General features: G+C 38.6%; 2 long non-coding RNA genes across 2 annotated transcripts; both read left to right on the forward strand.

Annotated features, from left to right (window-relative positions):
* Positions 1-36640: 36640 nt before the first annotated feature.
* LOC132599721 (uncharacterized) lies at positions 36641-39384 on the forward strand. The gene is made up of 3 exons (XR_009566968.1): positions 36641-36955; positions 37941-38031; positions 39315-39384. It is a non-coding gene; the product is annotated as an uncharacterized LOC132599721 (long non-coding RNA).
* Positions 39385-39561: 177 nt separating this feature from the next.
* On the forward strand, positions 39562-41557 carry LOC132599722 (uncharacterized). Its single transcript, XR_009566969.1, has 3 exons — positions 39562-39661; positions 39743-40081; positions 41359-41557. It is a non-coding gene; the product is annotated as an uncharacterized LOC132599722 (long non-coding RNA).
* The last annotated feature ends 30532 nt before the right edge of the window (positions 41558-72089 follow it).

Genomic DNA, 72089 nt, shown 5'->3' on the forward strand with positions numbered 1-72089 from the left:
TATTTCTTACTATCCCAAAACCTGTACACAGGAAATACCAACCGGGCCTCACAGGGCCACCACACATACATACATACATATCACATCATATCACCTCATAGCCACACGGGCTAACAATTTCAAACAAAAATATAAATATGCCGAGGCTTACCTCACATGCCCAACTCGACTGCGCCAGCTACACTTTTCATATTTATTTCTCTTTTCGCTGCTCGACTTTATGTTTTAATCGTACTTCAGAATACCTTACCCAGCATACGTCTTTCGTAACATTTCTTACCAGATTTTGTATAGCTTCCAATATCGGCAGTCATTGTCATACATCGACACCACTCTCCAGCTGCAATCAAGGGTTAGAGAAAAAAGGGGAATTCACTTCCTACAGCTGGCTCTATCGCACAATCTAAGATTCCAAAGAAGAGTAACATCCTAAATGCCCTGTAGCTTCCTGTTTATAGATGTGGTGCACAACACATCGATAAACAAGACTCTACGAGACACGGCCTGTAGACATTCCGAGGACAGACTGCTCTGATACCACTTTTGTCACGACCCAGCCCCGTGGGCCGCGACTGGCACCCTACCTGGGTACCCAGACCGAATCGCACATTCATTATCAAATCCAAACTCACTTCAGAATTTTTACCAAATCATATCAAACATAGTTTATGTCAAAATATGTCTTAAGCGGTCGTACAAATCAGATTGTCATATCAGATCCAAACAAAGCGGCGGAATAGACATCGCCGGTCAAAAGTGTAAACATAAGCATAAGGGCCATTTAGGTCCATCATAACAAACGGACCGCTTTAAGACCAGAAAACAAAATCGAACAAACATACATAGGACCCTCGCCCCACATATGTGACTACAGGCCTCTACGAACTCAAAACAAAGACAGATGGCGAGACAGGGCCCCGCCGTACCCAAATAGTCAAATGTACACAGTGTATGCATAACAGAGAATGTCTATACCAAAAGTGGACTCCGGATCAGAAGGAGTACTCCAAAATAGCAGAATGAGTAGCCTAAGCCGAAGGATCACCCAAACGAGCTTCTGTACCTGCGGGCATGAAACGCAGCCCCCGAAGAACAGGGGGTCAGTACGAAATATGTACTGAGTATGTAAAGCACGGAGTACAGATATATGGCCCAAACCGAAAGCAAATCAGGTAACAAAGTGGAGTACAAACCGGTGTGTCAAAATCCGTATCAAGTCATATACATATACATAATGCAGATGAAATCATGCAAAGCTCAGGAACGTGGTCGCCACTCCGACGCTGGCGCCACACACAGCATAACACCAGAAGGTTTCAAATCTCCGTACATCCCCGAACACAAACATAATCATAGGTGTGCGTATCGCATCACGAGCCATATCACAGCATAACTCCAAACGGAACCCGGCCCTATGGCGAAGCCTCGGGAACCGTAACACAGCATACGGCCGAATTATCATAAGGCGCACGAATCAAAACCGGCCCGGGAACCGGTGAACGAAATCATAATAAGGCACGAGCGGAGTCGTGAGCAAACAAATGCAAATCATACTTCAAAATAGTCTTTCAAAACATAATAGTTTCACAAATCGTTCTTTAGTACAAAATAATCGAATACTTAGTCGATATAAGGTTTCCTTTCACAAAACGTTTCCAAAATAGTGCATATGGCTCAAAACGTAACTTAGCGCATCGTAATATTCAAAATATATCTCGTAGGAGGAAGTTCCAAAATCGAAAGCATCATTTCAAACTTTATTCAAAAGGACAGCCCAATAAGTCAAATAGGGCGTCTCGGGGTTAACGGGCCCACCTCGAGGCAAGTTGAGGCGGCGAACATATTTTTCGAACATTTATAGGCCAAAGGGTCATACATAATCATTTCTAAGTTACCCGACCACATTTCAATAGGTTTCGAACGAATGGTGGCATTCTAGCCAAAATATAGCCCTTAGGCTTCAATTGAATTGAATGAATAGTAACTTTTCTGTGGATCGGGTTTCGAGGAGCAGGAATGCTCCGGAAGTTCCAATATTCGCCTAGGATACTAAGACATGCCAAATGAAGGAGTAGGGGACTTTACATACCTTTCAGACGTCGCATGCTCTCCCAAAAGTCCAGTCCCGTTTCGTCTAAAATCTGCAAATGGTCAAAGTTACCAATTGAGATTCTTAGGCTTAAAAATGCCTTTAACTCCATTTTTGCCTACCGAAATTTCGGCAGCATTTCCCCTATAAATCTAACATCCCCGAGACTTAGCTCGGCTCAAAATATATCAATAACAACAGCCCACACATCAACAAACAACACAAACAATAACCAAACCACTCTAGGTTCAAAGTTCAACTTTATTACTTAAGTTGGCAACTTTCATTCATACTTCCAAAGTTCCAAATCTATATCCACATCCTTATATTCATTTACTCATTCAAGATCCTTTCAATCACATCCCAAATATACTCCAAACCATATACGAAAGTTCCCGAGATTCATTATTTTCCATATTTCATTCAAAACATCAAAAGTCACGACGAACATTCTAACTTGCGTCGTTTCATTCCGAATTCATTAACATCATTAGAAATTCATATTTAAAGTCTCTAGCACCCTAAATATACAATGATACCGAAGGTATACGCTTTCCGATAATATCCGAAATAATTTTCTAACACCAAATCAATTCATCAAACATTCATTTGCATCACAAGGGATCACTACAATACAACTAACCAATTTAAATAAACTTTAGACGACTCTTTCCCCCACCTTATATTGAACACGGCCACACACAACTTTTCACACATGCACGGCTACTTCACCCACAACACAATTCCATAATCCTCACGTTACTCCAATTACTAACACATATATGTCCATTCCATAACATAAAGCATAGAAATCTCACCTTTTTCTTGAAATCCCGATTTGCCGCAAACGTCGCCCTTTCGTCAAACTAATTGTACTACAACGGAGAGCGTCTTGAGCACTTCACAATTATGTAGAAACCAAGATTTTTAATGCTAGAACCAAGCTTGCCAAATTTTGTTTTCTCTTTTTTCCATTCTCGGCCGAGAGGTGTTTTTTTTTGTGGTGTTCTTCAACTTTTGTTTTGCTATGTAAGACTTGATAATTCAAAGAGATAAAAGTGATATATATCCACTTAATGTCATGTGCATAGCACATGACTTGCAAGGGATGGGCTTGGACTTGCCTCTTGGCCGGCCACTTTAAAGTCTTGGGCCTCAATTTTTGTGTAGTATTTTTCTTGGCCCAATTCATAAAACGTCCCATTTTGTAATTCCCGAAACTAATTTTCGAAATTCCAAATTTACCCTCGGCCTTCCCCGAGGTCTTGACATTAATGATTCCATAACCAACATAGTCATATTCACCAAAATCAGAAATATTTCCTTATAACACACAAGTCGTAATTATTTCTCGATTTCCACTTATACGAAACATGGGACATAACACGAATAAAACGAAATTTCCCTTGGTGTAACATTATTTTGCTTCAATAACCTTACATTGCTCTGTTGTTACAGTCCATACTCTGGAATCTTCAGCATCATGTATCACTTCTCGACTTCTTTAACTGTAATTTTCCTTTTAGCTCTTAATCTCGATCTTTTGAGTTGGCTATCAAGTAGCGCTAGAGTTCCCTCATATTATAACTTTACATAGCTGCTCTGTGATCTGTCTATTATTAACTGGTATAATTCTGAAAGAATTTTTTATTTGACATATAAATTCACTGTCGTCCAGTAACAAGCTTGATCTGATTGCAATCTTTACAAGAATATGCGAAGGTGCTCAAATTAGCTCGAGAAATATCTTAGCGTCATTTCACTAGTCTTTATGCTTTACCTTGCATTCTCCTTTCGTATCTTTCAGCAGTATCGGGGCTCAACTATGGCCATGTCCTATTTTCCCTCAGTACTAATTCTATCTCGGTAATTTGGCTCAACCATTTTTACATCTTTCCTTAATGCGCCAAAAATATCACAACCGTATTGTTATTACTGGATCCTCACTCTTCTTGTCAAGTACTCACTTGTCTCATTCTTAGCATACACATATTTGTAGGTTGCGTAACTATTCTTGTACACCTTGTATAATATATATCCAATCCTAGTCATAGTCTTTCCTTCTCCTGATTCATTATGCTTTACGTAACTCATCCGTACTAAACCTCGTTCGTAGCCTATCTTATCATACTCCTTTCCCTTCCTATAGGAGATTTTCTGTCCTTTCCCTTTGCTACTTATAAGTCGCAACATATTGCCAAATCTTAGCCTCTAATCTATTATAGCATTGCTATCCTTTATAATATCTCTTAAGTTACTCGTTACCATTCTTTTGTTGTACTCTTTCTTTTTATAAGCACCCACTTTGTAATGCCATATCATTCAAGTTCTTTACAGAAGCTTCTCTGCACCGTCTCAAATACCATCCTGACTTCTATCCATTCATTGCTGGCTTTCGGATCTTACTAACTTGTCTCAGCAAGGGATCTCACTTAAAGTTTAAGCATACATATCAAATATATTGTAGTGTCAATTGTTTCCATCTTATTCCTGCATTTCTCTCACCCGGTTCCCCCCTTAAGGGTATACTTATACCATGACCCATTTATATTCTGCCTTATGTCCCTATTTCCAATCTCAAATTCATCCGGTCCTCTTTCCAATTCACTTGGTATACTGTACCATATCCATGTCTTTCTTTATAATTTATAACTTTGATTATCCACTTACGAAACCTTAACAAAATCATGAAGCGATGAGACCCTTTCTATATATAGTACAAAATCTCATCTGACCATCTATACTCGAGTAATGTAACCCATGTAGCAACTCATCCAAGGCCACATTCCACTCACTCCAATCAATAATTATTTATCACTTGTAATTGTTCCAAATTCTCAATTAGGTAACACTTATATCCTGATGATAACTGTCCAAAGTTTTCTTGTAACATTGTCTTTATCCCAAACTATACATAATCAGAAAGCACACTATACAGGTAGCTTTTCCAGGTCCCTCGATACATTTCCTTCCACTCCATACTGTTCCATGATTTTATGCTCCTCCTGAATAGTTATTGTACCCCAAGTTGTTAAATGGCAGTGGACTCTTTCCTCTCCTCGTAAAGCTTAGAACCCTTTACTAGCAATAGCCACCTTTCTTAATCGCTTAATTCGTATACCCCTCTGAACCATCCAGTCGTGAAGCTAGTCATGAAAATGTACAGGGTACATGACCTCCTGGACACCGCTCTTGGACTTCAATCTTTGTGTTACAATGCCCGTTTATCATAGTCTATCGCAGATTGCCCCAAGGTATAGAAGTACTGTGGTCATATGAGCTTAGCTTAGACCAAGTGTTTCTACTCTCATCCTTTTCTTATAGTCAATTTCGAGCTTTATCCTTGGTGTCGACTTTATTGTTTCCAACTTGATAATTCCTTTATCTTAGACTTTTCTTGCACTATTGTTATAAATCCTTTGTCATGATCGTCACCTTGATTAACCCTTGCGGTAATAATTTCTTAGCAATATAACTAATTCAATACGAATACACCATAGTCCATCAACTACAACAATACAATTACTTAGTTATAACTATACCTTTAAGTTTGTAGCTATATATTTCCCTTTTATTTTATACTCGTACTCAGTTAATTACGTCTATCTTTGGTGCTTCCTTTAATATTCCCTAACCATTTCCCCAGTCTATGTCCATCTTTTATGCTGTACCCGAAGAATCTCATACTACCTCTGTACCCCTCAGAAAACACTACTCCTGCATTATCCCTTTCTCATTTTCAAAACGTATCCTGTTCATCCCTATTTGTTCTTATCATCCCAGTCATTTTCTGGCACTCATTCTACCTCGTTTCTCATCTTTCTGTAGTTTGTTCTTTCATAATTCCGTCACTTACATTACTCATGTTCTCTAATATACGTGTCATAACCCGTTACTACACTGTTATCTCGCTTTCTTCTTATTTCCTTCTTTCAATTACTCCTTTTCTTGTACTCGCTATCATTTCCGTTATCACATAATCTTTGTTCTGAACTTTCCGTATAAAACTTTATAAGTCTTTCTTATTTATTCTATAGCTCGCCTTTATACTTTAATCACATAGATCACGTCATATCTTTTAGTCACTTCTTCGCTAGGCTTTACTCATTTTCATCGCAACCCTTATGTTATTCACATTACATCCTGTTCGTAAACAATCTTATAGCGTAACACTTCTTAACCTTTTACCCTTTTTGGTCAATCTTATCATTAATACCTCACAAGCTGTCTTATCAATACATTCATATTCGTCACAATTCTTCTTCCTCTGTACTCTTGTCTCAATCATACTATTACTTCTTCTAACTATAAACTCGTCGTAATTTATCCCTACTTTATCCGTTCACTTGATACTTCAATAAAACGTTCTGTTAAGATTTGCCACCTTTTTCTAAATCATCCCTTAGTGTCACAAGCCCTTCCAAATTATCCTAGCACTTCATCAACAACACATGGAACACATGATCTAAGACAGCCCACAAGTTCGAGTTTTCCTTCTACAAATCCCATCTCCAATTAGTTGATTAAGAACTAATAAACTCAAGGACATAAAGATATGGTGAAATGTTACCTCAAGAACACAAGAAAGCTCCAACTCCAAGATTACGTCACCATGAAGCCTCCTCCAAAACCACCACAAGAAGAAGAACTAGAATCCGACAAGCACCACAGGACTTCTAATGCTTGATTCACATAGTTTACCTTCAGATTTGTTCTTGGGTCATGAACGAACTATTTAGTTCATAAAATACTTTTTGTATGCTTTGTACTCTTCAAATAAAAGTGAAACTTAATTGCTCGACGTTTTTGCTCTTCAACATGAGCTTTTTCTAAGGTAAAATGTGGCTGGAAAGTATTCTGGTCCATTCAAATGAATTCCAAACTTGCTGGTATGCTTTGTACTCTTCAAATAAAAGTGAAACTTAATTGCTAGACGTTTTTGCTCTTCAACATGAGCATTTTCTAAGGTAAAATGTGGCTGGAAAGTATTCTGGTCAGTTCAATTGAATTCCAAACTTGCTGCTCATATTTGCTTCTTCGAAATAAAATTTCTCAAATAAGAATGATACCTCTTACGGATGACATGGAGGGTATCGCTTAAAACTTTAATCCAACCAGATAAATTTACCATATCGATATCGACCTCATAATTACTATTACTATCAATTCAACCATTAACTTTATTTCTCGAAGTCGGACGTACTTGGAACTTAGTCAAATCTTATCATTACTGTTGACATGACCTTTTAAGACTTTTTACGAACTTATATCTCATTCTCTTTTTATTTCTAGGAATATTTTGGTAGAGTTTCCTCTGTATTTCTTACTATCCCAAAACCTGCACGCAGGAAATACCAACAATGCCTCAGAGAGCCAACATATATATGTATATATTATATCATATCATAGCCGCACAGGGCTCCCCATATCAATAACAGTATGAAAATGATGAACTTACCTCGTATGTCCAACTCGAACTGTACCTGTTACACTTTCCGGTTTACTTTCCCTTTCAATCTTTAACTGCAGGTTTCAATCATACCTGCAACATTCATACCGTATCTGACATGTACCCTGTTTACTTATCTTTTTACTGATTCGTTCAGCTTCTTCTGTTCACACCAAATAACTAAACTTATCAACAATATATATACATTCAATCCATTTTCTTACTATACTTCAATAACTTACCTTGATGATGGCCAGTTTGCCATTCTGTATATACAATTTCTGATAACATAACCTCGATGAAATATCTTACCTCTGTAACTCCCAGTAACATTATTTACCATCTTTTGTCGACACCATTCTCCTGCTGAAATCAAAGGTCAGTATATAAGGGATATCATTTCCTATCTCTTGGCTCTATCGCACGATCTGGAGTAAGAAGAAAAAGTAACATCCTAAATGTCCTGTAGCTTCCTGTTTATACATGTGGTGCACAACACACCGATAAACAAGACTCTACTAGACACGGTCTGTAGACACTCCAAGGATGAACTGCTCTGATACCACTTTTGTCACGACCCAATCCCATGGGCCATGACTAGTGCCCGAACTGGAAACCCATAACCAACTGTTAAATATAGTCAAACTGGAACTAAGGACAATATGGAAACTTGTAAGAACAAACGAAGGGTTCGCAACACCACATATCATAAACCTGTCTCCTGAGGAGTCACAGCATAGCAATAACACAATATGCAAGCCGACAAGGCTGCCACTATACACGGGGCTGTCCAAAGCAACCCATATAGACACAGCTGACCAAAACTTATATACAACCCACACATATGTCTACAGACATCTAAGAGTATCGATAGTGAATTATGACGGGACCGAGCCCCGCCGTACCCCTGGATAAACATATATATACATCAAAAGATCTGTACTAAAAGTCTAGGCTCCGGAACAATGGAGCTCTCCAAACAGATGAACAGAAGTCCTAAGCTGGAGGATCACCAAATCGAGTATCTGTACCAGCGGGCATGAAACGCAGCCCCCCAAAGAAAGGGGGTCAGTACGAGATATGTACTGAGTATATAAAGCATGATATACAACAAAGAGGATCATGACTGAAATAGAGATCACAGGAGGCAAGTATGACATTCAAGATACCAATACACTTGCCTTATGAAATGTAAATCATGCATATCAATATCATATATCATACTCGGCCCATTATGGGACTCGGTGAATAAAGTCATCACATACCATCCTTGGCGCCATAACCACATCATCATATCATTATATCATATATATATATATATATACCGTACCCCGGCCTCTAGTGAGGGACTCGGTGAACAATGCAGTGAAACTGTGCACGAAAACGTACCCCGGCCCGGGACTCGGTGAAAGATACAGTGAGGTATGCACGAGCAGAGTAGTGAGCAACCATATGCAAACTAAATCATATCTGAGACTCAATAGAATAATCAAAATGAACTATCATTTGAAAATCAAGACAATAGTCATATCAAGTACCCTTCGAATGTCACTATGGATTATATCAAAATAGGACGTCTGGAATCATAGACACGTAATAAGACATAATAAAATAAGTTCTGGGAATCAAGAACATTAGCCATCCTAGTGTCTCTAAGAATAGGAGCTTCTTTGGAGTCATATGCACGTCGTCTGTTTGTCTTATAAAGATCATGCCAAAAAGAAGGAAGGGTTAGCTTTACATACCTTACGTCGTCCAAGGAACTCAACTTAATCACGAACTTTTCACAATTAGTATGCCAAACCTATAATCGTAAGAATATGCACGTGACTTAAGAAGGATTTCGTATATCATATATATTAATAAATAACTTAATTCTAAAACGAAACGGGCAGCATTTCTCCTATATCATTAGTATCTCCCAATTCGGTATATCACCACAACAGCCCAGCACAATTAAATCTCAAAAACACAACAATATACTTAATTTAATGCAACAATCCATCCAATATATATCCTTAAAATCAATCCCTTAAACTTATCTTTATTTCTAACGGAATTTCAACAGCATTTCCTTTCTATTCTGAACAATCCCAATACCTCAATTCAGCTAACAAACCATTAATATCAACATTAACAAAAATACCCAACATTTATCCACAATAATCTAACTAAATCCACCAAAGAATCCATCCAAATCAACACCAAATCCCCAACTACTTAATACAACATATACGACAATTACATCAACATTTCCAACATTCTAATCCGCCAAATCTATCAATAAACATGTAAATAACATCACAGACAACTTAAACATACCTTATGTAGTCCATAACCACGAAATCAACACAATCCAAAGATAATTTTTGATTCAAAACGACGACAATAACTTTTTCTTCACTTCACTCTTCACGGACCTCGGGATTTGGGGCCTCAAACTTGATCAAACTCTCACTTTCTCTCTCTAACCTCTCCTCCCTCTCTCTGTAACCTTCCATAAGCTTGCTGAACTTTATATCACATTATCATGCTGTTTATGGCTTGTTTGGAGTCTATTTATAGTGACAAAGGGCGGTGGAGTGGTCCTGCTACGTGTCCACCAAGTGTCAGGCTCTCTACTTGCGGCCAGCGCCTTTGTTCAGTAAAACAGTCATATCTCTTGATTTCGATATCGAATAAATTCCCACGACCTATGGTTCGAAAGCTAATTCAATTATCTACAAGTTTCATTTGAGGAGTTTTCCCAAGTTCCCAAATAATGATGGGGTTATGGTCTCCCGAAGTTAGATAAAAAAAGGGGATCAGGTGAATTTGAGATTGGAAATAGGGGCAGAGAGCAGAATATAAACAGATAATGGTATAAGTACACCCTTAAGGGGGGAAGCGGGTGAGAGAAATGCAAGTGTAAGATGGAAACAATTGACACTACAATATATTTGATATGGATACTTAAACTTCAAGTGAGATCCCTTGGTGAAACAAGTTAGTAAGATCTGAAAGCCAGCAATAAACGGATAGAAGACAGGATGGTATTTGAGACAGTGCTGAGAATTATTTGTAAAGATCTTGAATGATATGACATTAAAAAGTAGGTGCTCATAAAAAGAAAGAGTACGATAAGAGAATGGTAACGAGTAACTTAAGAGATATTATAAAGGATAGCAATGCTATACTAGATTAGAGGCTAAGATTTGACAATAGAGTTGTGCCCTAATGATATTGTGACTTATAAGTAACAAAGGAAAGGGATAGAAAATCTCCTATAGTGGTATATGAGAAAATCAAAGGGGTGAATAAAGGAAGGGAAAGGAGTATAGCAAGATAGGCTACGAGCGAGGTTTAGTACGGATGAGTTATGTAAAGCATAATGAACCAGGATAAGAAAAGACTATGACTAAGATTGGATATATTCTATACAAGATGTACAAGAATAGTTATGCAACCTACGAATATTTGTATGCTAAGAATGAGACCAAGTGAGTACTTGATAAGAAGAGTAAGGATTCAGTAATAGCAATGCGGTAATGATATTTTAGAAACATTAAGGAAAAGTGTGAGTTGGTTTGAGCCAAATTACCGAGATAGAATTAGTATTGAGGGCAAATAGGACATGGCCATGGTTGAGCCGAAGATTTATCCCGGTACCAATTGTAAGATATGAGAGGAAAATGCAAGGTAAAGCATGAAGAATAGTGAAACGACACTAAGGTATTTCTTGAGCTAATTTGAGCACCTTTGCATATTCTTGTAAAGATTGCAACATAGTGTGTGACAGAAAAGCTAAGAGCAAACCTGGGTAAAGAGACAAGAGAAGAGTTTGAATTAAAGATAAAGAAACGATACGAGATAATATGCCTAAAGTGTTACAAGTTGGATTAAGGGAAATTGCGAAATAGTTTAAGCGAGACGATCAGAACAAGCTGGTTACTGGATGACAGTGAATTTACAGGTCAAATAAAAAAATCTTTCAGAATTATACCAGTTAATAATAGACAGACCACAGAGCAGCTATGTAAAGTTATAATATGAGGGAGCTCCAGCGCTACTTGATAGCCAACTCTAAAGATCGAGATTAAGAGCTAAAGGCAAAGTGACAGATAAAATCTTTTAAAAAGAAAGTCGAGGAGTGATACATGATGCTGAAGATTCCAGAAGATGGACTGTAACAGCGGAGCAATGTAAGGTTATTGAAATAAAATAATGTTACACCAAGGGAAATTTCATTTTATTCGTAGAATCTGCGAAGGGTCTACAGGTTACCAGAGGCATGAAATACTCCAACGATTGTAAAGTCTAATAAATCGACGAGGGACGTCTGCGCGTTAAAGATTAAAAGGTAAGATGAAGTGAACGATACATCTTAAGGGAGTAACTATAGAAGAAGAAAGAGTCGAGTTATGACTAAGTACACCAGGGAGAGAGTAAGATTTCAGCGGAAGAACTCGCAATACAACTGTCAACCAACTGCGGAATAAAGAGGAGAGAAAAGACAACGACGTGGAATTATTACCTCGAGAAGCAACAGAAAGAGGAAATATTATGGGAATCGTTACAATAAATTGAAGGGATTCGACCAATGAAAACGGCATGTGAAAAGAATCATGATTCAATAAAAGAACATTTAAGGAAGTATTGGGAGCGCATGACTAGTTTATCATTCGAGGACGAATGTTCCAAAGGGGGGAAGGATGTTACATCCCGTATTTTTGGACTAGGAAATTGAATCGTCCAATATGAGCAAAATTACCCGAGCCCGGAGAATTCGATCATATTCAAGGATAAAAATTGAGAGCTCCATGTACAAAGAGTTTGAGGTCCCGAAATAATTAGGCCTTAACAAGTGTGACAACGGTGATTGAGAATAATATTTTGTGTGTACCAAAAGGGACTATGGACTAGTGCTAGATGTTATATCTCGTATTTTTGTACGTTGGATTATTCGTAAATAAGTTTAAGGACAAGATTATTTTTTGGATATGAGATAAGGACTTTTAATCCCCGATTTTAATAAGTGCACAATCTGCTAATTAATTACAATTAGTATGGAAATATTTGTGGAGATTAGGGATTAATTAACCATGATTAGATTATTAAGTGGGGATTTATTATTAATTAAGTTAATTAGTTGTCACGACCCAACCCCATGGGCCATGACTAGTGCCCGAACTGGACACTCGTATACGGACCTATTCAATATAGTCAAACTGAAACTAGGGACAATATGGAAGCTTGTAAAAGAAACAGACGAAGGGTTCGCAAGACCACATATCATAAACCTATCTCTTGAGGAGTCACAACTAACCACAGCATAACAATAGCACAATACGCAAGCCGACAAGGCTTCCACTATATACGAGGATATCCAAAGCAAACCATATAGACACAGTTGGCCAAAACTTATATACAACCCACAAATGTCTACAGATCTCTAAGAGTTATAAGAGTGAAATATGACGGGACAGGGCCCCGCCGTACCCCTGAACATATATATAAGTCTATATCAAGAGATCTGTATCTAAATAGTCTAGGCTCCGGAACAATGGACCTCTCCAAAACAGCTGAGCAGAAGTCCTAAGCTGGAGGATCTCCAAATCGGGTATCTGTACCTGCGGGCATGAAACGCAGCCCCCGAAGAAAGGGGGGGGGGGTGTCAGTACGGAAGATGTACTGCGTATATAAAGCATGTAATGCAATAAGAAAAATCACAACTGCATAAACGATTACAGGAGGCAAGTATGATAATCAAAGATACCAATGCACTAGTGCCTTACGATATGAAAATCATGCATGTCTATATCATATACCATATCCGGCCCATTATGGGACTCGGTGAATAAGTCATCATATACCATACTCGGCGCCATAATCACATCATATATATATATATACCATACCCTGCCCTCTAGTGAGGGACTCGGTGAACAATGCAGTGAAACTGTGCACGAAAACATACCCGGCCCGGGACTCGGTGAAAGATATATTAACAGCATGCACGAGCAGAGTAGTGAGCAACCATATGCAAACTCAATCATCATCGTAGACTCAATAGAATAGGTAGAATGAACTAATACTTGAGCATCAAAGATAATAATCATATCAAGTACCTCTCGAATGTCACTATGGATTATATCAAATAGAACTTCAAGAATCATAGACACGTATCAAGATAATATGAAATAGGTTCTGGATATCAAGAACATTAGCCATCCTAGTGTCTCTAAGAATAGGAGTTTCTTTGGAGCTATATGCTCGTCGTCTATTTGTTTATAAAGATCATGCCAAAAAGAAAGAAAGGTTAGCTTTACATACCTTGATTTACGACCCTCGAAACAATTATGACGAATCAGCCCCTTTTTAAGACTTTATCTACAAGATAATAATAGTAACACGAGCATCAACCAACTTGTAATCAAGCACAACCAACAAGACAGCATATGGACAATACGACGAACCACGAGCTCGCTATATGACAACTATTCGGCGTTTCACCTTGCGCTCCTCCAAAACTCCATAACAACAATAATACAACTAGGCTATGTACACATTAGCTCTACCTCATGTTCAGAAATTTAATTACGATAAGAGCAGCCCGGCTATAGCCTATACAAATTCGGGCAGTATTTCCCCTGAGAACTCAACAATCCTCGAGATCCCAATTCAGCAAAAATATCGACCATATACCAACAATAGGAATACCAACAATTTCATATCAAGCTAGAATCGGATCCACCTCCAGATCATTTTCAAAACAGCCCACAATCACAATATCAACTACTTTCCATAAACGAGGAAATTATCTCAACAACATAACAACAACCACAATGCCAATAACGAGAACTATAAAAAAACAACTATAGTTACGACACACCAATAATTAATTCTAACATCCCTTGCGATGTTTATTCATTCTATCAATCCTTTAACCAATTATACGATATCTTACACGCTTGTTTTCTTCCAAATTTACGAACCATATCAACAACAACATGAAAACAACATCAACCACCATCCAAGTACAAGAAAACTACTTCAACATCATTTTAACAACAAGTTCGAAACAGTCCGCCAAAACTACAACATCAAAATACGATTTTCGATCTTTACTTCGCAAAATTACAAACACACGGAAAAGAGTATAATATTACCATGAATAACAACACCCATACTTATCTATAACTATATTTCCATCCCTTCAACATAACAAATTACCTTCAATACAATACCATGATAATGACAACACTAATCAAACTTAATCCAATTAGAACAACTCCAATTCTACCCACTTACAACGCTAACAATAATCATGTAATTTTCTTACATCCAATTTCGTTTAATACACTTTAATCTCTCCATTACAACATCATTAACTCCAATTAAATTACAAGAAGAAGAAATCTTACCTCAAATTAGTTAGGACATATCCTATACTCACTTGCACCAATTGCACCACTTCTTCTTCTCCAACTCAAATTCTAATATTGCTGCCTCCTTTGGGACATTTGGAACACATTTATGGAGTTATAATTATCTTCCTTTTTTAAAATTTAAGGCTGGCCGTGCTTGGCAGCCATGGCTGTTGAGGTTTTCTATCTAAATCAATTTTGGGAAGATGAAATATGAGCTATGCTTTGTCATCAACTAAAATATATATGCTACCAGCCATGATGACACGTGTCCAACCACAATGACATGTGTCCCACTCAAATAAACACCAATCAGATTCAGCCATGTTTTGTGGGGCCCACTTAGTGGTCTAATTAGCTTAATTAATCATTAATCCCCACTTAATAATCTGATCATGGTTAATTAATCCCTAATCTCCACTAATATTTCTACACTAATTGAAATTTACAACCAAATCGTGCACTTATTAAAATCGGGATTAAAAAGTCCTTGTCTCATATCTCAAAAATAACCTTGTCCTTGAACTTATGTCGATTAGCTTACGAATAATCCAACGTACAAAAATACGGGGTATAACATTAGTGCACTAAGTGGGCCCCACTACAATATGGCCAAATCTGATTGGTCCATGCCATAGTGGGACACATGTCATTGTGGTTGGACACATGTCATAAGGGCTGCTAGTATATATATACTAGCTGATGACAAAGCATAGCAACATAATCATCTCCATAATTCATCTTCACAAAAATCCATTACAGCAAGAATATGAGCAGCCATGGCTGCCAAGCTCACGGCCAGCCATGGCCTTGAAAATCTTTTTTAAAAAATTCCCCAAGGTGCTTTACATGTTCAAGGAGGCAGCAACATAAGGTTTAAATTGAATTGAGGAAGAAGAAGTGGTGCAATTGGTGCAAGTGAGTATAGATAGGATCTGTCCTAATCAAATTAAGGTAAGATTTCTTCTCCTTGAAATGTAATTGGGGTTAATGATGTTGTTATGGAGAGATTAAATGTCACGACACAACCCTGTGGGCCATGACTAGTGCCTGAGCTGGACACTCGTATACGTACCTGTTAGATATAGTCAGACTGAAACTAAAGACAATATGGAAACTTGCAAAAACATTAGAGGTTCACAACTGTTATATCTCGTATTTTTGTACGTTGGATTATTCGTAAATAAGTTTAAGGATGAGATTATTTTTGGGATATGAGATAAGGACTTTTAATCCCGATTTTAATAATACACGGTTTGCTTATTAATTACAATTGGTGGAGCTATTAGTGAAGATTAGGAATTAATTAACCATGATCAGATTATTAAGTGGGGATTAATGATTAATTAAGCTAATTAGACCACTAAGTGGGCCCCACAAAACATAGCTGAATCTGATTGATGTTTAAGTTGAGTGGGACACATGTCATAAGGATGGACACGTGTCCCATGGAGGGGCTGCCTATAAATATTGTATGTGATGACTAATATTTGCCTTCTTCCACACAAAGAAACCCCAATTGAAGCTAGAGCATGAACAACCATGGCTCCCACTGCTCACGGCCAGTCATGGTTTTAAAAAAAAAATCTCTAGATTAAATCTCCAAGGTGATTCAAATGTTCAAGTGGGCAGCAACATAGGAATATTTAGTTGAGGAAACGAAGTGGTGCAATTGGTGCAAGTGATCGTAGGATCTGTCCTAACTAATTCTGTTACATCCCGTATTTTTGGACTAGGAAATTGAATCGTCCAATATGAGCAAAATTACCCGAGCCCGGAGAATTCGATCATATTCAAGGATAAAAATCGAGAGCTCGGTGTACAAAGAGTTTGAGGTCCCGAAATAATTTAGGCCTTAACAAGTGTGACCACGGTGATTGAGAATAATATTTTGTGGGTACCAAAAGGGACTATGGACTAGTGCTAGATGTTATATCTCGTATTTTTGTACGTTGGATTATTCGTAAATAAGTTTAAGGACGAGATTATTTTTGCGGTATGAGATAAGGACTTTTAATCCCCGATTTTAATAAGTGCACGATCTGCTAATTAATTACAATTAGTATGGAAATATTAGTGGAGATTAGGGATTAATTAACCATGATTATATTATTAAGTGGGGATTAATGATTAATTACGCTAATTAGACCACTAAGTGGGCCCCACAAAACATGGTTGAATCTGATTGGTGTTTAGTTGAGTGGGACACATGTCATAAGGGTAGGCTGCATATATATATGTCATTTGATGACTAATTGCTAACATTTCCATTCACAAATTTTGAAGAAAAAATGCATAACTCAGCCATGGTTGTTCTTCATCATGATAGCAAAAAATATTTTTAGATTGAATCCCAAGGTGATTTAAGTGTTGGGGGGGGGGGGGGCAGCAGCACAAGAATATTGAGTTGAGGAAAAGAAGTGGTGCAATTGGTGCGAGTGATTGTAGGATCTGTCCTAACTAATTCGAGGTAAGATTTCTTCTTCCTGTAATGTAATTGGAGTTAATGATGTTGTAATGGAGAGATTAAAGTGTATTAGAAGAAATTGGAAGTAAGAAAATTACATGATTATTGTTGGCGTTGTAAGTGGGCAGAATTGGAGTTGTTCTAATTGGATTAAGTTTGATTAGTGTTGTCATTATCATGGTATTGTATTGAAGGTAATTTGTTATGTTGAAGGGCTGGAAATATAGTTATAGATATGTATGGGTGCTGTTGTTCATGGTAATATTATACTCTTTTCCGTGTGTTTGTAATTTTGCGAAGTAAAGATCGAAAATCGTAATTTTTATGTTGTAGTTTTGGTGGACTGTTTCGAACTTGTTGTTAAAATGATGTTGAAGTAATGTTCTTGTACTTGGACGGTGGTTGATGTTGTTGTCGTGTTGTTGTTGATATGGTTCGTAAATTTGGATGAAAACAAGCGTGTAAGATATCGTATAATTGGTTAAAGGATTGATAGAATGAATAAACATCGCAAGGGATATTAGAATTAATTATTGGTGTGTCGTAACTGTTGTTGTTGTCGTATAGTTCTTATTATTTCCATTGTGGTTGTTGTTGTGTTGTTGAGATAATTTCCTCGTTTATGGAAAGTAGTTGATATTGTGATTATGGGCTGTTTTGAAAATGATCTGGAGATGGATCCGATTCTAGCTTGATATGAAATTGTTGGTATTGCTATTGTTGGTATATGGTCGATATTTTTGCTGAATTGGGATCTCGGGGATTGTTGAGTTTTCAGGGGAAATGCTGCCCGAATTTGTATAGGCTATAGCCAGGCTGCTCTTATCGTAATTAAATTTTTGAATATGAGATTGAGCTAATGTGTACATAGCCTAGTTGTATTATTGTTGTTATGGAGTTTTGGAGGAGGGAAAGGTGAAACGCCGAATAGTTGTCATATAGCGAGCTCGTGGCTCGTCGTATCGTCCATATGCTGTCTTGTTGGTTGTCCTTGATTACAAGTTGGCTGATGCTTGTGTTACTATTATTATCTTGTAGATAAAGTCTTAAAAAGGGGATGATTCGTCATAATTGTTTCGAGGGTCGTAAATCAAGGTATGTAAAGCTATCCCTTCTTTCTTTTGGCATGATCTTTATGAAACAAACAGATGACGTGTATATGACTCCAAAGAAGCTCCTATTCTTAGAGACACTAGGATGGCTAATGTTCTTGATTCCCAGAACTTATTTTTGATTATGTCTTGATACGTGTCTATGATTTCAGACGTCCTATTTTGATATAATCCATAGTGACATTCGAAGGGTACTTGATGTGACCATTGTCTTGATTTTCAAATGATAGTTCATTTTGATTATTCTATTGAGTCTCAGATATGACTTAGTTTGCATATGGTTGCTCACTACTCTGCTCGTGCATGCCGTAATATATCTTTCACCGAGTCCCGGGCCGGGTATGTTTTCGTGCACAGTTTCACTGCATTGTTCACAGAGTCCCTCACTAGAGGGCCGGGTACGGTATATATATATATATATATATATATATATATATATATATGATGATATGATGATGTGATGATGGCACCGAGACCCCTGATGGGCCGGGCATGGTATACATGTATACGACTTTATTCATCGAGTCCATAATGGGCCGGATATGGAATATGATATAGATACGCATGATTTCATTTCATAAGGCACAGGTATAGTGATTTTTTGATTGTCATACTTGTCTCTTGTAATCTCTATTTCAGTCATGATCCTCTTATTGTATTTCATGCTTTATATACTCAGTACATATCTAGTACTGACCCCCTTTCTTCGGGGGGCTGCGTTTCCTGCCCGCAGGTACAGACAGTCGGTTTGGTGATCCTCCAGCCTAGGACTTCTGCTCAGCTGTTTGGACAGCTCCATTGTTCTGGAGCCTAGATTATTTTGGTACAGATATTTGATGTAGACTTATACATATCCAGGGGTACGGCGGGGCCCTGTCCCGTCATATTTTACTATGATACTCTTAGAGGTCTGTAGACATATGTGGGTTGTGTATGGGTTATGGTCAGCTGTGTCGATATGATTTGTTCTGGATATTCCCGTATGTAGTGGCAGCCTTGTCGGCTTGCATATAATGTCATGTTTTGGTTAGCTGTGACTCCTCAGGAGACAGGTTATTATGATATATGGCGTTATGAATCTTTCGGTTGCTTTTACAAGTCACCATACTATCCTTAGTTTCAGTCTGACTATATTTAGCAGGTACGTATACAAGTGTCTAGTTCGGGCACTAGTCATGGCCCATGGGATTGGGTCATGAAAAATTCGATGTAAGATTTCTTCTTCTTGTAATGTAATTGGAGTTAATGATGTTGGAATGGAGTAATTAAAGTGTATTAGACGAAATTGAAAATAAGAAAATTGCAGGATTATTGTTGGCGTTGCAAGTGGGCAGAATTGGAATTGTTCTAATTGGATTAAGTTTGATTAGTGTTGTCATTATCATGGTATTGTATTGAAGGTAATTTGTTATGTTGAAGGGCTGGAAATAGAGTTATAGATATGTATGGGTGTTGTTACTCATGATAATATTATACTCGTTCCATGTGTTTGTGATTTTGCGAAGTAAAGGTCGAAGATTGTATTTCGATGTTGTGGTCTCGATGGACTATTTTGAGCTTGTTATTGAAATGATATTGGAGTAGTTTTCTTATACATGGATGGTAGTTGGTGTTGTTGTCGTGTTGTTGTTGTTGATATGCCTCTTGGAATTGGAAGAAAGAAGTGTATAAAGTAGAGTATACGAAGTGTATATTGGGCTGTTTGATGTATATCCTTGTATATGGATGATTTTTGTTCTAAGGGACTTGAATGAGGTTGTTGTTGTTGTTGCGGGCTACTGGTTACATTGTAGTTATTAAAGAATAGGGGAAACGCTGCCCGTTTTCATTTTAGAATTGAATTACCATTTGATATACATCACATACTAGCGTCATCTAAGTTCATATACGCATTCCCTTGTTATAGGATTGGCGTAAGCATTAACGAGTTCATTGTTGGTTCACATTGGTGATTTGAGGTATGTAAAGCTAACCCTTCCTTCTTTTTGGCACGATCTTTATGAAACAAACAGACGACATGTATATGACTCCAAAGAAGCTCCTATTCTTAGAAACACTAGGATGGTTAGTGTTCTTGATTCCCAGAACTTATTTTATTATGTCCAGATACGTGTCTATGATTCCTGAAGTCCTATTTTGATATAATCCATTGTGACATTCGAAGGGTACTTGATATGATTATTGTCTTGATTTTCAAATGATAAGTTCATTTTGATTATTCTATCGAGTCTCAGCTATGAATTTGTTTGCATATGGTTGCTCAATACTCTGCTCGTGCATGCCTCAATATACCTTTCACCGAGTCCCGGGCCGGGGTACGTTCTCGTGCACAGTTTCACTGCATTGTTCACCAAATCCCTCACTAAAGGGCCGGGATACGGTATATATATATATATATATATATATATATATATATATATATATATATATATGATGATATGATGATGTGATTATGGCGCCAAGGATAGTATATGATGACTTTATTCACCGAGTCCCATGATGGGCCGGCTATGATATATGATATTGATATGCATGATTTACATTTCATAAGGCAAGTGTATTGGTATCTCTGATTTTCATACTTGTCTCCTGTAATCTCTATTTCAGTCATGATCCTGTTTATTGGAATGCTTTATATACTCAGTATATATCTCGTACTAACCCCCTTTCTTCGGGGGGCTGCGTTTCATGCCCGCAGGTACAGATACCCGATTTGGAGATCCTCCGGCTTAGGACTTCTGCTCAGCTGTTTTGGAGAGCTCCATGGTTCCGGAGCCTAGACTATTTAGATACAGATCTCTTGATATAGACTTATATATATGTTCAGGGGTACGGCGGGGCCCTGTCCCGTCATATTTCACTATTGATACTCTTAGAGGTCTGTAGACATATGTGTGGGTTGTGTATAGGTTTTGTTCAGTTGTGTCTATGTGATTTGTTAAGGATATATTCGTCTGTAGTGGCAGCCTTGTCGGCTTGCGTATCGTATTGGTATATAGTGGCAGCCTTGTCGGCTTGCATATCGTGCCATGTATTGGTTAGTGTGACTCCTCAGGAGACGGGTTTAGTATGATATACGGCGATTTGAGTCTATAGCTTGCTCTTGCAAATTCCCATATTGTCGTAGTTTCAATGTGATTATATTTAACAGGTATGTATACATACGAGTGTGCAGTTCGGGCACTAGTCATGGCCCACGGGTTTGGGTCGTGACAAAAGTGGTATCAGAGCAGTTCATCCTCGGAGTGTCTACAGACCGTGTCTAGTAGAGTCTTGTTTATCGGTGTGTTGTGCACCACATCTATAAACAGGAAGCTAGAGGACATTTAGGATGTCACCTTTCCTTGTTACTCTAGATCGTGTGATAGAGCCAAGAGATAGGAAATGATATCCCTTATGTACTGACCTCTAATTTCAGCAGGAGAATGGTGTCGACAAGAGAAGGTAAATAATCCTACTGGGAGGTACAGAGGCTAATATTTCATTGAGGTTACGTTATCAGAAATTGTATATACAGAATGGCGACTGGTCATCATCAAGAAGAAGCTGAAGGAATCAGTAACGGTAAGCAGAATATATGTCAGATATAGTGTGAATGTTGCAGATATGGTTGAAATGCAGTTAAAGATTGAAAGGGAAAATAAACAGGAAAGTGTAACAGGTACAGTTTGAGTTGGACATACGAGGTAAGTTCGTCATTTTCATACTTTTATTGATATGGGGAGCCCTGTGCGGCTATGATATGATATAATATATATGTATATGTTGGCCCTGTGAGGCATTGTTGGTATTTCCTCCGTGCAGGTTTTGAGATAGTAAGAAATACAGAGGAAACTCTGCCAAAACTTTCCTAGAAATAAAAAGAGAATGAGATATAAGTTCGTAATATGTCTTGAAAGGTCGTGTCAATAGTAATGATAGGATTTGACTAAGTGGTGAGTACATCTAGCTTCGAGGGATAAGTTAACTGTTGGTAAAAAGAATGCTAGGATAATTTGGAAGGGCTTGTGATACTAAGAGATGATTTAGAAAAGGGTGGCAAATCTTAATAGAGCGTTATATTGAGGTACCGACTAAATTGATAAGCAGGGATAAATTATGACGAGTTTATAGTTAAAAAGGAGTAATAGTATGATTGAGACAAGAGTACGGAGGAGGAAGAATTGCGACGAATATGAATGTACTGATAAGAAAGCTTGTGAGGTATTAAGGATAAGATTGATCAGAAAGGGGAAAAGGTTAAGTACGCCTACTCCACAGAGTGTAGTTAAACCATAGTGAGAATCGGGAATAAGGTTAAGAAGTGCTACACTATAAGATTCATTGCAAGCAGGATGTAATGTGAATATAATAAGGATTGTTATGAAAATGAGTAAAGCCTAGTGAGGAAGTGACTAAAAGATATGACGTGATCTATGTGACTAGAGTATAAAGGCAAGTGTGAAATGGAAAAGCGAGTTATAGAACGAATAAGAAAGGCTTATCAAGTTTTGTAGGGAAAGTTTAGAATAAAGATTATATGATAACGAAAATGATAGCGAGCATAAGAAAAGAAGGAGCAATTGAAAGAAGGAAATAGGAAGAAAGCGAGATAACAGTGTAGTAATAGGTTATGACACGTATAGCCGAGAACACGAGTAATGCGAGTGACGGAATTATGAAAGACCAAACTATAGAAAGATGAGCAACGAGATAGAATGAGTGTGAGATAATGACTAGGATGATAAGAGCAAATAGGGACGAACATAATACGTTTTGAAAATGAGAAAGGGATTATGCAGAAGTAGTGTTTTCTGAAGGGTACAGAGTTAGCATGAGATTCCTCGTGTACAGAATAAAAGATAGACATAGACTGGGGAAATGATAAGGGAATGTTGAAGGAAGCATCCAAGATAGACGTAATTAATTGAGTACGAGTGTAAAATAAAAAGGAAATATATAGCTACAAACTTAAAGGTGTAGTTATAACTAAGTAATTGTATTGTTGTAGTTGATGGACTATGGTGTATTCGTGTTGAACTAGTTATATTGCTAAGAAATTATTACCATAGGGGTTAATCAAGGTGACGATCATGACAACAGATTTATAACAATGGTGCAAGAAAAGTCTAAGATGAAGGAATTATCAAGTTGGAAACAATAAAGTCGACACCAAGGATAAGGCTTGAAATTGACTATAAGAAAAGGATGAGAATAGAAACACTTGGTCTGAGGTAAGCTCATATGACTACAGTACTTTTATACCCTGGGGCAATCTGCGATGGACCATGATAGACGGGCATTGTAACATAAAGAATAAAGTCCAAGAGCGGTGTCCAAGAGTTCATGTACCCTGTACATCTTTATAACTAGCTCTATGCCTGGATGGTTAAGAGGGGTATACGAATTAATCGATTAAAGAAGTAAAGTGTTCTAAGCTTTACAAGGAGAGAAAAGAGTCCACTACCATCTAACGACATGGGGCACAATAACTATTCAGGAGCATAAAACCATGGGACAGTATGAAGTGGAAGGAAATGTATCGAGGGACATGGAAAAGCCACCTGTATAGTGTGCTTTCTGATTATGTATAGGTTGGGGTAAATATAATGTTACAAGAAAACTTTGGACACTTATCACCAGGATATAAGTGCTACCTAAGTGATAATTTGGAACGACTATAATTACTAATTAATTACTGATTGGAGTAAGTGGAATGTGGCCTTGGATGAGTTGCTACATGGGTTGCATTACTCGAGTACAGGTGGTCAGATGAGATTTTGTACTATATATAGAAAGGTTCTCGTCGCTTCATGATTTTGTTAAGGTTTCATACGTTGATAATCAAAGTTATAAATTATAAAAGAAAAGACATGGATATGGTATAGTAAACCAAGTGAATTGGAAAAGGGATCAGATGAATTTGAGATTGGAAATAGGGACGTAGAGTAGAATATGAATGGATAATGGTATAAGTACACCCTAAAAGGGGGAAGCGGGTGAGAGAAATACAAGTGTAAGATGGAAACAATTGACACTATAATATATCTGATATGGATGCTTAAACTTCAAGTGATTCCTTGTTGAAACAAGTTAGTAGATCTAAAAGCCAACAATAAATGGATAGAAGTCAGAATGGTTTTTGAAACAGTGCTGAGAATTATTTGTAAGGACCTTGAATGATAAGACATTAGGAAGTGGGTCTTATAAAAAGAAAGAGTACGATAAGAGAATGATAACGAGTAACTTAAGAGATGTTATAAAGGATAGCAATGCTATACTAGATTAGAGGCTAAGATTTGGCAATAGAGTTGTGCGCTAATGATATGGCGACTTATAAGTAGCAAAGGGAAAGGATAGAAAATCTCCTTAGCAGGATATGAGAAATCAAAGGGGTGAATAAAGGAAGGGAAAGGAGTATGACAAGATTGGCTACGAGCGAATTTTAGTACGGATGAGATATGTAAAGCAGAATGAACCAGGAGAAAGAAAGACTATAACTAAGATTGGATATATTTTATACAAGTTGTACAAGAATAGTTACACAACTTACAAATATTGGTATGTTAAGAATGAGACCAAGTGAGTATTTGATAAGAAGAGTAAGGATTCAGTAATAACAATGTGGTTACGATATTTCAGACGCATTAAGGAAAGATTTAAAGATGTCTTAAGACAAATTACCGAGGTAGAATTAATACTAAGGGCAAATAGGACATGGCCATGGCTGAGCCGAAGATATATCCCGATACCGACTGTAAGATAAGAGAGGAGAAGGCAAGGTAAAGCATGAAGACAATTGAGACGACGCTAAGATATCTCTTGGGCTCATTTGAGCACTTACGCATATTCTGATATGTGATAGGAGAACTAAGAGCAAAATCTGGATAAAGAGGCAATAGAAGAGTTTGAATTAATGATAAAGAAACGACATGAGATAATATGGATAAAGTGTTATAAGTTGGATTAAGGGAAAGTTTTTAAGCGAGACGACCGGAACAAGCGGGTTACTGGATGACAGCGAATTTATATGTCAGATAAAAAATTCTTTCAGAATTATACCAGTTAATGATAGTCAGATCACAGAGCAGTTATGTAAAGTTATTATATGATGGAACTCTAGCGTTACTTGATAGCAAATTCTAAGGATTGAGATTAAAAGCTAAAAAGTAGAGTGACAGTTAAAGTCTTTTGAAGAAGTCGAGAAGTGATACATGAGACCGAAGATTCCAGAATATGGATTGGAACAGCAGAGCAATGTAAGGTTATTGAAGTAAAATAATGTAACACCTTGGAAAATTTCGTTTTATTCGTAGAGTCTGCGAAGGGTCTACAGGTTACCAGAGGCACGAAATACTCCAAGGATCGTAAATTCTAATAAATTGACGAGGGGAGTCTGCGCGTTATAAAATCTTATTTAAAGATTAATAGGTAAGATGAAGTGAGCGATACATCTTAAGGGAGTAACTTATAGAAGAAGAAAGAGTCGAGTTATGACTAAGTGCACTAGAGAGAAGAGTAAGATTTCAGCAGAAGAGCTCGCAATACAAATGTTAACCAACTGCGAAATAAAGAGGAAAGTAAAGACAATGATGTGGAATTATTACCTCGAGAGGCGAGAGAAAGAGGGAATATTACGGGAATGGTTACTTAGAGAGCTGGAATGCATTATAATAAAGTGAAGGGATTCGACCAATGAAAAAGGCATGTGAAAAGGATCATAAATCAATAAAAGGACATTTAAGAAAGTATTGGGAGCCCAGGACTAGTTTAACATTCGAGGACGAATGTTCTAAAGGGGGGAAGGATGTTATATCTCGTATTTTTGTACGTTGGATTATTCGTAAATACGTTTAAGGAAGAGATTATTTTTGGGATATGAGATAAGGACTTTTAATCCCGATTTTAATAATACACGGTTTTCTTATTAATTATAATTGGTGGAGATATTAGTGAAGATTAGGAATTAATTAACCACGATCAGATTATTAAGTGAGGATTAACGATTAATTAAGCTAATTAGACCACTAAGTGGGCCCTACAAAACATAGCTGAATCTGATTGGTGTTTAAGTTGAGTGGGACACATGTCATAAGGATGGACACGTGTCCCATGGAGGGGCTGCCTATAAATATTGTTTGTGATGACTAATATTTGCCTTCTTCCACACAAAGAAACCCCAATTGAAGCTAGAGCATGAACAACCATGGCTCCTACTGCTCACGGCCAGTCATGGTTTTAAAAAAAAAAATCTCTAGATTAAATCTCCAAGGTGATTCAAATGTTCAAGTGGGTAGCAACATAGGAATATTTAGTTGAGGAAACGAAGTGGTGCAATTGGTGCAAGTGATCGTAGGATCTGTCCTAACTAATTCGAGGTAAGATTTCTTCTTCTTGTAATGTAATTGGAGTTAATGATGTTGTAATGGAGAGATTAAAGTGTATTAGACGAAATTGGAAGTAAGAAAATTGCAGGATTATTGTTGGCGTTGCAAGTGGGCAGAATTGGAATTGTTCTAATTGGATTAAGTTTGATTAGTGTTGTCGTTATCATTGAGATGAGCCCAACAAGCACAAGGCCTTTCACAAGAAGTCAAGAAAGAGAACTTCAAGAGTTGAAAGCCTTGTTCATGAAAAGGGATTCCTTGGGGGAGATGGGAGAGAAGACTTCGCGGATTTACAACGTTTGAGAGTTGGCATTGGAAGAGTCGCAAAGTGGCTAGAAGCGGAAAATGGCTAAAAGTGCAACTATGGGGCTAAGATGGCAATTGGAGGTCATACTTGCAAACTATGGGGTTAGAATGTCAATTGGAGGTCATAATTGCAAGTTATGAGGCATTGGATGCAATTGAAGACCCATGTGGGTAATTTCTTGAAAAAGAGCCACTTTAGGGCCTTTTGGTGTAATAGGCATTAGTATAAATAGTTTTTGTCATCCGTTTGGAAGACATAGCTTTGATTTTGTGGTTTTTGAAGTTAGATTTAAGTTTATTGAGGTGGAAGACATCTAAATTCGAAGTTTGAAGTTGTTTGGGTGGGTTTTGAAATTTTCGCCATTGAAGCTTCATCAAAGCTGGAAGAACTCAAAAGTGGGTTTAGTGATTGAGAAGCAATTGAGGCAAATTGAATATTGGGCTTTGTTCTCTAAGTTATAATGAGCTTAGATCTGAAATTTGGAGTAAAAACGAGTTGATTTGGTCTTAGATTGCATTTGGGTGTTCTTGGTGTTCTTAAGAACTTTCATATCTTCATATTGGAGAAGAAGACCAAAGGAGAGGTTTGATCCAAAGGTTTTTCCAAGGAAAAGTGGAAAGTTGTTTGTTGGGCCAAAAAGGGCAAGTCCTAGGTTGTGTGGGGCCCAAGACGTCATCAGATCCAAGAAAATTTGGCCCAAATTTTGAGGAGCACGAGTCAACACGAAATCCCTGAAGCCACTATACGGTCCCACATACGGACCGTATAAATTTTACGGTCCGTATAATTTGGTCCGTAAAATTGGAGGTCCAAGAGTTACATTCTGTAAGTGATTTACGGTGGGGAAATACGGGACCGTAAAATTTTTACGACCCGTAGATTTTGGTCCGTAAATTTAGTACCAAATTTTTGAGTTTTTGTCCCTATTCTACAGACACCTTTTTACGGTCCGTGAATTATATACGGACTGTATAAAGTCCACAACCCAATCCGTAAATTTGAGGTACATTTCATCTCAATTCATTTCTCAAAAACTTCTTGAGCCTTGATTGTAAGTGATTGTTTTCCTATTCCTTAAGTAGGGAACAAAAAAAAAAAAAAAACGAGTATAGAATTTTAAAAAATTTCGTTATTTCAAATTGATGCATTGGATCAATTGACGCTTCAAGACCCCATTTTCAAATTATCACTTACCCTGGCCCGAAATTTCATTAATTTTCCAATTTTAGCATTTCAATTTCTTGTGTCTCTCAACTAGTAGCCACATAGTAGTTGTTCCTACTTGTGTTTGCTAGTTCTTGTGTCCGCATTTCGTTCGTGCTAATTTCTTTCAAGCTTTTCTTCGTTTTATTTCGTTGAAACTTTATTGACTCTCATCCGTTTTGCTTTTGAGTCGTCCGTCATTTATCTAAACAAGAATCCATTCTACCACAAAGGATAAGCAACGTGTGAATTCAATTGGACGAGTGATTCATGAACAACTTCGAAAGAGCACAACGTGTGGTAAGGTTGAGAGTTCAATATGAGTGAGGTGAGGCTTTTATTGCTAATCTTGTTTGCTAGGTTTGCAGGTCATCATGTCTAACCAAGGTGATAGGACACAAGAGGTAGTAGATATGTCATCCATAGCAAGTTCATTGGCTACGATCATGAATCAAATCTCGGGCATGCAAGCGGGTATGGAAGAGATGAGGGGAGAGATGAATGGTGTGAGTGGAAAGTTGAAGGGTATGGATGAACGGATGGTGAGTATTGAGAAAGTTCAAATGGAGAGTTTGAGTAGAATGGGCACTCCCCGTTCTCGGAATGAAGGTGATGGGGATAAAACACAAGACACTACATCAACCATTACCCCGGGACAAGCCCATGCCTTGTGCAATCCCAACACCACAACCACCTCCACCCAAAGAGCTCCACTACCCCCAATCAACCAACCTTCCATTCCAAAACCCTACTTTCCAAAACACCAATCGACAAACCTATCCCCACGTTTACCAACACAACCCGAATGAGGCAATCCCTCAAGTAACCTTATAACAAACACCCCAAGCTCCACCCCAAGTCCAAACACAAGATCCCTTTCCTAACCACTACCAATACCCCATGAATAAGGAGGAGAATGATGACTCTCCACAAGGACGGTAGCGGGATGATAACCGGCAAGGAGGGAGGCGTGGAGGAATGAATAATAGGGGGAGGGGAGGAAGAGGAGGTTTTGAGAGGTTTTCGGGCCATGACCCTAAATTCCAAGGTCATGTAGACCTAGGGAGGGCCCAAGGCTATGAAGAACGAGGAAGATGGAAAGATAATGAGCAGAATTTGAACACCATCAAGGTGAACATTCCTACGTTCCAAGGGGTAGCAATCCGGAAGAGTTCCTTGAATGGAAATTACAATGTGAGCGCATCTTCCTCACGAACAATGTGTCCGAGGCCTTAAAGGTAAAGTATACCCTCACTCAATTTGAGGGGTACGCTTCTACTTGGTGGTAATCCAAGAAGTTACAAAGAGCTCACCAACACATCTATGATCTCCCAACTTGGAACGATTTGATTGAGCTCATGGAGACAAGGTGGCTTCCACCCACATACCACTAAGATGCACTCAAAAGGTTGTACATGTTGAAACAAGGGTTTAAAAGTGTAGAAGCGTACTTTGATGAGTTTTTGGATTTGAGGATGAAGTCCAAGATAGAAGAGCATAAAGAGTACACTATTATAAGGTTTGTAGCCAACTTGAATCGAGACATCTCTAAACCGATGAGGCTCAAAACCTATAATAATCTTGAAGAGGCATTCCATGATGCATCCAAGGTTGAGGCAGATCTAAAAGAAGAGAGATCGTACAAAGAAAAAAGCAAATCGTCGTCAACTTGGAACAAAGGCAAAGAGAAGTGGAAAAATTCCACTTGGGATAAGCCCAAGAGCAACACTCAAGCACTTCAAGTCAAATTCGATTACAAAGCCAAAGGTGATGACAAGGCTAAAAGAGGTAACAATTCTAACCCCAACTATAACCGACCTTCTACCATCCAATGCTTTAAGTACTAAGGGAGAGAGCACATTGCGAGTGAGTATCCCAACTGGAGGACTATCATGATAGTGAGGGATGGGTATCGAACCGATGATGAACATGAGGGCGGGAATGGTCATGAAGAGGAGGGAGAAAGAAGTGAGTGTGAGGGTGATTCCGATGAAGAGGTTGAGATAAGGTATGAAGAAGCTTTGAATCATGCTATTGTGGCTAGAAGAGCCATGGGGGCTCTAGCTAGGGAAGAGAGCGACCAAAGGGAGAACTTGTTTTATGCACGTTGCAAAATTGTGGATAAGGTATGCTCCTTAATCATTGATGGTGGAAGTTGTACGAATGCCGTTAGCCAATTTTTAGTTGAAAGTATGAAATTCCCCACCCACAAGCACACTAATCCCTACAAACTCCAATGGTTTAATTAATGTGGTGAAATGACGGTCAACAAGCAAGCCATTATTAAATTTAGCATTGGCAAGTACCAAGATGAGATTTTGTCTGATGTGGTACCCATGCAAGCTTGCTATCTATTTCTTGTAAAACCTTGGCAATTTGATGTTGATGCCCAACATAGTGGGAGAACTAACAAGTACTCATTTGTGGTCAAGGGGAAGAAGTACATTCTTAACCCACTAACCCCTTACCAAGTGAGTGAGGATTATATAGTGATGAGGGAGCTTCGGGAGAAGTATCAAAGGGAAGAAAAGGAGAAGGGTGAGAAAAAGACTTTGTTGGTCATGAGTGGAGAGGGGACATCTCAAGATGGTTCCAAGAAATGTTTGCCGGCCAAACTAAGAAATTGCTTAAAAGTGGTTGACGAGAGACACTTCATGGTGTGTCTTGTCAACAAATATCTTCTCCAAAATGGTAACCAAGCTACTAGCACTTTGCCTAGTAGTATGTCTTCTCTTTTGCAGGACTATGAAGCCATGTTTCCGGAGGAAATACCCGATGGCTTACCTCCTTTGAGAGGTATTGAGCACCAAATCGACATTGTACCGGGTTCCCAAATTCCCAACAAGCCGGCTTATAGGAGCAATTCGGAAGAAACAAAAGAATTGCAAAGGCGAGTGGATGAGCTTCTTAAAAAGGGGCTAGTGAAGGAGAGTCTTAGCCCGTGTGCCGTTACGGTGATTCTTGTTCCAAAGAAAGATGGCACTTGGAGGATGTGCATTGATTGTAGAGCCGTCAACAAAATCACTGTAAAGTATCGCCATTCCATTCCGAGGCTTGATGATATGTTGGATGAGCTTTGCGGCTTAAGTGTATTTTCGAAGATTGATCTTAGAAGTGACTATCACTAATTCGAAAGAGCCCCGGTGATGAGTGGAAAACGGCCTTCAAAACCAATTTTGGACTCTATGAGTGGTTTTTCATGCCATTCGGGCTAACCAATGCACCTAGCACATTTATGAGGTTGATGAACCATGTCTTGAAACACTTTATCAACATGTTTGTGGTTGTTTATTTTGATGATATCCTTGTGTATAGCAAATCAATCGAGGAGCATGTAGGCCATTTGAGGCAAGTATTTGATGTCTTGTTGCGTGAGAGGTTGTTTGCTAACGTCAAGAAATGTGCTTTTTGTGTTGATAAAGCGGTGTTCTTGGGTTTTGTGGTGAGTGCAAATGGTGTGGAGGTTGATGAATAAAAGGTGGAGTCTATTAGAACTTGGCAAACTCCTAAAAATGCAACCGATGTGAGGAGTTTCCATGGGTTGGCAAGTTTCTATAGAAGGTTTGTAAAGGGGTTTAGTACAATTGCCTCTCCCTTAACCGAATTGATCAAGAAAGGTGTTCCTTTTATTTGGGGAGATGAGCAAGAGAAGGCGTTTCAAGAATTGAAATCCATGTTGAGTTCGTCACCATTGTTGCAATTACCCAATTTTGAGAAAACTTTTGAAGTTGAGTGTGATGCTTCCGGGGTTGGCATAGGTGGAGTATTGATGCAAGAAGGCAAGCCGTTGGCTTACTTTAGTGAAAAGCTAAAAGGGGCGTCATTGAACTACTCTACTTATGAAAAGGAGTTGTATGCACTTGTGAGGTTCTTGACCCATTGGCAACATTATTTGTGGCATAAGGAGTTTGTGATACGATCGGATCACGAATCCTTCAAACATTTGAACAGCCAATCTAAGCTCAACAAGAGACATGCGAAATGGGTAGAATTGATTGAATCTTTCCCTTATGTGATCCATTACAAAAAGCGGAAGAACAATGTGGTGGCGGATGCATTATCTAGAAGGTATGTCTTGCTAAACACGATGACTTCTAGAATGATAGGATTTGAAAGCCTTAAGGGATTCTATTCTCAAAATCCTGACTTTAGGGCGATTTGTGAGGAGTTGACCCAAGGGAGGAGGGTTGATAGGTTCCAACTTGTTGATGGGTTCCTATTCAAGGATGGTAGAGTTTGTGTTCCAATGAGCTCATGGAGAGAATTGTTCGTCAAGGAAGCACATAGTGGTGGAATGATGGGACATTTTTGAGTGGCCAAGACACTTGACATTTTGGGTGAGCAATTCTATTGGCCCAAGATGCGACATGATGTTGAATATCTATGTGGTCAATGTTTGGAATGCAATCAAGCCAAGTCCATGCCTCGGCCCCAAGGTATGTATACTCCCCTTCCTACTCCTATTGGTCCTTGGATAGACATTTCGATGGATTTTGTGTTGGGTCTTCCAAGAACTAAAAGGGGTCATGATAGCATTTTTGTTGTGGTAGATAGGTTCTCAAAAATGTCTCATTTTATACCATGTCATAAATGTGATGATGCATCTCATGTATCATCTTTGTTTGTGAATCATGTTCTTAAGTTGCATGGAGTTCCCTGCACTATTGTTAGTGATAGGGATTCCAAGTTTCTTTGTCACTTTTGGAAAAGCCCTTGGGCTACACTTGGTACCAAGCTCATGTTCTCTACTTCTTGCCACTCTCAAATGGATGGTCAAACCGAAGTAGTGAATAAGACTCTAGGGAGTATGCTTAGATGTATGATTAGAGGAAAGCCCACTTCTTGGGAGGACCGTTTACCTTTGATTGAGTTTTCTTACAATTGGTCCCTCCATTCCTCTATTGGCATGACTCCATTTGAAGTATGTTATGGCTTTAATCCTTTGATTCCTTTAACCTTAACCCCTTTGGCTAGTGATGTTGTTGTGAGTTTAGATGCAAAGCAAAGGGCAGACGAAATGATGAAAATCCATGCTAAGGTAAAGGAGAGCATTGATAAGCTCAACACCAAGATAGCCGAGAGATAAAATCGTGGGAGAAGAATGGTGGACTTCCAACCCGATGATTGGGTTTGGGTTCACTTTCAAAAAAAAGGTTTCCGGAAATGCGAAAAGGAAAATTGAGCCCAAGGGGAGATGGGCCATTCAAAGTTCTTGAAAAGATCAATGATAATGCCTACAAGATCGACTTGCCAAGTGAGTATAATTTTCATAATGTTTTTAATGTGAGTGATCTTTCCTCTTGTGTTGTAGGTATGCCCTTAGATTCGAGGATGAATCTTCTGCAAGAAGGGGAGGATGATATGAACCCAACAAGCACAAGACCTTTCATAAGAAGTCAAGCAAGAGAACTTCAAGAGTTGCAAGTCTTGTTCATGAAAAGGGATGCCTTGGGGGAGATGGGAGAGAAGACTTCGCGGATTTACAAAGTTTGGGAATTGGCATTGGAAGAGTCGCAATGTGGCTAGAAGCGCAAAATGGCTAAAAGTGCAACTATGGGGCTAAGATTGCAATTGGAGGTCATACTTGCAAGCTATGGGGTTAGAATGGCAATTGGAGGTCATAATTGCCAGTTATGAGGCTTTGGATGCAATTGAAGACCCATGTGGGTATTTTCTTGAAAAATAGCCACTTTAGGGCCTTTTGGTGTAATAGGCAATAGTATAAATAGTTTTTGTCATCCATTTGGAAGACTTAGCTTTGATATTGTGAGAACTCAAATATTGAGAGATTTTAGTTAATAGATAGATTGTTAGGTTACTACACTAAGTGTGATGTCATTGTTGCAAAGTGAATTTGCTTATCCATTGAATTCATCTAGATTGTTCATTTGTGGTTTTCAATTGAGTCTTCTACTTGATTCAAATTACTTTGGTTCTTTTGGTTGAATTCACAATAGGAGGGTTTGAGTTTGATATACTTAGATTTGCCTATAGGATTCATTACTAATTGGGTCAAGTATCTATCCTCTATTCTCCTTAATCTTCAATTCGTCATCTATATTTTGTTTTTCTTTATTTTTGTTTACTTCTTAGAGTTTCCTTAGGTTGAATTTTATCATTTGGTATCAGAGCATAGGCTAAGAGATTGTTCCTACAATTTCTAATCCTAGGCTCAAATTCCTAAATCCCAAAAAAAAAATCTGAAAATCAAAAAGAAATTTGAAAATTGTTTTGTGGCTGATTTTGTGGTTTCTGAAGTTAGATTTGAGTTTATTGAGGTGGAAGACATCTAAATCTGAAGTTTGAAGTTGTTTGGGTGGGTTTTGAAATTTTCGCCATTGAAGCTTCATCAAAGCTGGAAGAACTCAAAAGTGGGTTTAGTGATTGAGAAGCAATTGAGGCAAATTGAATATTGGGCTTTGTTCTCTAAGTTATAAGGAGCTTAGATCTGAAATTTGGAGCAAAAACGAATTGATTTGGTCCTAGATTGCATTTGGGTGTTCTTGGTGTTCTTAAGAACATTCATATCTTCATATTGGAGAAGAAAACCAAAGGAGAGGTTTGATCCAAAGGTTTTTCCAAGGAAAAGTGGAAAGTTGTTTGTTGGGCCAAAAAGGGCAAGTCCTAGGTTGTGTGGGGCCCAAGACGTCATCAGATCCAAGAAAATTCGGCCCAAATTTTGAATAGCACGAGTCAACACGAAATCACTGCAGCTACTATACGGTCCCACATACGGACCGTATAAATTTTACGGTCCGTATAATTTGGTCCGTAAAATTGGAGGTCCAAGAGTTACATTATGTAAGTGATTTACGATGGGAAAATACGGGACCGTAAAATGTTTACGACCCGTAGATTTTGGTCCGTAAATTTAGTACCAAATTTTTGAGTTTCTGTCCCTATTCTAAAGACACCTTTTTACGGTCCGTGAATTATATACGGACTGTATAAAGTCCACAACCCAATCCGTAAATTTGAGGTACATTTCATCTCAATTCAATTCTCAAAAACTTCTTGAGCCTTGATTGTAAGTGATTGTTTTCCTATTCCTTAAGTAGGGAACAAAAAAAAAAAAAACAGTATAGAATTTTAAAAAATGTCGTTATTTCAAATTGATGCATTGGATCAATTGAGGCTTCAAGACCCCATTTTCAAATTATCACTTACCCTGGCCCGAAATTTCATTTATTTTCCGATTTTAGCATTTCAATTTCTTGTGTCTCTCAACAAGTAGCCACATAGTAGTTGTTCCTACTTGTGTTTACAAGTTCTTGTGTCCGCATTTCGTTCGTGCTAATTTCTTTCAAGTTTTTCTTCGTTTTATTTCGTTGAAACTTTATTGGCTCTCGTCCGTTTTGCTTTTGAGTCGGCCGTCATTTATCTAAACAAGAATACATTCTACCACAAAGGATAAGCAACGTGTGAATTAAATTGGACGAGTGATTCATCAACAACTTCGAAAGAGCACGACGTGTGGTAGGTTGAGAGTTCAATACGAGTGAGGTGAGGCTTTTATTGCTAATCTTATTTGCTAGTTTTGCAGGTCATCATGTCTAACCAAGGTGATATTACACAAGAGGTAGTAGATATGTCATCCATAGCAAGTTCATTGGCTATGATCATGAATCAATTCTCGGGCATGCAAGCGGGTATGGAAGAGATGAGGGGAGAGATAAATCTTGTGAGTGGAAAGTTGAAGGGTATGGATGAACGGATGGTGAGTATTGAGAAAGTTCAAATAGAGAGTTCGAGTAGAATGGGCACTCCCCATTCTCGGAATGATGGTGATGGGGATAAAACACAAGACACTACATCAACCATTACCCCGGGACAAGCCCATGCCTTGTGCAATCCCAACACCACAACCACCTCCACCCAAAGAGCTCCACTACCCCCAAACAACCAACCTTCCATTCCAAAACCCCACTTTCCAAAACACCAATCGACAAACCTATCCCCACGTTTACCAACACAACCCGAATGAGGCAATCCCTCAAGTAACCTTACAATAAACACCCCAAGCTCCACCCCAAGTCCAAACACAAGATCCCTTTCCTAACCAAAACCAATACCAACGTCACTACCAATACCCCCTGAATAAAGAGGAGAATGATGACTATCCACAAGGACGGTAGTGGGATGCTAACCGGCAAGCACTACAAGAAAAAGGGTTATTAGAGACCAAAACTTAGCGACGAGTTTAAAATATGGTCCCTAATGGTATCTTTTTACGGATGAGATTATTTTCTAGTCCCTAATTCACATTTTTATTGTCCAAATAAATTAAAAACTTTAATAACTAGTCCCTATAAAGAAAAAATTTCCATCAACTAAAGGCACTATAGATATTTCAGCGGCTTTGCTAAAATATTTCATCCTCTCTCTAAAGAAGTCCCTAAAGACCTAAACCCACTGAGACTGGTCAAATTGCAATCTCTGTAGACGCAATCGTTTGAGACGCATGTTGGGTTTCCTGATTCCAAGCTTCTGCATCGATTGCTTCTCATTATCTAGTCATCTTTAAGGGATAATGCGTCATTCACTTCTCATTATCTGGTAAACGCAATCGTTGGATTTCATGTTTTTTGCTTTCTTCGATGAAAATATTTAAAATTTGTTCCATTCATTTGTGATTGAGTCTCTTTCGGTTTGGTGCGAGGCTAAAAGTGGGGCTTGGAGGACAACGAGGCGAGATATTCGATGGTTCATTGTGGGTTTCATTTGTTGGGGTTTATTCCGGAGACTTGGTTCAAGGGGTAAAATAATTTTGTGGGTTTAATTTATTGTGGGGTTGTGTCTATTATAAATTTCTTATGAATTGATTAAAATTTTTTACCTATTCGGTGTTCTAAGTTAGTTCTTTGTCTCCAGATTTTTATGGGGTTCTTTAAATTGTGTAACCAACTTATTGAGTAATAAATCATCACGTTTTTCATATTTATTTCATGAAATTCTCCGTTTCGTGGTTTCAGATATGTGAAAAGTATTTTCAGTTTGATTCGAAACATGTTTTTATTTATTTATTATCGTTTGCTTCTAATATTGGGCCGACGAATAGAAGCTAGTTTTTTTTGTGCTTTTCTAGGTCAGGTTCGGAGGTAAAATGAAAAAGATAATCTCATTCGTCGGCTATTGAAATTTACTATGCTCGGGTTTTACCTCTTTTCTGAACTTGTAATTAATGAAGAATCAAAGGATTTAGGAGTTCTGCTGGTTCAAAGCTTTCTATTTGCTTCAGCTATACGAGGTCGCTTTATGAAATTAATTCATCTGATTTGGGCTTCTCTTATGGGTTGGTTTGGAAGAACTAAAGCTTTCTCGTGAGAAGTTCATCTACTTAATTCACTCTCAAACAGGAAATGAAAATGATATGTGGTCCTTTGTGTGGCTGAAAATGAAAACCTTGGTGGTATGTTTGTTTTGTACGTAAAATCATTTTATAATTGTCGTTATGTTTGTTCCATGATTTGAATGTTATTAAATTGATGTCCGATTCAAGACTGGATTCGACTATTACAAGAATTGTGAATTTATTGTACAGTGGAGGATCAAGGATTTGCAAGGTAAATCTGGTGGTGCTCCAAACTCCATTAGGTTCTGTCTCATGACTTTGCAGTTTTTTCTTTGTTAAGGTACAAAATTATATAGTTTAGTTTATGGTTATATATTTATATGCTCTAGAGGACGAAAGGGAAGTTTTAATGGATTAGAGGCATTTTCTTTTCTCTCATTTTTTTTTCATTACCTATCACTTCATACATCAGGAGTGTAAAAGAAATACATTTGTAATGAACATAAATTTATTCCGCAAGATGCTCACTCTTGATCAGTAAACTGTTGGATGTTGGACAATATGGTAGTGGGAAAATATGGTTAAAATTGAATTCTGTTAATGAGGGTTTAATGAGAATGGGACCAGAGCTCACTGCCAGGATGAATTTTACAAAAACAATATACTTCTCTTCCTTTCATTAATTAGTATCATTATGGACCATAGGAAAAGGAAGGGTAGGAAGAAGAAAGACAGGAAGTCTGCTATTACGTTTTCACTTAATCAGGATTACTCTAATCTTTTGGTAATAGAGGGGCTGCTACTTTTTTTTTTATCATACTGACTTGCCGATATTTGTTTATGTTCATGTTGTAGTTTGTTAGTAATTTTGTTGTGTATTGTTTGATGGCTCAAATGTCAAGTGAAAATACAAACGTTAAGGTTGATAATGATAATTAGTTGTTTTCTACTGGTATAGGTTTTGAACACATGCCTTAAGTACATGCATACCTAAAAGTTAAAACCAGGTAAAGTGGATGGCCAGTGCTTCATATCATGTATTTCCATGGCATTGTAATTCTAATCAAGTGTCTGCTGATCTGAGACTAAATAAGTCTAAAATCATAAAATTTCATTTCTTGTAATTTAATACTTCCTTTTCTCTTCTCTATCAATGGGAGTTCAAAGAATGCTTTTATGCTGCCTTTAAGTTATGTAACATTTTTTGCCCACACTGCTATTTATTATCTATAAGATGGTGCGTTGTGATTTGATATATGCTGTTTTATATGTGCTATCGGTATTTAGATGCTGAAGTAAAAATGAATAAGTTAAATCCTAGTGAAGTAAATGGAGTTTTATGAACCTGAATTCCCAAAATTAGATTACTGATTCATTCTCTTGGGTTCCATTGTGCTAATGGAAAAAACATTTTTGTCTAGTTCTAATACTTGAGTTTTTAGTCGAGGGGATACAAGCATTACTTTGCAGTATTTGTTCATTTTGAGCATTTTAATGGTTTGTATTTGGTGTCACCAAAATGTACTCTATCTAATAAGTATAGAATGTTATAATATTATGTTTGTATAAGTGATGTCTTGATGAGCAATAAAGCTGAAGTGATCTTTTCTTGTGTTTGTCTAGCTTTAAGAGCTTTATGGCGAATAAAAGATCATGCAATAACCCTCAAACATAGTCTATAATAACCCCTGTAAATATAGGCTAGAAGCAACAGGAATGCAGCAAATCGAGCTAAGTTGAAGATGCCTCATCATATTGGTAGCAAGCCTATTCGAGACATTATTTATCAAAAGGTATTGTCATAAAATTTCTATTTTCCTAAAGGAAGTATTTATGAGATGTTATTCGACATGTTTACTTTTGATGTAAAGGGCGGCAAATATGGCAATCCACCAGATTTGGGGACTGTTTTCTTTGAGACTCGTAAGAAAGATAACAAGCTTGTTGAACCTGAAGCAATTGAAAAACATGTATGTATGGTATACTAAATATGTAAATTACTTGAAAGTATAATACTTCTGATAGAAAATGTTCTTTAATATGTTTTGTAGGCTCAAATTGAAAAAATGGTTCAATCGGAGCCATCTCTATCTAGCATAGAGATTGTCAAAAAATGTGGTGGACCTCAAACTCGTAGCCATGTATTTGGCTTTGGGGTGGAGTAAAGGCAAAAGACTTGAAAGGTGGCACTTCTTCAAATGATGAATTGCTGTCTGCGCTAGTCCTTGAATGAGAAAAATAAATCCTTGAATGATCTCTTGTCTACGTTAGAAGATAATATGAAAGAAATTAAGAAAATAAAAGAATTCTTTGCTGCTCAACAATCATATGTCCCGCCTACGACATCGCCCGTTTCAACTGGATGACCACTGCCTTTGTCTGCTGACCAAGTTAGTAACAATATACCCATCTTTTTAATTTAGTTTGTTGATTTGCGTATAGTCAATTTCTATCTTACACTGATTCTAGCCGTTGCTTGACTTCACCCCTAATGATGCTTGTTTCTAGCTTTGTACATGCTCCAAAAGATTGCTATTGCTCGATGATCTGTTTGACATGTGTGTTTGTCTTTTCTGTTTTTTACCTCGTTTCTCAAGCATATCGGATCTATTTCAACTTATTTGTGATTCCTGGTCATGGTTGGGATGTATTTGATATCTAATTTTTAATACAAGTGGTGATGCCTTAAATTCTTGCATGCACAGTTAAAAAGTGCATACAGGAGTACTGAGGAATTTTGATTAAGTCAGTTAATACTTTACAATGCAAAATAAATGCTTTTATTGAAGAATTTTGAGGAAGGCTGATAGCCTTTTTGTATGGTTCGCGTTTGATGCATCTTTAACTTCAAAGTTAATTTATTCTTTCATATAAAGTTGGTGCTACTGTTATCCTTTTCACAGTTCCTATATATTTGTGGCAATCTTAGTTCAAAGTCTGTAACATTTGTTGTTTGCTTCACATGAACATAGTGGTAATTTTACTGTTTAAACTTTGGTTATAAAGATAGGAAACAGAACTGTGAACACCCTTAGCTCAAGCTCTAAATCTAAGGAATTACTGTTAATGAAAGTGCAATTGCTGTTATGATGATGGAAAAAGCTTTATTGAAGGTAGATAAAAAATAATTTTCTACCAAATGGAAAAAGTCTTATTGTTGTTAAATCTTGTTGCCTATATATGTGTTTCCAGTTTAATTTTTGTAATCCCTTGTTTGTAACCAGAAAGAGTTCATAATCTCACTTGATTTGGAACACTTCTTGCTTTTCAAGAGAATTTAGTGGAAGTTTAAAAGAATTAACACCTACAGTCGATGAAATATTTTTTAGTTGAGAACATATAATAGATGAAGAATAGAAACGAGTTCTTGTATTTCTAACTTTGCCACTAGAAACAACGCCTTAAGTTTAAACACTTCCATTATGCTTGTCACAGTTATTGTTTTAGTTGCGTTTTAAAATAGATTTACATTCTTGGTTAATGTGTTTCGAAACTTTTCTAATTAATTTTTCTTATACTCATGCAGCCTCGATGATGTTGCTGGATAACACCTAACGAAATTTATTACATTGCTTTTGGGGTAAGCGGTAACCACTACTAGTGTAGAATTTATATATCTTATCTTACTAATAGTTATTCAAGTCTTTTCAAAATTTTGTACTTAGAGGTTTCGAAGATTGAATTTAACAAGTCAAGATGCAAGTTTAGAATATGCACAAGCCCATTATTTTGCTAGGAATGTTATGCACTCGCTATCGTAGTCTAGCTCGAGTGTTAGTAAAGTTGTTTTGTTAAGGTGTCGAGCAAATATTGAAACTAACATCATGGGATGTTAACAATTTTATTGTAATTAACAACTCTATCTTCCTCAGGCTTTTATATGTAGATTTTTTAGTAGGAATCTGATATTTATTGATAAAATATTTTTTTTTTGGTGACATCGAGCTTTAGGGACCATTTGTGGTCAATGAGAGACTAGAAATTTGGTCGTGAAATTTAGTACAATTATTGTAAATAAGGACCAGTAATGTTCGTCTCTAAAGATAATCTAGGACCAGTAACGGTTGGTCGCTAAAAAGGTTTAACGATCGAAAAGTCATTTATTTACCATGATATTAATCGTCCATTAGGGACGAGATATGTAGTCGCTAAAAGTTTTTCACGACCAGATATATTACTTGTCTCAAAAGACTTTTAACGACCAGATTATTGAACCGTCGCTGTTGACCTTTAGCGGCGGAGGCTATTACGACGGGTGGCGACCAGCTTTTTCCCGTCGTAATTGCCCTTTTTGGGACCAGATTTGGACTTTTAGGGACCAGATTTCCCTTCCTTAAAGGCCGTTTTTCTTGTAGTGAAGGAGGGAGGCGTGGAGGAATGAATAACAGGGGGAGGGGAGGAAGAGGAGGTTTTGAGAGGTTTCCGGGCCATGACCCTAGATTCCAAGGTCATGTAGACCTAGGGAGGGCCCAAGGCTATGAAGACCGAGGAAGATGGCAAGATAATGAACGAAATTTGAACACCATCAAGGTGAACCTTCCTACGTTCCAAGGGGGTAGCAATCCGGAAGAGTTCCTTGAATGGAAATTGCAAAGTGAGCGCATCTTCCTCACGAACAATGTGTCCGAGGCCTTAAAGGCAAAGTATACCCTCACTCAATTTGAGGGGTACACTTCTACTTGGTGGTAATCCAAGAGGTAACAAAGAGCTAAACAACACATCTATGATCTCCCAACTTCAAGCGATTTGATTGAGCTCATGGAGACAAGGTGGCTTCCACCCACATACCACCAAGATGCACTCAAAAGGTTGTACATGTTGAAACAAGGGTTGAAAAGTGTAGAAGCGTACTTTGATGAGTTTTAGGATTTGAGGATAAAGTCCAAGATAGAAGAGCATGAAGAGTACACTATTATAAGGTTTGTAGCCAACTTGAATCGAGACATCTCTAAACCGATGAGGCTCAAAACCTATAATAGTCTTGAAGAGGCATTCCATGATGCATACAAGGTTGAGGCAGTTCTAAAAGAAGAGAGATCGTACAAAGAAAAAAGCAAATCGTCATCAACTTGGAACAAAGGCAAAGAGAAGTGGAAAACTTCCACTTGGGATAAGCCCAAGAGCAACACTCAAGCACCTCAAGTCAAATTCGATTACAAAGTCAAAGGTGATGACAAGGCTAAAAGAGGTAACAATTCTAACCCCAACTATAACCGACCTTCTACCATCCAATGCTTTAAGTACTAAGGGAGAGAGCACATTGCGAGTGAGTATCCTAACTGGAGGACTATCATGATAGTGAGGGATGGGTATCGAACCGATAATGAACATGAGGGCGGGGATGGTCATGAAGAGAAGGGAGAAAGAAGTGAGTGTGAGGGTGATTCCGGTGAAGAGGTTGACATAAGGTATGAAGAATCCTTTAATCATGCTATTGTGGCTAGAAGAGCCATGGGGGCTCTAGCTAGGGAAGACAGCGACCAAAGAGAGAACTTGTTTCATGCACGTTGAAAAATTATGGATAAGGTGTGCTCCTTAATCATTGATTGTGGATGTTGTACGAATGTCGTTAGCCAATCATTAGTTGAAAGTATGAAATTCCCCACCCACAAGCACACTAATCCCTACAAACTCTAATGGTTTAATGAATGTGGCGAAATGAGGGTCAACAAGCAAGCCATTATTAAATTTAGCATTGGCAAGTACCAAGATGAGATTTTGTGTGATGTGGTACCCATGCAAGCTTCTATCTATTGCTTGTAAAACCTTGGCAATTTGATGTTGATGCCCAACATAGTGGGAGAACTAACAAGTACTCATTTGTGGTCAAGGGGAAGAAGTACATTCTTAACCCACTAACCCCTTACCAAGTGAGTGAGGATTATAGAGTGATGAGGGAGCTTCGGGAGAAGTATCAAAGGGAAGAAAAGGAGAAGGGTGAGAAAGAAAATTTGTTGGTCATGAGTGGAGAGGGGACATCTCAAGATGGTTCCAAGAAATGTTTGTTGGCCAAACTAAGTAATTTCTTAAAAGTGGTTGACGAGAGACACTTCATGGTGTGTCTTGTCAACAAAGATCTTCTCCAAAATGGTAACCAAACTACTAGCACTTTGCCTAGTAGTATGTCTTCTCTTTTGCAGGAATATGAAGCCTTGTTTCCAGAGGAAATGCCCGATGGCCTTACCTCTTTTGAGAGGTATTGAGCACCAAATCGACTTTGTCCCGGGTTCCCAAATTCCCAACAAACCGGCTTATAAGAGCAATCCGGAAGAAACAAAAGAATTGCAAAGGCAAGTGGATGAGCTTCATAAAAAGGGGCTAGTGAAGGAGATTCTTAGCCCGTGTGCCGTTACGGTGATTCTTGTTCCAAAGAAAGATGCAATTTGGAGGATATGCATTGATTGTAGAGCCGTCAAAAAAATCACTGTAAAGTATCGCCATCCCATTCCGAGGCTTGATGATATGTTGGATGAGCTTTGCGGCTCAAGTGTATTTTCGAAGATTGATCTTAGAAGTGACTATCACCAAATTCGAATGAGCCCCGGTGATGAGTGGAAAACGGCCTTCAAAACCAATTTTGGACTCTATGAGTGGTTTTTCATGCCATTCGGGCTAACCAATGCAACTAGCACATTTATGAGGTTGATGAACCATGTCTTGAAACACTTTATCAACAAGTTTGTGGTTGTTTATTTTGATGATATCCTTGTGTATAGCAAATCAATCGAGGAGCATGTAGGCCATTTGAGGCAAGTATTTGATGTCTTGTTGCGTGACAGGTTGTTTACTAACGTCAAAAAATGTACTTTTTGTGTTGATAAAGCGGTGTTCTTGGGTTTTGTGGTGAGTTCAAATGGTGTGGAGGTTGATGAAGAAAATGTGGAGTCTATTAGAACTTGGCAAACTCCTAAAAATGCAACCGATGTGAGGAGTTTCCATGGGTTGGCAAGTTTCTATAGAAGGTTTGTAAAGGGGTTTAGTACAATTGCCTCTCCCTTAACCGAATTGATCAAGAAAGATGTTCCTTTTGTTTGGGGAGATGAGCAAGAGAAGGCATTTCAAGAATTGAAATCCATGTTGAGTTCGTCACCATTGTTGTAATTACCCAATTTTGAGAAAACTTTTGAAGTTGAGTGTGATGCTTCCGGGGTTGGCATAGGTGGAGAATTGATGCAAGAAGGCAAGCCATTGGCTTACTTTAGTGAAAAGCTAAAAGGGGCGTCATTGAACTAGTCTACTTATGACAAGGAGTTGTATGCACTTGTGAGGGTCTTGACCCATTGGCAACATTATTTGTGGCATAAGGAGTTTGTGATACGATCGGATCACGAATCCTTGAAACATTTGAAGAGCCAATCCAAGCTCAACAACAGACATGCGAAATGGGAAGAATTGATTGAAGCTTTCCCTTATGTGATCCATTACAAAAAGGGGAAGGACAATGTGGTGGCGGATGCATTATCTAGAAGGTATGTCTTGCTAAACACTATGACGTCTAGAATGATGGGATTTGAAAGCCTTAAGGGATTCTATTGTCACGACCCAACCCCGTAGGCCGTGACTAGTGCCCGATCTAGGCACCCAAACCCATCTATCAAATGCATTCAAATATATAGCAGAAGCCGACAAGGCTATATTCCAAATTTAGATAATTTCTAAAAAAATTTCGGCAGAGTTTCATTTGTTTTACAGACTATCCAAAATAGCCCTGTACACAGCAAACACCAACAAAGGCCACACAGGGCTAACAAAGCAACGTATAAACATATGCGGACCGGCCGCCTCGGCGTATGGGATCGCCCAAACAACATATACACATAACCATACAGAAAGACCATAACCCACAGACATGTCCACAGACCTCTAAACTGACCGACAGAATCATATGGCGGGACAGGGCCCCGCCGTACCCAAATAGTCAAATATACAGAAATATATACATAGCAAAAGATATATATACCAAAAGTGGACTCCGAATCAAATGGAGTACTCCGAAATAACAGAAGTGGAGCCTACAGTGGTGGATCACCGGCGTCTGTACCTGCGGGCACGAAACGCAGCCCCCGAAGAAAGGGGGTCAGTACGAAAGATGTACTGAGTATGTAAAGCATGAAGTACAGAAGTATAGGCCACAACTGAAAGCGAACAGGATACAAAAGAGAGAAATGCCGAACAGTATATCAAAATGTGTATCAAAATCATATATACATAATGCAAACGAAATCATGCAAAGCTCAGGAACGTGGTCACCACTCCGACGCTGGTGCCACACACAGCATAACACCAGAAGGTTCAAATCTCCGTACACCCCCGAGCACACACATATCAGCATATCATATCACCAGCGAGGTCTCGGGAACCGTAACACAGCATACGGCCGAATTTATCATAATGCGCACGAATCATAACCGGCCCGGGAACCGGTGAACGAATCATAATAAGGGCACGAGCGGAGTCGTGAGAAAACAATGCAATTGGTATATCAAAATAGCTTTTCAAAACTTAATTACTTCATAAGTCAATTCATTAATTAAAGTAGTCGAATAATTAATTAGTACGGAAGTTCATTTCACAGAAGTGTTCTCAAAGTGGTACGTGTGGCTCAAGTATAGCTTAGTATATTATAGTAACCAAAACATCCTTTCATAGAAGACAATTTCATATTCGAAGACCCCTTATCGAAATTGCTCCAAAGGGAGAGCCTAATAGGACAAATAAGGCATCTCGAGGTTAGCGGGCCCACCTCGGGTCAAGTCGAGGTGGCGAACATGAATTACGGACATTTGGGGTCTATGGGATCATACATAAAGGTTTCGAAGTGATCCGACGACGTTTGCATAAGTCTCAGACATTTGGTTCCTTTCTAGCCAAAATAAGGTCTTTAAGCTTCAATTCAATTGAATGAATAGTAGACAGTTTATAATTCGGATTTCGAGGAGAAGGATTGCTCCCGGGGTTCCGATATCAACCTAGCATACCTAAGACATGCCAAGAGAAGGAGTGGGTAGCCTTACATACCTTATAGGCGTCTTACGCTCGCCCAAAACTCAGTTCCCGTTTCGCTCAGAATCTGCAAATGGTCAAAGTTACCAATTAGAGATTTCAAGGCTTACGAATTCGCTTAGCTTCATTTTTGTCTACCGAAATTTCGGCAACATTTCCCCTATATATCTAACGCCCCCGAGACTTAGCTCGACTCAATATATATCAACACAACAACCCATAAGATCACGAACATCATAAGTCATAACAAAATCACTCTAAGGACAATATTCTCTCTTTCTATATAAATCGACAACTTTCATTCAAACGTCACGATACCAAACTAATATCCACGCTATTGTATTCATTTACTCGTTCAAGGTTATTCAAACACATTCCAATTACGTTCCAAGCAATATACATAAGTTCAAATGATTCGATACTTTCCATATTGCATCCCAAAACGTCAACAACTACGACGAACTTACAAACTCGCATTGTTTCATTCCACATCCATTCGCGACAACCATAATTCACATTTAAAGTCTTACTTTCACAATTACATAAAATATAAAAAAAATCATCTAATTTCCCATAAGGACCCGCAACCATTTTCAATGCCAAATCAACTCGTTAAATATTCATTTACTTCATAAATGCCACAACGACGCAACTAACGAACTAGATAGGATTCAATTCACCTTCCCTCCCAACTCACATGGCTCACGGCCACATACCAACACACACACACTCACGGCTGCACACACATACATCACTACCACAAAATTCTCATTTTATTCCATTCATCATAACATTCATACCAATTCCATAACACAAAAGTGGAAGAATTCTCACCTTTCCTTCAAGTTTCAACCCGCCGCAAACGTCGCTCTTGTGCCAAACCAATTATATCACGTCGGAGAGCGTCTTGCATACACTACAAATACAAGAAAAACAATATTTTTGGATTGAAAACCAAGCAAGGAAAATTATTTGTTGTTGGGAAAAGGGGTTCGGCCGAAGGGAGCTATTGAGCTCTTTTTTTTTTGTGCTTTGTTTTGTTGATTTTTCTTGAAGATTCTAAGGCTAAGCATGCTATATACTTGATTAATGGTCATGTGGTAATCACATGACCACTTAAAATGGGGCTTGGGCCAAGCCTTGGCCGGCCACCCCTTACACTTGGGCTCAAATTTTTCTCCAAATTTTTCTTGGCCCAATTCGTAAAATCTCGTTTTGTAATTCCCGAAACTAATTTCCAAAATTCCAATTTTTTCCCTTGGACCTCCTCCACATTTCCACACCAATATTTTCATAAACAACATAGACATTTTAACTAAAATCAATTATTTTCTTATAACATGAGAGCCTTAATTATTTTCACGATTTCCGACTATGCGAAAACACGGGATATAACATCTATTCTCAAGATCCCGACTTTAGGGCGATTTGTGAGAAGTTGACCCAAGGGAGGAGGGTTTATAGGTTCCAACTTGTTGATGGGTTCCTATTCAAGGATGGTAGATTTGTGTTCCAATGAGCTCAGGGAGAGAATTGTTCGTCAAGGAAGCACATAGTGGTGGAATGATGGGCCATTTTGGAGCTGCCAAGACACTTGACCTATTGGGTGAGCAATTCTATTGGCCCATGATGCGACATGATGTTGAAAAGCTATGTGGTCAATGTTTGGAATGCAAGCAAGCCAAGTCCAAGCCTCGGCCCCAAGGTATGTATACTCCCCTTCCTACTCCTATTGGTCCTTGGATAGACATTTCTATGGATTTTGTGTTGGGTCTTCCAAGAACCAAAAGGGGTCATGATAGCATTTTTGTTGTGGTAGATAGGTTCTCAAAAATGTCTCATTTTATACCATGTCATAAATGTGATGATGCATCTCATGTAGCATCTTTGTTTGTGAATCATGTTCTTAAGTTGCATGGAGTTCCTCGCACTATTGTTAGTGATAGCGATTCCAAGTTTCTTAGTCACTTTTGGAAAAGCCCTTGGGCTACACTTGGTACCAAGCTCATGTTCTCTACTTCTTGCCACTCTCAAAAGGATGGTCAAACCGAAGTAGTGAATAGGACTCTAGGGAGTATCCTTAGATGTATGATTAGAGGAAAGCCCACTTCTTGGGAGGACCGTTTACCTTTGATTGAGTTTGCTTACAATCGGTCCCTCCATTCCTCTATTGGCATGACTCCATTTGAAATATGTTATGGGTTTAATCCTTTGATTCCTTTAACCTTAACCCCTTTGGCTAGTGATTTTGTTGTGAGTTTAGATGCAAAGCAAAGGGCGGCCGAAATGATGAAAATCCATGCTAAGGTAAAGGAAAGCATTGATAAGCTCAACGCCAAGATAGCCAAGAGAAAAAATCGTGGGAGAAGAAATGTGGACTTCCAACCCGATGATTGGGTTTGGGTTCACTTTCAAAAAGAAAGGTTTCCGCAAATGCAAAAAGGAAAATTGAGCCCAAGGGGAGATGGACCATTCAAAGTGCTTGAAAAGATCAATGATAATGCCTACAAGATCGACTTGCCAAGTGAGTATAATGTTCATAATGTTTTTAATGTGAGTGATCTTTCCTCTTGTGTTATAGGTATGCCCTTAGATTTGAGGACGAATCTTCTCCCAGAAGGGGAGGATGATATGAACCCAACAAGCACAAGGCCTTTCATAAGAAGTCAAGCAAGAGAACTTCAAGAGTTTCAAGTCTTGTTCATGAAAAGGGATGCCTTGGGGGAGATGGGAGAGAAGACTTCGCGAATTTACAACGTTTGGGAATTGGCATTGGAAGAGTCGCAAAGTGGCTAGAAGCACAAAATGGCTAAAAGTGCAACTATGGGGCTAAGATTGCAATTGGAGGTCATACTTGCAAGCTATGGGGTTAGAATGGCAATTGGAGGTCTTAATTGCAAGTTATGAGGCTTTGGATGCAATTGAAGACCTATGTGGGTATTTTTTTTGCAAAAGAGCCACTTTAAGGCCTTTTGGTGTAATAGGCATTAGTATAAATAGTTTTTGTCATCCATTTGGAAGACTTTGCTTTGATATTGTGAGAACTAAAATATTGAGAGATTTTAGTTAATAGATAGATTTTTAGGTTACTACACTAAGTGTGATTTCATTGTTGCAAAGTGAATTTTCTTATCCATTCAATTCATTTGGATTGCTCATTTGTGGTTTTCAATTGAGTCTTCTACTTGATTCAAATTACTTTGGTTCTTTTGGTTGAATTCACAATAGGAGGGGTTAAGTTTGATATACTTAGATTTTCCTATAGGATTCATTACTAATTTGGGTCAAGTATCTATCCTCTATTCTCCTTAATCTTTAATTCGTCATCTATCTTTTGTTTTTCTTTATTTTTGTTTACTTCTTAGAGTTTCCTTAGGTTGAATTTTATCAATCATGGTATTGTATTGAAGGTAATTTGTAATGTTGAAGGGCTGGAAATAGAGTTATAGATATGTATGGGTGTTGTTGTTCATGATAATATTATACTCGTTCCATGTGTTTGTGATTTTGCGAAGTAAAGGTCGAAGATTGTATTTCGATGTTGTGGTCTCGATGGACTGTTTTGAGCTTGTTATTGAAATGATATTGAAGTAGTTTTCTTATACATGAATGGTAGCTGGTGTGGTTGTCGTTTTGTTGTTGTTGATATGCCTCTTGAAATTAGAAGAAAGAAGTGTATAAAGTAGCGTATACGAAGTGTATATTGGGCTGTTTGATATATATCCTTGTATATGGATGATTTTAGTTCAAAGGGACTTGAATGAGGTTGTTGTTGTTGTTGTTGTTGCGGGCTACTGGTTGCATTGTAGTGATTATAGAATAGGGGAAACGCTGTCGGGTTTCATTTTAGAATTGAATTACCATTTGATATACATCATATACTAGCGTCATCTAAGTTCATATATGCATTCCCTTGTTATAGGATTGGCGTAAGCATTAACGAGTTCATTGTTGGTTCATATTGGCGATTTGAGGTATGTAAAGCTAACCCTTCCTTCTTTTTGGCATGATCTTTATGAAACAAACAGACGACGTGTATATGACTTTAAAGAAGCTCCTATTCTTAGAAACACTACGATGGTTAGTGTTCTTGATTCCAAGAACTTATTTTATTATGTCCTGATACGTGTCTATGTGTTATATCCCGCATTTTGTACATTCGGATAATTCAAGACAATTGCAAGAAGTTAAGCACAAGGCTATAATTTGATCTTGTTTAACACACAAGTTGTTTATGAAAATTATTGATGTGGAAATATTAAGTAAAGCTAGGGGTAAAAAGGGAAATTCACAAGGTGGCCCATGGAAATATTAAGGAAAATTTAGGGTTAAAAGTTGATTTTGGAAAACTTATAATTCTTGAAAATAAAGGCCATGTGGCCGTCCAAGATGGTATGGGCCTTGGCCCACATGAATGAATTATATATGTGGATATAGATGATTAATTCATCACATTTCTCATCTTTATCACTTAAAGAAAATTCAAGAAGCTTGGAGAACAAAAAAAAGGGAGGCCATTCGGCCAAGGGCTTAGCCGAACAAGGCACAAGAAAAATGGATCAAAAATTATTTTCTTCTAGCTAAACAACCAATTGGAAGGTCACTAGAAAAGTGAAGTAGTCATTGGAGCAAGTAAAACATCTATTCTTGTAGGCTACAAATCCTAGCCAAGTGAGAAGTTAAGGGAAAAAGGTAAGGTTTAATCCTCTTTTCATGTGTAATGGATGGTTTGTACATGTTGTAGTATGTAGAAATGGATGGAATTTATGAAAATATGGATGTTGTGTTGTGGCCGTGCATGTCTAGGTGTTGTGTAGAAGTGACGAATTAATTTTACTTAGTATTTTGGTTGTTCTTGTCATGAATTCTATGATAAAAATGAGAGTCTAATGATTCAAGTTGAAGTTGGAAATGTTGTGGGCTGTTTTAGAAGCCAATGAGATTTGAATGTAGCTTCTTGTATTTATGGAAAATAATGTTGTTAGTGTGTGAATTGTTGGTGTAGTTCATGAACTTGAAGGAAGGAAATGTGTTATTATTGTTCTTGTTGCATTTGGAAGGTTTCGGGTGGAATGGCATATTGGTTAGATTATTTTGAATATTGTGCGGACTGTTTGAAGTGTTCTTGAATATTGTTTGAATGGTTTCGGATTAGTACTTGAATATGTAAGCAATTATGAATTGAACATAAATGAAACGCCGTCGAAGTTTGTAGAAAGAAGTTGTTAACGTTGGAATGCGTTTAGAATTGATTGTTGATATTGTTAGAATGACTGTTGATATTGTTGTTGATAATTTGGCCGAGTTGAATTCTCGGATTTGTTATTGATGATTTGGCCGAGCTAAATTCTCGGGGATAGTTGTATTTACAGGGGAAATGCTGCCGAAATTTCTGTAAATAAAGTGTTGGTTGAGGATTGGACTTCTAAGTATCTATAGCTAATGTTTTGTATACACTAATATTGTTGTAGATCTTGCGAAGCCAAAGACTTAAGTTCGGATTAGCGTAGGAAGCGGGCAAGGTATGTAAGGCTTACCCTTTCTTTCTTGTGGCATGATCTTTGTGACAAAAACAGACAAAGTATATGTATGATTTCAAAGACACTCCTATTCTTAGAGCCACTATGATGGCTAATGTTCTTGACTTCCAAAAAACTGTTTTGCTATGTCTTGATATGTGCGTATGGTTTCGAAATTTCTATTTTGATTTGATCCATAACGATATTCGAGAGGCATTTCATATGACTATTGTTTTGATTTTCCAAAAACAGCTTCTGAAATGTTCAAAGAGGTTTCTGTAGTAAAATGTCCCTTACTTTCGTATACTAACTCGGATTGACTTGAAACGTGTTTATGAACCTCAAGTGTCGATCTATGTACTTATCCATCAAGTCTTGAAATTTGTTTTATATGCATATAGTTTCTCACGACACTGCTCGTGCATGCCTTAATGTATCCTCCACTGTGTCCCGGGCCAGGGTATGTTCTCGTGCGTACTCCATTGCATTGTACACCGCGTCCCTCGCTAGAGGGCCGGGGCATGTTATATGTATATATATGATATGATAACATGATGATATGATGACGGGGTGGCGGCCAGGATGGCATATGATGACTATATTCACTGCGTCCCTCACTAGAGGGCCGGGGCACGTTATATGTACATATGATATATGATGATGACATACATGATTTTACCGCGTCCCTCACCAGAGGGTCGGGACACGTTATATGTATATATAATATATGATGATGACATGCATTATTTTCATTTGAAAAGGCAAGTGTATTGATGTTTTCTAACAGTCATACGTGTTCTGGTGAGTTGTATTTTAGTTATGATCCTCTATATTGTACTTCAAGCCTTACATACTCAGTACATATTCCGTACTGACCCCCTCTTCTTCGGGGGATGCGTTTCATGCCCGCAGGTACAGACGTTCACGTGAGTGACCCGACAGCTTAGGTCATCTATTCTGCTGCTTTGGAGTGCTCCCTTGTTCTGGAGCCTGCATTTTGGTACAGACTCTTGCGTTGTATATATGTATGTATATATTCAGGGGTACGGCGGGACCCTGTCCCGTCATATGATTCTATTGTCTTTGTTAGAGGCCTGTAGACATGTATGTGGGTCATGGGACGTTATGGTTCAGTTATGTCTGTGTGGCTTGCGTCTAAGCGATTCTATTTGCTATGACAGCCTTAACGGCTTGTATGTACGTGTATGTATGTATATGTTTGGGGCGATGCGTTTTACGACAGCCTTGCCGGCTTCTATGTAATATATTTTTTATATGTGACCGCTTAAGACGACGTCGGACCTTTGCATCTGTATAAGTCAGTGTACGCCGAATCTGGATTTGCCATTTGTATGCCGGTTCTGGTAAGTGGGTGTGTATGGGTGTCCCGTTCGGGCACTAGTCACGGCCCACGGGGTTGGGTCGTGACAAAAGTGGTATCAGAGTAGTTCGTCCTCGAAATGTCTACAGGCCGTGTCTAGTAGAGTCTTGTTTATCGGTGTGTGGTGCACCACATCTATAAACAGGAAGCTACAGGATATTTAGGATGTCACATTTCCTTCGATCTTAGATCGTGCAATAGAGCTGTATTATCAGGATGGTTCCTCTCTAATGAATTACTGTGTTTACAGCGATGCCCCAAAGAGAACGATAGTGTCAATATCTAGAGAGATCGCTTCTGATTCCTTTTCCTGCAGGTGAATGTAGATTGACGAAAGATGAAAAGGTCAACTTCAGATAGTGGGGGTGCTAAGAAGACCCCTAGGGTATCTCCAGGACAGAGTAAGAGGAGCCTCATCTATTCTATTGAGACTGATCCTTCAGAGGACCCGGCAACAATCCCTCTAGAGTTTCTGACCCCCAGGGAAGAGGACCCCGCGGAGGGCAGTTACGATACAGATCCCTCGGAGGATCCGGCGAAGATTACTCCAAAGTTTCTGATTCTTAGGGAGGAGGACCCCACAGAGGATAGTTACGATACAGATCCATCCGAGCATTTCTCTGGGACACCGGAGGAGGAGATTTCTGGGGCCATGCCAGCTGCTCTTGTGGTGGAGCACAACGTTAGACAGGCCTCTCCGGTGAGTGTTACGGACTACTCCAGTCCCCTATCCTGGCCGTCAGTAAATCAGGAATTGCCCGATTATCTATACTCCTCAGATTCAGATACGAGTGATGACGAGAGTCAGACGGGCAGATGGAGCATAGATGATGGTGAGGAGCATACTTCATACGGCAGCCCATCAGGTCAGGCTGGAGACAGGTCGACTACAGGTATATGAGTTACTTATGGAACTTTCTATGTAGATGTAACTTCTGCAGAGTATTATTTAATAGTGGTGAGCTGAAACCCAAAGGTGGCCGATGACTCAGTATTTATAGGTAATGGTGACTAAGGTGTTCCCGCCACCAGAGGGAATCTGGAACCTTCGGACGAGAGGTAGTCATATGTATAGAAGAAAAGTTAATATTGAGGATTTAGCAGGTTGACACGGTAATTGCATAGTCAGAAAGGAAAAAGGGACCCTCTTTAGATCGGAGTGAGACACGTTACGAGAACCTTCCAGAAGTTATTAAGACCCCGACTTGCCCTAGATTACGTGATAAAGGTTGTACGGGGAAGTGGATGCAATTAAACCAGCATTTCCGTACCGAAATTCATCAAAGTTTCGAGGTTAAGCGTGCTAGGGCCAGAGCAATTTTAGGATGGGTGACCCCCTGGGAAGTATACAAAAATTTCCATAAATTTAGATATAAGAGACAAATGGGAAATTAGGGTAGTCTAAGGAAATTAGAGTATGCGGAGTGGATAGAAACCTTAAAGAGGTCATGTAGGCTAAGGCGGACTAGACCGGTGAAGAAAAAGAAAGTGCATCACAACTCTGGAATTAGGGTGACCTTGAATAGCGGTGGAAATATTGAAGAAAAAGAAAGTGCATCACAACTCTGGAATTAGGGTGACCTTGAATAGCGGTGGAAATATTTGGGAGCGAAATGGTAGTAAATATATATAGGCATATGACATCTCATTTGTGACTGTATCGATTGGTAGGTGAGTCCCAGAAACCCGTGTTGTGATGTATGGAAGGCATTAGTTGAACGGAATTCAAGGGACAAACGAAAAATATGGTACAGATGTTACGAGGTGAACTGATACGGGTTCCATCACTGGTTAAAGTTGGAAAGTCCTAATACAACCATGTCCGGGAGCAGAAAGAAAACCAGTACGTGAAGGGTAAGGAGCTTCGAAGTATCAGAAGTGTTGAAGGAAAGGAATATGGGGGAGTAAAGCCTCAGGAGAGCCGACGGGCAAAGCACGAAACTATTTGCGTAGAAATTTGAAGGACAAGTATGTAAAAGAATTAGAATGTGATAGTATGGAACAAAAAGAGGAATAGATCTGAGAAAGGTTACCAGTGAGCATAGGACGAGCGTACGGGAGTACGAAGGATACTTAAATAAGTTGGCGATAGCAAACCGATTATTTGCCAAGGGAAGGACAAGGATAGTGAGTTGGTGTAATTGATAAGAAAACCTATGACATGGAATGAGGATTCGTATGAAGACTGAGAAATTCGATTATCGAGAAAATAGAGTGAAAGATAAGGAATAGGCATGAAGGAAAGGAAAACTTGGCCGAATCCTCTATTATAGAAGGATATAATTACAAAAGGATAAATACGTAGCCCTAACGATATGGTTACTTCGGGCATAGAGAAGCCTTCCTGGAAGGTGACTTAAGAATGGAACCGATTCGTGTATATAAAAGAATATCTTACGAACCCCAGAGACGATGCTACAAACAACAAGGGAAGAAAGCTACTCCCTAAGAAAGATTAAGGATACTGACGGCCTGATCGAAGGAAAAGGAAAACATTTAGGGCGAAAGTAACTGGAGACGGTTACGCACCAAAAGGTTAATGACACCGTTAGGCATAAAAGACAGGGGTATGTCAAAATGGAAAAAGTAAGTGTCGGAAATGGATGCCCTTATAAGTATTCCGACTAAATACGAGAACGTAGTTAGCAAGGAGATAGACAGGACAGACTCCGCGATGAAGGAACTTCACTTGTAAGAAGATCGCGGAAAGAGATGGTTACTTAAAGGGCATAAGCGTATATAGACCCTCTTATTAAGGGGGGGGGGGGGAGAACATACTAGACTTAAAATGAGCTATGACGATTCAAGTTCCAGAAAAGGAGACTTATTAGCTCGGGGCCAGAGTTCGGGGTATGTTGGCATATCGTGAGGGTTACGAAAAGACGTAGAAATGAATTGGCAATAAGTGTACCAATAGATAGGTATAGGGAGAAAATATGGAAGGCACATGGAGAGGTCAACAAATATAAAAAGGACAACCCGAAACGGCACCATGTGAGGCTCGGTAAGGCAGAAAGTGCAAATTACCGATCGGTTAGTTCGATGTTGATGGAACTAAGTTAATCGGCCCAGATATGTTTTAGCAGGTAGTCGGTAAGGTGAAACCCATACGGGAACGGTTGCCAGCAGCTCGGAGTCGACAGAAGTTATACGTAGATAATCGACATCGACACCTCGAATTTCAAGTAGGTGATTGGGTATTTTCTGAAAGTGTCACCCATGAGGGGTGTAATGAGATTCGGCAAGAAGGGAAAGCTCTGTCCGAAGTATATTGAACCTTATCTGATTGTCCGCAAGGTAGGCAAGGTCGCCTATGATAATTATAAAGAAAAATTCCCCCGAAGTGTTTATAAGACCCTATAAGATTAATTCAACATTCGAGGACGAATGTTCTAAAGGGGGGGGGGGTGGAGGATGTTATATCCCGCATTTTGTACATTTGGATGATTCAAGACAATTGCAAGAAGTTAAGGACAAGGCTATATTTTGATCTTGTTTAACACACAAGTTGTTTATGAAAATTAATGATGTGGAAATATTAAGTAAAGCTAGGGGTAAAAGGGGAAATTCACAAGGTGGCCCATGGAAATATTAACGAAAATTTGGGGTTAAAAGTTGATTTTGGAAAACTTATAATTCTTGAAAATAAAGGCCAAGTGGCCGTCCAAGATGGTATGGGCCTTGGTCCACATGAATGAATTGTATATGTGGATATAGATGATTAATTCATCACATTTCTCATCTTTATCACTTAAAGAAAATTCAAGAAGCTTGGAGAACAAAAAAAAGGAAGGCCATTCGGCCAAGGGCTTAGCCGAACAAGGCACAAGAAAAATGGATCAAAAATTATTTTCTTCTAGCTAAACAACCAATTGGATGGTCCCTAGCAAAGTGAAGTAGTCATTGGAGCAAGTAAAACATCTATTCTTGCAAGCTACAAATCCTAGCCAAGTGAGAAGTTAAGGGAAAAAGGTAAGGTTTAATCCTCTTTTCATGTGTTATGGATGGTTTGTACATGTTGTAGTATGTAGAAGTGGATGGAATTTATGAAAATATGGATGTTGTGTTGTGGCCGTGCATGTCTAGGTGTTGTGTAGAAGTGACGAATTAATTTTACTTAGTATTTTGGTTGTTGTTGTCATGAATTCTATGATAAAAATGAGAGTCTAATGATTCAAGTTGAAGTTGGAATTGTTGTGGGCTGTTTTAGAAGCCAATGAGATTTGAATGTAGCTTTTTGTATTTTTGGAAAATAATGTTGTTAGTGTGTGAATTGTTGGTGTAGTTCATGAACTTGAAGGAAGGAAATGTGTTATTATTGTTCTTGTTGCATTTGGAAGGTTTCGGGTGGAATGGCATATTGGTTAGATTATTTTGAATATTGTGCGGACTGTTTGAAGTGTTCTTGAATATTGTTTGAATGGTTTCGGATTAGTACTTGAATATGTAAGCAATTATGAATTGAACATAAATGAAACGCCGTCAAAGTTTCTAGAAAGAAGTCGTTAACGTTGGAATGCGTTTTGAATTGATTTGTTGATATTGTTAGAATGACTGTTGATATTGTTGTTGATAATTTGGACGAGTTGAATTCTCGGATTTGTTGTTGATGATTTGGCAGAGTTGGATTCTCGGGGATAGTTGTATTTACAGGGGAAATGCTGCCGAAATTTCTGTAAATAAAGTGTTGGTTGAGGATTGGACTTCTAAGTATCTATAGCTAATGTTTGGTATACGCTAATATTGTTGTAGATCTTGCGAAGCCAAAGACGTAAGTTTGGATTAGCGTAGGAAGGGGAAAGGTATGTAAGGCTTACCCTTTCTTTCTTTTGGCATGATCTTTGTGAAACAAACAGACAAAGTTTATGTATGATTTCAAAGACACTCCTATTCTTAGAGCCACTAGGATGGCTAATGTTCTTGACTTCCGAAAAACTGTTTTGCTATGTCTTGATATGTGCGTATGGTTTCGAAAGTTCTATTTTGATTTGATCCATAACGATATTCGAGAGGCATTTCATATGACTATTGTTTTGATTTTCCAAAAACAGCTTCTGAAATGTTCAAAGAGGTTTCTGTAATAAAATGTCCCTTACTTTCGTATACTAACTCGGATTGACTTGAAACGTGTTTATGAACCTCAAGTGTCGATCTATGTACTTATCTATCGAGTCTTGAAATTTGTTTTATATGCATATAGTTTTTCACGACTCCACTGCGTCCCGGGCCAGGGTATGTTCTCGTGCGTACTCCATTGCATTGTTCACCGCGTACCTCACTAGAGGGCCGGGGCATGTTATATGTATATATATGATATGATGACATGATGATATGATGACGGGGTGGCGGCCAGGATGGCATATGATGAGTCTATTCACCGCGTCCCTCACTAGAGGGACGGGGCACGTTCATGCATATATGATACATGATTTTATTCACCGCGTCCCTCACTAGAGGGCCGGGGCACGTTATATGTACATATGATATATGATGATGACATACATGATTTTACCGCGTCTCTCACCGAAGGATCGGGGCACGTTATATGTATATATAATATATGATGATGACATGCATGATTTTCATTTGAAAAGGAAAGTGTATTGATGTTTTCTAACAGTCATACGTGTTCTGGTGAGTTCTATTTTAGTTATGATCCTCTATATTGTACTTCATGCCTTACATACTCAGTACATATTCCATACTGACCCCCTCTTCTTCGGGGGCTGCGTTTCAGGCCCGCAGGTACAGATGTTCACGTGAGTGACCCGACAGCTTAGGCCATCTATTTTGCTGCTTTGGAGTGCTCCCTTGTTCTGGAGCCTGGATTTTTGTACAGACTCTTCCGTCGTATATATGTATGTATATATTCAGGGGTACGGCGGGGCCCTGTCCCGTCATATGATTCTGTTGTCTTTGTTAGAGGCCTGTAGACATGTATGTGGGTCATGGGTCGTTATAGTTCAGTTATGTCTGTGTGGCTTGCGTCTAAGCGGTTCCATTCGCTATGACAGCCTTAATGGCTTGTACGTACGTATATGTATGTATATGTTTGGGGTGATGTGTTTTACGATAGCCTTGCCGGCTTCTATGTGATACATTTGTTATATGTAACCGCTTAAGACGACGTCTGACCTTTGCATCTGTATAAGTCTGTGTACGCCGAATCTGGATTTTCCATTTGTTTGCCGATTTTGGTAAGTGGGTGTGTATGGGTGACCAGCTCGGGCACTAGTCACGGCCCACGGGGTTGGGTCGTGACACTATGATTCCTGAAGTCCTATTTTGATATAATCCATTGTGACATTCGAAGGGTACTTGATATGATTATTGTCTTGATTTTCAAATGATAAGTTCATTTTGATTATTCTATCGAGTCTTAGATATGACTTAGTTTGCATATGGTCTCTCACTACTCTGCTCGTGCATGCCTCAATATATCTTTCACCGAGTCCCGGGCCGGGGTACGTTCTCGTGCACAGTTTCACTGCATTGTTCACCGAGTCCCTCACTAGATGGCCGGGATATGGTATATATATATGATGATATGATGATATGATGATGTGATTATGGCGCCAAGGATGGTATATGATGACTTTATTCACCGAGTCCCATGATGGGCCGGCTATGATATATGATATTGATATGCATGATTTACATTTCATAAGGCAAGTGTATGGTATCTCTGATTGTCATACTTGTCTCTTGTAATCTGTATTTTAGTCATGATTTTCATTATTATATCTCATGCTTTATATACTCATTACATATCTCGTACTGACCCTCTTTCTTCGGGGGACTGTGTTTCATGGCCGCAGGTACAGATACCCGATTTGGAGATTGATGCAAGCCGAGTTGCCTTAAGAACATTTCGAGGACCGTCCCGTGTAGTCAAAGTTTGGATGATAGAGTGGAGAGGACGGATGGGAGATGGAAGAGCATTAAAGTGGCCAACGAGCAAGGAAGGCTATGTTTGAGAGAGGCCACATTCGCAAATTCAAGATTTTCATCTCCTCAAGGCTTGCCAAACAAGGCCCTTGCCTCATTAATGGAATTTATGTAATAAAATAGTGTTTTCTTTATTTCATTAGTATAAATAGCTAGTCTTTTATTTCATTAGGGGATTTTGGAATGAATTGATAAATTGATGAGTGATTTTGAGAGTTATCTCTATAGAGAGAAACTTGTGAGACAGGCCATGGATGGCTCTTGTTGAATCTTTGATTGTTGAGAGGTTGGTTGCTTGGGAATTCAATTCCCTTGAGGTCAACTTAAGAGTTAGGTGCTAATTAGTTGTGTAATTAGGAGGTCAAGACTTTAATATAGTTTTGGTTGCTTAATTCTCTCTAATCTTGTGTCTATCTTTCTATCCCTTTTACTTTCCTTGTTAATTTATGGCTTCCGTGTATCCGTTATTGTATCAATTGGTATCAGAGCTTAGTTTAGATTTGTTCCACCAAATCTAGTCTTGGGTTTTGATTCAACAAAAAAAAATCGAAATTCAAAAAAAAAAATCTCGAATGTTCTTGTTGTTTTTGTTGAATCTAGTGTTAGATTAGAGTTTCTTAGTGTTTCTAGAGTCCAAATCTTCCATTTCGAGCTATTTGGAGTTAGGGTTTGTGTTCCACCATTGTTGAGCTTCAAAGCTTCAAGAACAAGGTTGGTGGGTTTGAAGAAGGAGAAGAATTGAAGGTTCAAGTTGATCGGGGTTTGTTCTCTAGTGGATAAGGACTCTAAATTCAAAATTTGGATGTATTTGACCAAGGATTTAAGGATCTACCATTTTTGGTATTTGAAGCTTTAAAGAACTCAAGAACTTGAAAAATGGGTCTTGTGATTCGGTTGAAACTTATTGGGTTTTGTTCTCTACATCAAAGAGAACTTAAATCCGAAATTTGAACTAATTTGGAGTTGGTTTGAGGGTAGTTGAATTTTTGAATTGTTCTTGTGTTCTTGAAGACCTTCAAATCTTCATAAGGAAGAAGACCCTCCAAAGGGCCATTTGGTCCAAAAGTTGTCAAATAAAGTTGTGAAAAAATGTTTGTGGGCCCAACAAAAAAAAATCAGAAATACTTAGTCTAAATTTCTGATTTTTCAAAAAAAAAAAAAGTACTGTTCATCCGCTTTTGGTCCGCTTAGCGGAAGGAAAGCCTGATTGTCTGAGAGCATCCGCTTTTCATCCGCGAAGCGGAAGGAAAGCGTGAATCACTGAAGAGTTTTCGAAAAAAAATTCCAAGTGTCAAAATGGTTTGATTCTTTCCTAACTTCTTTTCTTTGATTCTTACAACTAATTAACAACTAGTAATCGACCTTATTAGTTGCTAATTAGTTCTTGTGTCCGCATTTCTTTCGTGCCAATTCTTTCGTGCTTTTCTTCGTTAATTTCTTGGCTCAAGTGCGTTTGTTTTTATTGAGTCGTCCTCGTTCTTCTTGAGTCTACAAGAATCCATTCCGATCTCGAGTAGTAATTGTGCACCTTGCAAGCAACCGAATCCAATCGAGAATCACCATCGGCCAATCTATTTGAGTGGTAAAAGGAAAGAGTGTTTGTGACTTCATTTTGGTGGTGCTAGCCGAGCACAAACGAGTGTAAACACGAGTGTGGTGAGGTTTCTTTACTACTAACGTGTTTGCTAAGTGTTGTTTGCAGGTACTTCTCCATGGATTTCAATTCATGTAGTGGCGATTATAATTGTTATGATGATGATGGTTGTAGTTATGAAGGGGAGGACTATGAGAGCTATCAAGAGTGTGATGATGGGGAATATGAGGGCTATATGGGAAATGGTGATCATGAGGAAGTTCGAGGAGAGAATTACTATTTTGAAGGAGAATGTGAAGAGAGTGGTTCTCATGTGTCTCATGAGGAAGATGGGGATGAAGAAGAACCTTGTTATGCTTTGTATGATCAAGATAATGAAGGTGAAGAGTCTTGTGTTATACATCGTGATGATGAAGACAACTCGAGATATGACTCTCCTTCACACGTGTCTTATGGGTCTTATGGGGAAAATAAGAATTGTGGAGGGTATGTCTATGAAGGTAGTGAACGTGCTAAAGTTGATTATGCAAGGGCTTCTAGTGGGCATGCATATGATTCTTCTTGTAGTACTTCCTATCCGAAGCAAAGTGGCATGCGTGGGAATGTGAATACTAGTTGGAGTCGTCATATGCAAAAGACGGTGGTTCCAAAGAGGCGATTCATGGAGACCAAGACAAACCTTTGTGGTAGAGAGGGAATCCTTGTGCTTGATGATGATTGTTACACCAATTTCATCACCCCTCGTGCGGTTGAAGAGTTAAGGCTACCTTGTGTGATTAGGCGAAATCCTTACTATGACGAGGGAGGGTATTGGGTTGATAAGAGAGTGATGGTATTCATTTCACTTGGTGAGTACCAAGAGGAGGTTTGGTGTGATGTGCTTCCAATGGATACTTGTCACGTATGTTTAGGTGGCCCTTGGTTTCAAAGGCATGAGATCCCATATGAGCAAAGGTGGCATAAGTATGTCGTGGATGAAAGGAGGAAACCTCTATTTCCATATGTGCAAGAGCCCAATGTGATATGGCCTATCTTGATTATGGAAGCTAGTGGAGAAGAGTATGTGAAATGGGAGTTCATGATGGAAGAAATCTTTGCTAGTTACCCTTATTCCCAAGAAAGGAAAATGAAATTGGCTATTAGGACTTTTGAGAAGAAGCTTGCACACTATTGGGCGTATAAGAGGGGAGATCCAATCACTACATGGGATGCAATGAAAGGGAGCTTGAGAGGCCATTATCCCGAACCACATGAAAAGGGTTATAGGAGCAAAACCACTTCCCAAGAGAAAAAGTCAAAAGGGAAGAAGCAAAGTCCCTCTTGTGAGATGCCACAAATTCAACATATTCCCTCTCCTATAGAAACCCCAAGTGAGATTTTGGGCGGCATTGAAAAGGAAGTGGTTGAAAGGAGGAACGGCGTACAAGAACATTAATTCACGTAGTCAAATGAGCGTCCCTTTGGTGTCTCAAGGCAAGGAAGATCCCTTACATGAGAATCAAGGTAAAATAATTTCTCCTAATACTCTTACTTTGTTGAGTGATCTTAATGCCAATTTGAGTATGAAAGTTAGTTTACCTTGCATTGAGCCTAGTGAATCCTTGCCATTTATTGATAATGTCATTGTTGAAAGTGTCCCTACACTAGTTGATCCTATTGATGACCGAATTGATCTTTCTTGCGAGGTCGATTTGTGTCCACCTAGTATTGACACTTGTGATTTGAATGATAGTGCATTATCAATTGCTAAGCGTGCTCATACACTAGTTGATCCTTTTGATGACCAAGTTGACTCTTCTTGTAAGATCAATTTGTGTCCACCTAGTGTTGACACGTGTGACTTGAATGGTAGTACATTGTCATGTGGTAATCATGTTAGAAAATCTTGTGAGCTTGACATACTACCAACTAGTGTTGAAATTTGTGTTGATCAACTTGCTTGTAATGATAATTCACTACTTGAGGATTCTTGTGATGTGCTTAATGTGCCTCTAGTGAATGTTGATTTTGATATAGTTGGTCATTTGAAAGAGTGTGACACCTCATATTTTTTGTTTCATGTGAAAATGAGTCACTTGATCTTGTCTTAGTGTCATGTGATACGACTCAAAATTGTGATGGTGGTGTGTGTCATGTAAACCGTCATGTGAATGAAAGTATGTTGAAAGATGACGTTTGTCTTTGTGAGAATGAAATTGCATGCTTTGACTCCTCATGGTTCATGGATTATTCTCTCTTAAAATATAATGTCTTATTTGTTGCTAGCATGACTATTGCAAGTGAAGTAACTAGTGGAATATTTTGTAATGTTGAAAGTGTAGCCTCTTTTGGGGACTACATGACACTTGAAAATCCACTATAGCATGATGGCGCTCTTCCCTATGATGGAGACCTTCCTTTGGGAAATGATGATACATTTATGGGGAAGGAGTGTTTTGAAAAGGAAGGTGATTCTTGTTTACAAATTGCTACTTCTTCCTTGTGTGTTCAAACTCCTAGTAGCAAGCTAGATTTTGTTCTTGAACCTAATAGTGAGGCTACATTTGAGGACACCATAGATGAAGTCATTTTAAGTGACACCTTTCTTTACTATTTATTTGCATATGATGACATTCATGTTATTGTTGAGAGTTCATTTGATGTTGGGTGGGGCCTTATTGGGGTGCTTAGTTGTTGCCTTGCCCGTGATATGTGGGTATCTTTTCCTTTTGATCCCGGTGAAATATTCACTTTGTGTGAATGGTATCATTTTGCAATTGAGGATCATTTGTGTTTTATGCCAACTTGGTTTCTTGAAATCATTGGTTCTCTGAGAATATCCTCATTTCTTGATCTTTAGGATAGCCAAGTTCTTAGTGCTCTACTTAGGAGCTTATTTTGCTTAAAAATGGTTGATACTTGGCTATATCAAAAATTTGTGCTTACTTGGCATGGTGGTAGGTTGGTCCACCTTAACACTAACCCTCATCCTTTGAGGACTTGGTTTTTGTTTGTCTCCTTTATGGTTTTGCAGGGTATAGATTCAAGGACGAATCCTTTTCAAGAAGGGGAGAATGATGCAAACCGAGTTGCCTTAAGAACATTTCGAGGACCGTCCCGTGGAGTCAAAGTTTGGATGATAGCATGGAGAGGATGGATGGGAGATGGAAGAGCATTAAAGTGGCCAACAAGCAAGAAAGGCTATGTTTGCGAGAGGCCATATTCGCAAATTCAAGATTTTCATCTCCACAAGGCTAGCCAAACAAGGCCCTTGCCTCATTAATGGCATTTATGTAATAAAGTAGTGTCTTCTTTATTTCATTAGTATAAATAGCTAGTCTTTTATTTCATTAGGGGATTTTGGGATGAATTGATAAATTGATGAGTGATTTTGAGAGTTATCTCTAGAGAGAGAAACTTGTGAGAGAGGCCATGGATGGCTCTTGTTGAATCTTTGATTGTTGAGAGGTTAGTTTCTTGGGAATTCAATTCCTTTGAGGTCAAATTAAGAGTTAGGTGCTAATTAGTTGTGTAATTAGGAGGTCAAGTCTTTAATATAGTTTTGGTTGCTTAATTCTCTCTAATCTTGTGTCTATCTTTCTATCCCTTTTATTTTCCTTGTTAATTTATTGCTTCTGCGTATCTGTTGTTGTATCAGAGATCCTCCGGCTTAGGACTTCTGCTCAGCTGTTTTGGAGAGCTCCATTGTTCCGGAGCCTAGACTATTTAGATACAGGTCTCTTGATATAGACTTATATATATGTTCAGGGGTACGGCGGGGCCCTGTCCCGTCATATTTCACTATTGATACTCTTAGAGGTCTGTAGCCATATGTGTGGGTTGTGTATAAGTTTTGTTCAGCTGTGTCTATGTGATTTGTTATGGATATGTTCGTCTGTAGTGGCAGCCTTGTCGGCTTGCATATCGTATTGGTATATAGTGGCAGCCTTGTCGGCTTGCATATCGTGCCATGTATTGGTTAGCTGTGACTCCTCAGGAGACAGTTTTATTATGGCATACGTCGTTTTGAGTCTATAACTTGCTCTTGCAAATTCCCATATTGTCGTAGTTTCAATGTGATTATATTTAATAGGTATGTATACGAGTATCCAGTTCGGGCGCTAGTCATGGCCCACGGGGTTGGGTCGTGACAACAACGTCATATATATCAAGATAACCTATCTCTTGAGGAGTCACAACTAATCAAAATGTAATACGATAAGCAAGCCGACAAGGCTGCCACTACAAACCAATATGATACGCAAGCAGACAAGGCTGCCACTACATACGATACGATACGCAAGCCGGCAAGGCTGCCACTACAGACGGGAATATCCTTAACAAATCATATAGACACAGCTGAAAAAACTTATACACAACCCACACATATGTCTACAGACCTCTAAGAGTATCAATAGTAAAATATGACGGGACAGGGCCCAGCCGTACCCCTGGATAAACATATATATACATCAAAAGATCTATACCAAAAGTCTAGGCTCCGGAACAATGGAGCTCTCCAAGACAGCTGAGTAGAAGTCCTAAGCTGGAGGATCACCAAATCGAGTATCTGTACCTACGGGCATGAAACGCAGCCCCCCGAAGAAAGGGGGTCAGTACGGAATATGTACTGAGTATATAAAGCATATAATACAATAAGGAAAATCGCAACTACATAAACGATTACAGGAGGCAAGTATGATAATCAAAGATACCAATGGACCTGTGCCATACGAAATGAAAATCATGCATGTCTATATCATATACCATATCCGGCCCATTATGGGACTCGGTGAATAAGTCATCATATACCATCCTCAGCGCCATAATCACATCATATATATATATATATATATATATATATATATATATATACCGTACCCGGCCCTCTAGTGAGGGACTCGGCGAACAATGCAGTGAAATTGTGCACGAAAACATACCCGGCCCGGGACTCGGTGAAAGATATATTATGGCATGCACGAGCAGAGTAGTGAGCAACCATATGCAAACTAAATCATATCTGAGACTCAATAGAATAATCAAAATGAACTATCATTTGAAAATCAAGACAATAGTCATATCAAGTATCCTTCGAATATCACTATGGAATATGTCAAATAGAACTTCAGGAATCATAGACATGTATCAAGACATAATGAAGTAAGTTCTGGGAATCAAGAACATTAGCCATCCTAGTGTCTCTAAGAATAGGAGTTTCTTTAAAATCACATGCTCGTCGTCTATTTGTTTATAAAGATCATGCCAAAAGAAAGAAGGGTTAGCTTCACATACCTTTGGCGCTTAATCCGTGACTTGATATATATACGCTGTCCAAAGTATCTCAACCTATATTAAGACGTTAAGACTATGGTTAAGCAACGGAAAGGCGTAAAACGTACTTCAACGTTAGTAGCTTATTTCTAGACAATTGGGCGGCATTTCCCCTACATTGCTCATTTCCCTCATTTTCAAACCAACTATAACAACCAAATCAACATCAACAACCACACGTTCAAATACTATATCAAGACTAGCCAAACAAGATTCAAGAATACTCTGAACAACCCGCATAACATTCCAATCAGCCCACACATCACAACATTCAATAATCGATAACATAATTTCTACGACATATTCAAGTTACTCTTAATAATCTATAGCCATCACATTTCATCGAAACGACCTTATAATAGTTCAACCATTACAACAACACAACGCATAATCTCAACTACACTTAGTCCTCCAATTCAAACAAGAACAATAACATGCCCCAAATAGCCCCTAATGTCACAATAACTACCCCTTTAAGTTTGTGGATGTATATTCCCTTTTTATTTTACACTCGTACTCAATTCATTACGTCTATCTTGGGTGCTTCCTTTAGTATTCCTTTCCATTTCTCCAGTCTATGTCCATATTTCGTTCTGTGCACGAGGAATCTCATGCTACCCCTGTGTCTTTTGGAAAACACCACTCCTGCATAATCTCTTTCTCTTTTTCAGGACGTGTTCTGTTCATCCCTTTTTGTTCTTAACATACTAGTCATTTTCTGGCACTCATTCTGCTTCGTTGCTCGTCTTTTCTATAGTTTTGTCTTTCACTGTTCCGTCGCTTATATTACTCGTCCTCTTAGCTATACATGTCATAACCCATCGCTACACTGTTATCCCACTCGCTTTCTTCTTATTTTCGTCCTTCAACTAACTCCTTCTCTTCCTGTGCTTGCTTTCACTTTCGCTACCACATGATCTGTATTCTGAACTTTCCCTATAGGACTTTGTAAGTCTTTCTTATTCGTTCTATACTTTGCCTTTCCATTTCACATTTGCCCTTCCACTTTAGTCGCATAGATCACGTCATCTCTTTTAGTCACTTCCTCACTAGGCTTTACTCATTTTCATAACAATCTTTATTGTATCAACATAATATCCTGTTCGTAATCAATCCTATGGTATAACACTTCTCTACCTTAAGGATTCACGATTCTTACCATGGTTTAATTTTACTCTGTGGGGTAGGCGTACTTAACCCTTTTACCCTTTCTGATTAATCTTATCCTTAATACCTCACAGGCTATCTTATCGATACATTTGTATTCGTCACCATTCTTCCTCCTTCGTACTCTTATCTCAATCATACTATTACTCCTTTTAATTATAAACTCGTCGTAATTTATTCCTGTTGATCAATTCAGTTGATACCTTAATATAACACTCTATTATGATTTTCCAGCCCTTTCTAAATCATCTTTTATTATCACAAGCCCCTCCAAATTATCTTAACATTTCCTTTTACCATATTGATCTTGAGCTCATAATTACTATTACCATCAATTCAATACTTAACTTATTTCTCGAAGTCAGACTTGCGACTTGGTCAAATCCTATCATTACTGTTGACATGACCTTTTAAGACTTTTTACGAACTTATATCTCATTCTCTTTTCATTTCTATGAAAATTTTGGCAGAGTTTCCTCTGTATTTCTTACTATGTCAAAACCTGCACGCAGGAAATACCAACAATGCCTCACAGGGCCAACATATATACGTATATATCATATCATATCATAGCCACACAGGGCTCCCAATTTCAAGTAAAAGTATAAAGATGTCGAAACTTACCTCATATATCACACCTCGAGACGTAACTGATCCTTTAACGATCTGTCCTGTTATACCTTTCTATCTACCTTCCTTTTCATTCTTTAACTTTACATTTCGATCATACTTCAGTATTCTTACCATATCCGAGATGCATCTTTCACACCGTTGCTTACCTGTATACTTTGTAACTCCCAATATCATCAGTCACTTTCTTCTTTCGATGCCGTTCTTCAGCTGAAATCAAGGGTTAGTATAAGGAATTTCATTTCCTATGGCTGGGCTCTATCGCACGATCTTAGATATGAAAGAAAGGTAACATCCTAAATGTCCTGTAGCTTCCTGTTTATAGATGTGGTGCACAACACACCCATAAACAAGACTCTACTAGACACGGTCTGTAGACACTCCGAGGATGAACTGCTCAGATACCACTTTTGTCACGACCCAACCCCGTGGGCCATGACTAGTGCCCGACCTGGACACTCATATACGTACCTGTTATACATAGTCAAACTGAAGCTCAAATCAATATGGAAACTTGCAAAGGAACTCCAGAGGTTCATAGCGTCATCATATATACACATACTCAGATAACCTGTCTCCTGAGGTGTCACAACTAACCAAAACATAATATGATACGCAAGCCGACAAGGCTGCTGTCACACCCCGACCTTACTAGGGTGTGATGGGCACCCGACCCTTACTTAGGGCCGAGCGAACCCTCAGACTCTTGCTGCACATAAAGTTACGTCAAACTTTTAAATCAAATCAGATAAAATACATAGTAATTTTTTTTTCTTTCTTTCAAAAATGTTATTTCTCGAAGCTTCCAAGCGAACAAATCTATAGTCATACAAAATTCAATACATAACACAGACCGACATATCGGCTGACGGAGCCGCTTACAGACTGACATACTATACCCACGACGCTGTCTGCAAAGTCTCTAATACCATACAGAAATCATAACACATATACCATACCCTGACTTGGCAGTCCTGCAGGAGCAAATGGAGTTCGCCACCACTGCTGAAATATCTTTTATAGGGTCCTTATCTCGTCTGGGAGTACCTGCGCGGCATGAAACGCAGCCCCCAAGGAACAGGGGTCAGTACGGAATATGTACTGAGTATGTAAGGCATAGAATACAGAAAGCAGAACTATAATCGGAACAAACAGTACCAAGAGTACGCATGTTATCCAGATTACCAAATTACTTGCTTTTCAGCACAGTTCATACAGACCAATACCGACCATACAGACCGACACAGACCATACCGACCAATACAGATCCTACAGACCGTACAAATCATACAAAGCATAACAAAATCATACAGAGCATACAGAATGCCGACATACTTACTTTCCAGACACAGATCGCACATACCGATACCAGATGTCAGAAGGAGTGTGGCACGTACAGAACGCACAAATAAGGTCATACGTCAGACGGAGTACAGAACGTACTGAATACTAAGATGATGTCATATATCGGACGGTACACAGAACGTACAGATTACTCAGATGATGTCATATATCGGACGGAATACAGAACGTACAGATTACTCAGATGATGTCATATATCGGACGGAATACAGAACGTACAGATGATGTCATATATCGGACGGAATGCAGAACATACAGAATACTCAGATGATGTCAGAACATACAAAATACTCAGAATCGTATGTCACAAACGCGTATAACAGATCCCGGCCATGTGATAAGGGACGCGGTAAACAGAATCATCATATATCAAATTCATGTATCATATATGCATATATCAGAACCCGACCCTCCAGTGAGGGGTGCGGTAACAGAGCCCGGCCCTCTAGTACGGGACGCGGTGAACAGACAGATCATATGCCATCCTGGCCACCACCCCATATCATCATATCAACAAACCATATAACAGAGCCCGGCCCACCTATGAGGGACGCGGTGAACAATGCAGGGGAATGCACACAATAACAGAACCTGGCCCGGGACGCAGTGAATCATATCGTGGCGGACACACGAGGACATAACAGAACCTGGCCCGGGACGCAGTGAAGGATACATTGAGTCATGCACGAGCAGAGTCGTGAGAAACCACATGCATAGGAATCAAGACTCGACAGACCAGTATAATTACCGATACCTAGGGGCTCGGAACAGATTTCAGGTCAATCCGACGTAGTATGAGAAAGTTACGTGCGTTCGAAGTACATAACGCTTTATAAGCGTTTCAGAAGCCTTTTTCGGGGAATCAGAGTCATAGTCATATCAGTCACCTTCGGATGTCCTTACGAATCAGATCAAATAGAGATTTTGGAACCACACTTACGTATAAGAAAATTATGGACGTCTTGATACAGAAACCTCTTCGAACATTTCAGAGCAATCCGAGATCGTACACGGAAGTTAGGGACGTTAAATCTTACAGAAGTTCTCGAACCAGAATAAACATATCAGAACGCTCATATCAGAATACTGATTTCGGAATTCTCATATCAGGATACTCATATCAGAATGCTTATATCAGCAAACTTACATCGGAATACTTATATCAAAATACTCGTATCGAAATACTTATATCAAGGACTGACATCAAAATACTTATATCAAAATATTTATATCAAAATACTTACATCAGAATACTTATGTCAAAATGCGGATATCAGAATACTTGTACCAGAATACTTATATCAAAATACTTATATCAAATACTTATATCAGGGGATGAACTAGGATCACAAACTCAGGTCAAGAAGAGAATTAGAATCATAATCAGACTCAGAATCACAGAACAGAGTTACCCCAAGGCAGCATATCACTTTATACCTTACTTGGCTCTAGGACATGCCAAAGAAAAAAAGGGTAAGCCTTAC

Source organism: Lycium barbarum, chromosome 6 (assembly GCF_019175385.1).
Source record: "Lycium barbarum isolate Lr01 chromosome 6, ASM1917538v2, whole genome shotgun sequence".
Lineage (NCBI taxonomy): Eukaryota > Viridiplantae > Streptophyta > Magnoliopsida > Solanales > Solanaceae > Lycium > Lycium barbarum.